General features: G+C 39.5%; 3 protein-coding genes and 1 long non-coding RNA gene across 5 annotated transcripts; 1 reads left to right on the forward strand and 3 right to left on the reverse strand.

The window, feature by feature from the left end:
• Window positions 1-24,896: 24,896 nt before the first annotated feature.
• Window positions 24,897-26,866, reverse strand: LOC122650557. The gene is made up of 2 exons (XM_043843961.1): window positions 25,220-26,866; window positions 24,897-25,127 (listed from the first exon to the last, which is right to left on the reverse strand). Exons 1-2 carry the CDS (start codon window positions 26,864-26,866, stop codon window positions 24,897-24,899), a joined length of 1,878 nt encoding a protein of 625 aa, XP_043699896.1.
• Window positions 26,867-30,087: 3,221 nt separating this feature from the next.
• LOC122649789 (copper transport protein ATX1-like) lies at window positions 30,088-45,558 on the forward strand. Of its 2 annotated transcripts, XM_043843028.1 has the most exons (4): window positions 30,088-30,178; window positions 43,145-43,220; window positions 45,252-45,444; window positions 45,481-45,558. In XM_043843028.1, the coding sequence occupies exons 1-3, from the start codon at window positions 30,170-30,172 to the stop codon at window positions 45,425-45,427; spliced, it is 261 nt and encodes an 86-aa protein (XP_043698963.1). In that variant the 5' UTR covers window positions 30,088-30,169; the 3' UTR covers window positions 45,428-45,444; window positions 45,481-45,558. The 2 variants fall into 2 exon arrangements, with proteins under 2 accessions (XP_043698963.1, XP_043698962.1); XM_043843027.1 differs by having other exon boundaries at window positions 45,252-45,558.
• LOC122649790 lies at window positions 30,931-34,266 on the reverse strand. Its single transcript, XR_006331330.1, has 3 exons — window positions 33,788-34,266; window positions 31,229-31,463; window positions 30,931-31,144 (listed from the first exon to the last, which is right to left on the reverse strand). It is a non-coding gene; the product is annotated as an uncharacterized LOC122649790 (long non-coding RNA).
• A 20,800-nt stretch (window positions 45,559-66,358) lies between the features above and the next one.
• Window positions 66,359-70,303, reverse strand: LOC122650558 (IQ domain-containing protein IQM3). The gene is made up of 9 exons (XM_043843962.1): window positions 69,948-70,303; window positions 69,711-69,825; window positions 69,467-69,532; window positions 69,252-69,340; window positions 68,760-68,847; window positions 68,445-68,591; window positions 68,245-68,337; window positions 67,288-67,389; window positions 66,359-67,008 (listed from the first exon to the last, which is right to left on the reverse strand). The coding sequence occupies exons 1-9, from the start codon at window positions 70,301-70,303 to the stop codon at window positions 66,475-66,477; spliced, it is 1,590 nt and encodes a 529-aa protein (XP_043699897.1). The 3' UTR covers window positions 66,359-66,474.
• Between the last annotated feature and the right edge of the window lie 1,786 nt (window positions 70,304-72,089).

A 72,089-nucleotide genomic window follows, 5' to 3' on the forward strand; every position in this document is an offset into this window, starting at 1 on the left:
CCGTAGGTGCAATACCATCACTATTTTAAGAAAAAAAAAACATCCTGAATTTTGTACTGGACATAATTTTCCAACTTTTTAGATTACGTTTTAGTAAAACATTTTTTTTCATTTTTAATCCTTATATAATTTTTTATTGATTTTCGTTAATCTCGTAAATTATTTTTAGGGAAAAAGAACACTGCCTAGTTAGTTGGGTGGCCCTTGCGCCTAGACACAAGAACGAGTGAATTTACTGCCCCACCCCCATGAAACCAAAAGTCTCATACATTTTGATACCCTTGCGTGCACTCTCATTGGTCCCCGCACTAGTGCAAGGGCCATGCAATTGGGCAGCGATCTCTTATCCATTATTTTAATTCAAAAACAAATGCAACCTTAGATAAGAGTTGTTTTAATTAATTCGATTCTCTACTCAATGTCTATATACTTCATCAGTTCATCTCAACATTGTATCTTCTGAAAAGCTATATGTGATAATCTCAATGCGGTTATTAGAATTGTACGTTATTACTTCTTTGTAAACCAAGTTAGTTTGGGGCATTTTAAAGATTTCTCCATGGTGAATACTCTCTCTAATTTTTTGGTAAGTAGTGAATACTCTCTCTAAACTAAATGTTCTATGGGCAAGTTTATTGAGAGCAAAAAAATTGTTTTTAAATTTGAAGGGTATTTAGACTGCCAGCCTATTCTAAGCCATGTATTAATGTTTGGATTGAGCCATAGATACCACAACTCAAGCTATTCAGACCTTCTATTGAGATTAAGGAATTGAAGATTTAATGGTGGCAAATCTTTTTTATAGTGAATCACACACTTGGAATGAGATTTTGATTTTGGCAACTTTTGACTCCTTGGCGGTAAACGCGATTTTCAGAATACAAATTCCTATGGTAGCCTTAGGTCGTATTTGGTTAAAGGTGTCGGACGAGTAAGATTCTGATTTCAAATCTGCTTCATATGAATTTGTTTCATGTGGATTCGTAGTTGAGAAAAAAAAAAAAATTGTTTGGTTATCCTGAGTCTATCAGTTGGAATCATTCCGATTTGGTGGTTAGGGTTTAATAGGTCTGCAATAGAACAACACACACAAAATAAGTTAACAAATTTCAACATCAAAAGTGAAATTTGGTTAGGATTGACAAATCCAAAGTTAACCTTATATTTTTGGGAAACTGCCTCTCCGATTTTAGATCTCTTGCAGAGGGAGGAAGAAGAAAAAGAAGTAGAAGAAAGTGAATTGCAGACCGAGGAGAAGAGAGAAGGCATAGTTGAAGGGAGAATGGGAGAATGTGAAGAAATTGCAGACCAGGAAATAGAAGAAGAAGAGAGAAGGCACAATTGCTTTGGAATTACTATCAAAATTATCCCCAATGGGTGGGGAAGACGATGAAGTGCAGCTTTGGCTCGACTGGAGGTTAACACTTCAGAGTCTGGCTTTTGAGTGGTTTTTTGGTTTTAACAATTTGCTCTGGAATGGAGAACAAGAATCAAGAGAGCGAGAGAGAGAAACAAAGAAGGTGGACTCACGTGGATTCGTTGCTGAATTTATCCCAAGGGATGAATTCTATTGGATTCTCAAAATAGCCTTAAATATGGACTCCTATGGATCTACGGATTCCAACACGGAGCAGTGTTCCGAGAAACCAAACACGAAAAAAATACAGAATATGGGTTTGACGGGATCTGAGTCGTCTAACTCCTTCAACCAAACACATTCTCAGGTACTTGGGACAAATTGCTTGGACGCATGGTTCAAAACATACCAGTATCGGTTACGACATCTATATCCATCCATATCAATACCAATCTTTACTCAAATTTTTCTTAAAAAATGATTTTTGAATAATTCTGCCTTTACCATGGGGATGGACCATTACATTCTGATATGATATCAGCCAACTACCGGTATCGGCCGACACGATCAATCCAATAACGATATTTGAAACTGTACTTGAATGAGAGAACTTCTAGCTAGGAAAATTTTCACAACCACAGTCCGATTAATGGAGGAAATATAAATAATAAAGAGCAACATTGCGGTCTCACTGTTGTGTTGAATGATGGAGAACTGGAGACAAAAAATTCAAGAAGATGAGAAGGTGAAGGGATGAATTCACTACTCCACTAGTGTTGATGGTAAAGTATCATTTTTTAAATTAAATAGATGTCGGCATGATTTTTTTCCATTTAATTTCTTGTAAAATACCACAAATGATAATGGTGTTTTAGAATAAATATTTTTATAAAATCATTATTTAATCATATTTTTAATTGGTCCTAAACATAATATCTTGTCTGAAATTGAAATATTAATATCTGTATTCACATCCGATTAGTTTTTAAATGGAATGGATAATTAAAAAAAAAAACAAATTTTGAATACAGATTCCCCTAAACAAATACGAACATGAATCGAATATGAATTTTCAACTACCCATTTACATATGTTGGGCAATTAATCCATTCAAGGCATGAAATTTGTAAGGTATCCCGATGTTTTCACATATGGACCGACCGATTCCAGGCCCGACCTAGCCCGACCCTTTATTTGTGTGGTTCTGAATTTGCACTATAGTCTGTAATTACCAACATTAGGTTTCCTCACTTATGGGAAAGTTACCTAGTAAACTGTTCCAAATCCTCCCTGAGCGAGCTTGTTGGCCTTTTCAAGTGTAGAGTACTTAAGATTCAAGCTATTGTCATGAAGTATCTTTGCCATTTTTACCATATCATTTGTACTTGCAAAGCAGAATATGAGAGAAAAAAATATAAGTATTAATATGCTTTTGAGCATGAATTAATGAAAGATTTTTTTTTTCTTGGGGTTGAAGTTTTACTTGTGTAATATTTTCTTCTTCAATGGAGTGATACAAGCATAGTAAAGCATGTAAAATTGAAAATCCTAGTTTTAGGGCTGCACTGTTTAGAGTCCGGTTAAGGCAATTAAACATGACCACAACCTGGTTAAGGCCCGATTAAAGGACCAAAGTATAGCCCGAAACCCGACCGAGGCCGACTGACCCCGGCCAGATTATCTAAACAGGCGGTCATGATGTAGGCTTCAAGCTTGGTTAAGCCTGATTAAGCCCGACCGAGACCGACCAAGCCCGACCGATTGACACCCCTAGCAAGGACCACATTGCCCTTCAAGGTTCTTTTTCCTTTTTTAAGGAAAATTACAATATTACTCCATTTTGGGTTTGCGTTTACTAAATTTACCCACCTAATTTCTTTTATTTTTTTCGAAAAAAATAATAAAGGGAAAAAGGACTCTGTCTGGGAGCGTGACTCCTACATCTCAACACATGATGCGGTGAAATGACCACCCCACCCCTCATAAAAGGTGGAAATTCTGCCCTTCTTGTTACACTCCCGGACAGAAAACTCTTCCCTTCAACTAAATTACATAAAATAAAAGATGGGTCTTACAAAATTACCCCAAATAGTGCCCCACCCTCGCTATCTATCTTTTATAGACATTTTTACCCCTAACTTCCTTCTTCCTTGGATAACCAGCTCTCTTCTCTTCTTCGACCACTTCACAATCTTCCCGAGAATGACATTGTGGATTTAGTTATCCTCTATGGAAGTATGGATACATCATAAATTCGTTTATCATTGAAGTATAAAGTGGTAAGGAAGAAAGGCATGATTGCTTTCATCAGCATTTCAGGACTTTTTCTCTACAATTGGGTTCTGATAAAGCAACCATGGAAGTGAATACTAAAATCTACAAGACAAGATGGAGAGAAATCAAGCAATGTGCATGGGGTGGCTGGGCATGCATGGATTTATTATCTTATGTATGGGTTTCTTGTCTTAGTAGTTTGCTGAAGTAGAGATTTTACCATCTTAGATCAGTCCGAAGTGACCTAAAATTAGGGATGTAAACGGATCGGATTCGTCTCGGATAGTGCTATATTCGCATCCGCATCCGATTAGCTTTCGAACGGATTCGGATAATGCTAAATAGATACGGATCGGATATTTTATCCGTTTACATGTAAATATAGCTTTTCAGATAACCATAGCTTATCCGTATTAGCATCCGTTTAGCTTTCGGACAGATTCGAATAGTGCTAAATGGATATGAACACGGATACGGAAACCGATTTCGGCTATTCATTTACACCCCTACCTAAAATAGTAGAAATAGGTTCTAATGGGTGCAGTACCCAATAAGAAACCATTACCTAACCTTTGCACAGGTCAAAACTGGAATTCCCACTACAAGAAATTGGGCCTACTACGGCGTTTGTAAATGCCGCTATAAGTCCAAAAAATGCCGCCATAGGATATAATGGCGTTTATAATTTGTGCCACTGAAATGTCGACAAAGGTACCGTTGTCGCGGCATTTTTTAATAAATGCCTGGAAAAATGGACTACAACGGCGTTTTTATAAGTGTCGTGATAGGTATTGAATTTCTATTCTTTTGCCGCATTTTTCAATAAACGCCGGAAAAAGTGTATTACAACGGCATTTAAAAAGTGTCGTTATTGCAGCGGTATTTGTAAAAAAACGCCGCTAAATTTATATTTTTTAAAAAAAAATTTATTTATATATTCAATCCATTAACCTGTTTCAAAGATAATAGATTCATCATGTCACCTATTTTTATATCCAAACCAAATTCATATATAAAATAGAGATATATCTCACCAAATACCCTACCCATTTCAGATTCGAAGTGCATCCACAGAGATGGGATGAAATAAGAGATTTAAGTAAATATATCCAAGTCATGTTAAAGTCTGATACATTTAAAAAGCAATGGACTGAAACAGAGATTAAGCGATCAATAGTCCAAATCAAACTCAAATCTGACCCATTTATAAGCAATAGGCAGAAACAAGGACTTGAGCAAGTAATTATCCAAATCAATAGACTGAAACAGCGTGTCCTTTTATTCACAAATTCAAAATTCATCACAGATCATCTAAAAAGAATTCTGAGTTTGAGTTGCTCAGGTCTAATTGATGCCTTAATACACTTGAGGGGATTGTAATCTAATAATTGATGGTATATCTCTAGAACTGTCATGAGATGGTAAGTTACAATGAATGCTCTGGTACAGAAACATGAAGCACATTAGGTAGTATAAGATCCAACACAAATACTTGTTAATGATTAGACAAACAATATCACAAGTATGGATGGTCAACTAAATATAATAATAGGTTAGAAATGAATATGTCTCTTGAAAAGTTGGTCTCCACTATATAAACTAACTTGTTCCTCTTTAACTGTATCAAGTCTAAAAGAATGATAAATGAAACACAATATTAAGCTAAGCATGGCATAACACGGAGAAAATGAATTATGAACTAACAAGAAATAGAGTTTTAATTAGATCCTTATCACCTAGCATCACACTTCTTTATACTAACAATGAAATATTACTCTTATAAAGTACTTAGCCCTTCACTCATAATCAAATGAAAACATGTTTTGCAACCACAGTACAGTTATAATTGCCTCTTCTTACAAAGATGATTACTTTAACCTTAGCATTTCAAGATTCCTAAATCATGTGGATGCACCTGAGGAGCACTGCCAAAAAAATCATCCAGAGTAGATCTGTACAGCAGGGTAAAGTCTACATCATCAGCATTAACTTGAGCCATTTGAAGAGCTCTCTTTGCTGCCTCAACAGCCAAACCCGTCAATCTATCTTTCCTTACCAAGGCACAAATCAAACCAAGAAATTCAATATTTTCATATGCAAACTATCATAACCTATTAAGTATCAAGTAAGCTTTCCCTTACCCAAAAAAAAAAAAAGAAGTAAGCTTCCCAATGATTGTTCACTATGTAAAACATGAAAAAGGAAAAGAAAGAGGGAAGTCTGAATGGTGGGTATCAACAGCCAGCAGCATTCCCATAGTTATTTGAGATCTGAAGATTGTGAGGATGAGGCTACCTGAAAGAACTCATCGATTAAGAATCCCAATGCAAACAGAAATCCATTCATCCATAAATAGTTAGGCCTCTACACTTGACTGACAGTAGCAAAGTGAAAGAAGAGAACAGAAATAAAAATAGTCAAGGAAAGATACATTTTTCAACCATTGCTGAGTTTGTTAATGTAAGAGAGAAACATTCCAAAACAATGATATATCAACTATCTAACTTGTGGTTAGAATAAGAAAGCCAAAAGTTTATATCAAATACATGCTAAAAAGAAAAAGTCTTTTCATTCTAGGTCATAAAGTCATGATAAAAAGCTTAATAACAACCTGAATCTAATTGTACTCATAAATCCATTTGACATTGAACCACAAGGTCATCAAATAACATCTAATAACCAAAAATGATCAACAAATGGGTAATGTATATATGGAATATGAAACTAAAAAAATACTAACGGCTCAAGAGGGTAATGTAAATACCACAGCTACTGGAAGGGCTTGAGAGCTGTTGTGAGCTGTGCAAATAAAGGTCGCAAGATTGGATCCCTGCAAAAAAAACATGATTTGAAAAGCATAATAACTCAAATCAACTAACTCATTCCATTCAAATACAAAAGGAGCACAAAAAAATAAGAAGAAGAAGAAGAAACAAGCACCACAGTATGAAAGTGTCTTCAGAGATATTTCCTCTAATAATATTCCACTCCTAAAATAGCAATAACAGCAGCTAAGATAATTATTCTCTTGCGCTTTTGCTTCTGCTTCCGGTAGGCCTCATCATTCGCGTGAACAATATCCATGTAAATGTATATCTACAATAACACCTTTTTTTAAATTCGGACAAAACTTAACACACCAAAATCCCTAAATAGAAAGGTGTCTATGTTGCATTCCATTTGATGTATATACATATAAGTATACAAGACATAAGTATCTTAAAAAGACAAAAATAAACCACATCAGGTTCAAGAATATCTAGCTCAACCTAGCCTGGACTAAGTTGCACTACTGGATCCAAGATTCCCACAAAAACCAAAACAGAGACATGACATACACAAGACTTACATGTCTACCGATGAACTAAGCCCACACTGAACAGCCAAGCAACTATAACTATTATCCATTCTGTTATGAGTAGCCTTTCAGCGCACAAATAACAACTATTAGTACTTTGTAATGTTGACAACCTTTTATTTTCCACACAAGATGTTCACAATGAAAGATGCAGTACCAAAGACCAAGAGTAGTTGTTTTGATTTTGATTGTAAGTCCATCTCATAATCATGGCTAGATTTCTATCAGTCCTTTTCCGACTCTCTCGATCCCTCTCCCCACTAGCACCACCACCATCACCACCTCTTTCATTGCGGCCACCACCACCACTTCTTTTTTTTTTTTTTGTTAACTATCACCACCATTTTTGTTAATTTGCATTCTATACGGTTCTATTTCAGTAACAAGTATTTTTTTTTCCCCAATTTAACCATATGGATGGTGAATATGATGATGACAACCTCACAAAGAGGGTTTCTCTATTACATACATACATTAATGAAAAAAATAAGGGACAAAGCTCAAGAACCTCAGACAGTACCATTTGGCCAATGCTGCAACTTGAATCAGTACTGGTTTGCCACTTCAAACAATGCAAAGGCTCAAGTAAAGGTAGAAACACTTTAACACAGTGGATATTATTGCGGTGTTGGTAAAAAGTGGGACAGCACATTGGTGCTGACATTGCACCTCTGTTAGTGCCTTGGCATTTCTCAAAATAAAACCTGATACCATGTGAAATTGCACTGATGCCAACCAATGATACCATAGTCCGAATAGTGTTATTGAATAGGTAGGAGAAATTCCCACTTCGCAGAACTATAACTAGAATTAATCAACAGTAAAGCTTAAGTCTTTCTTACAAGGTTATTAATCCCCTCAAAAAGGGGGCTTTCTTGCAAGGTTGGAACTGTAGAAGATAATTCCATGGCATAATTAGTCATATTGCTTCTTAGAATGTCATACTAGAAGGTACTATATGGTGTGAAGTAATTACCATTCCATTTCATCAAATGAAATAAACTTTCGGCATAATTAGTCATATTGCTTCTCAGAATGGCATACTAGAAGGTACTATATGGTATGCAGTAATTACCATTCCATTTCATCAAATGAGATAAACTTTCACTTTAATAGAAGCATTAGAAGTTTGCTAATCATCCTGAGGAGAAGAAGAAGGAAAAATGACAAGTTTCTAGCCTTTAGTTGGTAGTTTTACTACTTTCATGTTTATTTATCCCTGTTGAAGCATGACTAGATTATCAAGAAGCAGTAATTGGAAAAATAAAACCAGATATGCAGCTTTGACCCACAATCCCTGCATTAAATCACAGCCTACTAGGCAAGGCCACGTGTGTAGGACCTCCATAGCCTCTACCTACCTACATTTTCTCCTTCTTTTTGCTTCAATTATTATAATTTTTCAAAAGCAGCAATTCCCAAAATCCCCCTCCAAAATCAGTTGTTTAATCATTCCTTCATCTTAACAGAAGCTACCAAGAAACAGAAACTCAGCAGGAAAACAGGGAAGGAGAGAGACAAGACATCTTAAATATGAGAGGGAGATCAACAAGGGGAAGTAGAATTGAACGGTTTCACCCCCAAATAAATATGGAATGGTTTATAAATGGTAGTGAAATCCTGAGGTTTATAGAAAATAGCTACAGAATTGACCTTGACCTCCTCTTATAACAGTAGGTTCCCACAAGGCAAATACAAGAAGCATGACAGGTGAATCTACCCCATGGGAAGCAATTCAATTTGAACAGAATGACTAATTTACTTTGTCAAGGAGTCTACTAACTCAATTTACAAACAATTTCATTATCAAGGAGTTGAGAGAGAAGAAAGAACATGTTCATTATCAAGGAGCGGACACACAGAGAGAGAGGTCCTCACCTCAGGAACTCTATGGCAATCTGCAGGGGAAGGGAAACAAAAATGAGCTCAGGTACAAAATCTACCGACTACAAAGCAGAATCTTTAAGCAATAGTACATCTTCTCAAACAAAGTTAGCCATTTACAAAAATTTCATCGACATATTCAATGACAAGAAACGTCCCAAGGATCTCCAAAATGACCCACCAAAGAGATTACGCATTTGGAACCAAAATGCTCGAAATCTAAATCAGAAAGGGATACAGAGAAGCGGGAATTAGAGAGGGGGGTTTTAAACCCTAGGTCACTAAACGTAAGAATGCACTATTTCAGAATAATAATAAGAAGAAGAAGAAGAAAGGAGACATTACCTGCGTTGAAGGAGATGCAGACCTCTAAAATGTAGAAAATGAGTTGAAGGAGATTACGCCTTTGAAATCAAGATGCTCGAAAATCTAAATTAGAAAGGGATACAGAGAAGCGGGAATCAGAGAGGGGGTTTTTAAACCCTAGGTCAGTAAGGCTATATGAATGCATTATTTCAGAATAATAAGAAGGAGATGAAGGAGATGCAGACCACTAAAATGTAGAAGATGAGTTGAAGGAGACGTAGATGCGTAGCAGATGGTAACGTTAGGCTTGGAAGACGATGGAGATGCACATCGCTTTTCCCTTCATTCTATTAAAGGTAGCGGGCGGTACAGCTTCTAGCGATAGAAGATGATGGAGATTGGAGCCTTGCTTCTCTTCTTGGGGATGAAACGCCAGTTGCAGGACGAAGATCCTGCAAAAATGAACAGATAGAGAGATAGACAGAGATAGTAGAGAGAGACGGTCATAGAGAGATAGAGAGATTGAGAGTGAGAGGGAGGAGGGAAGTACCTGCAGAAGATCAGTTCTCTCAAATCTTTGAGAGAGAGATGGAAAGAGCGGGGGAAACGAAAAGGTTTTTGAGACAGAGATGGAAAGCGTGGGGAAGTGAAAATGATTTTAGGTTTTTTTTCGTGGAAACCTATTATTTTATATGGCGTTTATTTATAAACGTCATTGTATTGTGACATACAACGGCATTTCTTTCAAAACGCCATTAATAAAAATATTAAATCATTATTAAATAGTAAATTACAATGACGCTTGTTAAAAAAATGCCGCAGAAACTAATTTGTTTCGCGGTGATTGTGATTAAACGCCTTTATATATTTATATATGATGGCTATTATACCCATACACCGTTATACCTTTATATATGACGGCATTTTTAGTAAAATGTCGGTATATTTTCACATATGACGACATTTGTAACATATGCCGCAATAGCTCAATCCAAAGTGCCGCCATTGCACCAATTTCTTGTAGTGTCCATAGGAATCCAACCATGACCTAGGTCAAAACATCAACAAAAGAGGAGAAAAGAGGATAGAGGATAGCAGCCTACCTAGGGTTGAGCTTGGACAGCAAGACTATGTAGGTTCGAGCTTCTTCTTCTCCTTTCTCTCCTCTTTTCTCCTTTTTCTGACTTTTGAATTGTAAGTTAAGCTCTTAAGCTCTAACTTCTATATATAGGCAAGACCAACTAAGGCTTGTTTGCCTGACCATTTGAGTTCAACTAAAACCCATTAAAATCCTAGTTAGGCTACATGGACCCACCAACTTAACCCCATATTAGGTATGTAGGTGTAGTTCAAAATCTTAAGATGGGGGAACACTCGAAGGAAGATCAAATCCTAAGCACGGGTCCCATAATAGCAAATCCCCCTTTTTGGCCTCGGTAATGTGTCATGATGATGACCACCGGATGATGGTGCTCATCCGGACATGACCTATTTGTTGTATTTTGACTGGTTTTGTCCCCAGTTCTTTTATCCTTTGTGAAGAGTCTATACGCAGTAATAAGACACACTTCTCCCATGCATTATAAGGAAAAAGCATTGGTTAAGTTACCTATAACCACACATCCGAAAGCGGATTCAAATTTATATTCTCACAAACATGGAGGATATTTCACCCATCAACCACAATCCAAATATCTTCCCGATACTTCGACAATAAATCTACGTGGATATTTGATATTTGTAGCCCACAAGCTACCAACACTGACAATTGCCAAAGTAGTACCTAAGCATTAAGTTCAAATTAGGATTTATTTGGGCACGGGCATAACACTTGATCAAATTAAGTGTACATCATCCTAGACTTTTCTTAGGTGGTTGTATAAATCCTCTTATCCTTAAAAGAGTTGCACGGATCCTCTTATTCTTAAAAGACTATGGATTCTCTTATCCTTAAAAGAGTGTAAACGATTATCTTGTCTTGTAAAAAGATTGTGTAAAGGTGTTGTTTCCCACCTACTGTATTGAAAGGAAACATTTAGTGGAATTCTCTCAAGTGTTGAGAGGAGTAGATGTAAACTCTTGGAATGGAACCACTATAAATCTTGGGTGCGGTTTATTGTTTTAATTTTTAATTGTGCAATTAATTTTGAGAAAGGGCACAATCCATATATACAACCTATTCATCCCCTCCAGGTTGTTTCAAATTTCTCTCTCTCTCTCTCTCTCTTTCTCTCTCTCTCTCTCTCTCTCTCTGGTAGTTGACTAAGTGGAGATTGGGTTTGTGAAACTCCAAATTGCAAAGAGGAAGTGTGTGCATATCGGAGTTTGACGGATCAAAGAATTGATCACATTAATTTCTACTATTATTCGGGTGTGGAAGAACTATTTTCTGAAGGAAGAACCTTGATTGCGGTTCTAACGAAACCCTATTTTCATCCCGTTTATGCAATAATTTTTTGTTCGATAAATTCGAATGCAAGAGATGCAATATCCGAACCTCTTTTGTTGTGGTATCAGATTTAATCCTACAGGTATTCATGGAAGGGTGATGTTCTTTAGTTTTTGGTTAATATACATGATCCGAAGGATAAATCTAACTAGATAATCCAAGGTTGGAAAACCAACGACGTTGAAGTGGAGATGGTAGTCTATATATATATATATATATATATATATATAGAGAGAGAGAGAGAGAGAGAGTCTTCACATGAGATCAACTAAATTGTCTAACTTCCATGGCGACGTCAAAGATGGCACGGTGAGCGCTCTGGATCTTCGTGTTCTTACACATTTAGAGGAATTTCTTCTCTCTACTCGCCGGATCCTCCACCAACACTACCTTCAATTGGTCCTTCACATCATACATGCCCAAATACTCTCTGTTCTCTCTCTCCTTCCAATTATACAACCACCTCTATTCCTTGTTGCAATCTCTTCTCCACCACTACAAACTTCTTTAGCTCTTTTACTCAAAACACAAAACTATCAAAAAATGCACCCAACAATCACAAAATACCGCCACCATATCTCTCCCTCTCCCTCTCTGAAGGCATTCAGTCTATGGTTAACTGCCAAGTGAACTAATCTGGAGGCCAGAGACAGAGTTGTAGAGTGAGTGCAAGAAAGAGAGAGGGGGTAAAAAGGGGAAAAAGTGTTGGTGGATGTGAGAAGGTTACTATTTTGGGTAGTTTTGTAATACTGAATTTTATTTGGGAGAGGGTTAACTCTATGAGCAAGTACCCCTTAGGCTCAGAGAGAAAAAAATGGTATGTGAGGAGGCGCAGTATACCTTTAGGTTCAAAGTGCCTTTTCCCTCTTTATTTTGATGAATTTGGGCTATAGGTCCTCTCGGGTTGAAAAGTAAGTTTCTCCTTTCAAGTTGTTAATTCTCTTGATAAACTCTCTCTCCACTGGTTTATGCCAATTTTCATTATTACCTGTTACTTTATTTGGGATTAAAGGAACAAGGGTCGACAAAACCTGACCCATCTCTAGTGTTGCGCAAAATCTTGCTTTGGATCTTGGACTTGAATATCCAACCCCCTATATTAGACTATGCTACCCCCCCCCCCCCGGTGATATCCAAGAGCTTGATGATTTTTCCACTTGTAGATCTTTGCTATTTTCCCTGTTCTAAAGTATCCTATCCTTATTTGCGCAAGAGTCTCTATCCAGCCCTAAAAATCTCTACTTGGGCTTCTTGCATTTTGTTAGATGGACATTTCACTTTGGCTGCTGTAGGTTTTTTGGATACAGGATAGCAATTAGACGTTGATGTTCAAGGAATTCTTTGGGAACTCAACCATGTTATGAAGAAGGGCCGGCAGATTAAAGAGGTTTGGAGTGCAAACCCAGGAGCCTACAGATATCATCCCCACCACTTCTCAGCATGCATGACCTTGGCACCTTGTTTCAGTTTTTTTACAATTGAACTCTCTTTTGAACAATATTTAATTTCATTGAGAAATGTTCTCTGCATTGGGGGCGCAGGATGTGCCCAAACACATGGGAGTGGGCGAAATGACTGCCTCATCCCGCCCCATGTGTCTGGGCGCAGCCTGCACCCTCGTGTACTTCCAAATAGAGAACATCACCCCTATTTCATTTTGTATAAAGGAACATGCTTTTATCACCCATGTCCGACATTTAGCTACTAGAGCTATGAATCACTATATGAGTTTTGTTATTACGAGGAATGATGTAAACATTTTTAATATTTTCCATAAAAAAAATTGTTTGGGGAAAAAGAATACTAACTAGTCGTGTGGTGCTTGTGCTCAGACATAGGATCATGTGAATTACGGTCACTCTAATGATAAAAAAAAATCAGGGAAATTACCTAGATCCACTAGATAAGAAAGTTAACACAAGATAAGTAGGTTTAAAATTTGTTTTACATATACTAGTTTCAAATTTGAAAAAAATTACTGAATTCCCAAAGTTGGTTATTGTTCATGGATTCTAAGAAAAAACAAGATTGAATTTCCTAAAATACCCCTACAGTTCATCTTCTCTCTCAAATATTTATTTAATGCTTTAATTTTTATTCACATGTGGGATCCACCACCACCTCCTCCTCCTTCCTGCTACATGTATGTGGCTGAACCTCAGCAAACCACGTTTACCTTTAATTATTTAATGTTAAAAAATAATAAAACAGACACTTAACTGAAACGTAATCTTTTTGCTCAATGTTAATCTAAATCAAGGATTTAAGTCTCGGTATCGGGTATCGTATCGGTCAGGCGATTTTAAGAGACGTATCGTATCGTATCGTATCATATCGTATCGTATCGAAGATACGTATCGATCGGTGCAAAAATGCATGAAAATGATCAAAATACACATGAAAATACACTTTTAGACACAAAAAACAATATAAACAAGCAATTTGTGTCATATATCATGCATATATACTAAGAATTGTGAATAATCAATAACCGGACAAAGCACTTTGAAATTGTTATAAAAGATTAAATGATGAAATTCTTTACATATAGAGTCACTCTATTGCCATGAAGAATGTCGGGGTGGATCAAAGTCATGTCTGTAAGGGTCTTTAACAATAGGAGCGACTAGGATGATGTTGTGTCTTGTCCAAACATAAGCACAATCGAGCCAGTCAAAATACTAATGGTAGTGACTCTCCCACTCATAGTAGAATTGTGTGTACTGCTCTGGAGTGGCTAATGTCACGACAAGACACTAGGTTGTGCTTGTGCTTGATTCTCTCCGTATCCATAACTTCCATACCCTCTGAAGCCCCATGTCCATAGCCGAAGAAGAACCGATGCATAATGCCCATGGCACGATGAAGCACCGCATAATCGGAACTAATGCTAAGTGACTCCATGCCACTCATAAGCACATCACTATCATATGGATTGTGAGAGCGCTTGCAGACTTGCCCTTATGCAGCTTCTGCGAGTAAGTCTTATGGCAGCAGGCTCAGCACCATGATCCATATCTTGGGTAGTATGTGTGTATCCGCCTCACATGTGGTGAACCCCGACACGATGTTGTGAAGCCTCATGGCCACCACCACTACCTCCACCACCACCACTACCTCCGGCACCATGGCCACCACCACCAACACCACCACTACCATCATCATCATCGTCATCATCATCATCATCATCATCATCATCATCGAGCGAGCAGGCAGCAGCGTACAACAAAACCACCACCACCATCACCATCGTCGTCTTCATCCTCATCATCAACATGTTGTTGAGTTCCTCCATACGGATGACCGACCTCGTCCTCCGACTAAACCTTCTTCAGGGCTACTTTCATTTTCTTCAACATTAGGACAAGGATCTTGTGATGGTGGTGTGTTGCATCCTCATCCATCTGTTGAATGATGCTCTCTATCACCTGGATCAGGTTTGGTTATCCGCGATCCTCACTTAATTGATCCATCACCAATACCTTATCGGTATCTTCTATCCATGCTCTAACGGATCTTCATCGTCAAGTAGGTGGTTGATGTCGATTGGGTTGACATCTACATCAACTCCTACTCTTTCCACTCTAAATATTTAAGCTTGACTTCATGTTGTAATGGACATACACTAGCTTCTCCAACTTTGAATAACGAGACGATTCCGGGGTTTGGTGTGTATCAACCCGAATGTACTCCGATTACGTTAGCAACCACTAGAGGATGTCGTCGGGGATAATACTCGAATTGCAATTTGGGTTAAGTGTGGAGCACTAGTACCCCCATAATTGAGCCACCAATCAACGCACAATAATAAATGAAATATTAAAAGACAAAACCTTAAAACAAATTTTAAATGATATAATAAATTAGGTAAACCTAACTTACCTGGGCGTTGTGTGCTCCTAGCATGGATAGCCATTCTATCAGCAAAATCACGAGTGGCCTCCCAAAAATACTTAGCCTAGAGAGGTATTAAAAAAATATATATATTAGTTCCACTTCCACCAATCACTCTATTCTTGGTTTCAATCATTTATACAACTAATTTAGTTCTAACCTCATCCATGGCAAGTGTGGCTGCGCTACATCGGCTCCATTCTTTTCACAACATTCCTTAGGGCACGCAATAGATCCGGTCTACACCCTATATCATTGGAGTATTGGATATCCGGATTCAAATAATATTGCACATGGTTTGTAATGGATGGTTAGAAACCTAGAAATTCTAATAATAAATAAATAAATAGTAACTTACTAACTACTAAGTGTTTAAAATGAAACCAAAATCATATACTTATAAGATTACCCCAATGAACATCTTGAACCAACATATTTTCCCATCGATCGGATATAATCTTCAAATACTTCTTGTTTGATGTTGGATTATTCTCATGTATTTTTCTCTTCACACATCCCATGGCATCTACCATCTTACCCATGGTGCTCTTTATCCCCATCAACCTCTCGAAGCAAACAAAAGAGTGGCATCATAACATTATAAAGTCGGCCCATTGCAGCCCAAAAATTTGAGGAGGTAACAAGATCTTGAACAAATCTCCCAATTTCAGACCTTGCATAATTGCTAGTCAACCACTCGTAGAGGTGAACATCGTAGCAGCCCATGCTTTCGGGAAATGAGGCTATCAATTGCAATGTAATTTGTTGCAAATCTTGTTGTTGCGAGCCTCACTAAATCCCCTTGTGTATAACTCCTCATCAATGCCAAAACCCAACTATGGTTGTAAATAAAGTTGGTGATTTTCCTTGCATTATCAACCAACTTTTGGACCTTGGGCAATTCTCCTATGTCCTTAAACATCAAATCTATGCAATGAGCTGCACATGGTGTCCAAAATAAATGTTGCCTCTTTAACATAAGCAATCGACCAGCTTTCTTGAAATTTCTTGCATTATCGGTTACTACTTGGACAACATTTTCTTCTCCTATGTCCTCCACAACTTCATCCATTAACTTGTACAAGTAGTTGGCATCTTTGATTTCACTAGATGCATTGACCGACTTGTGGAAGATCGTCCTTCCATCACGGTAGATAAGAAAATTGATGATGGATAATCTTGTTGGCCCACTCCATCCATCACACATGATGGTCACTCCATATAGTGGCCACTTCTCCTTGAACCTCTCTACATACTCATGCACCTCTTGGACAATATCATCCAAGTAAGGCCCACAATCTCATGAGGTGTGGGTGACTTAATATTTTTCCCACACCGCTGAATCTCCTTTACCATGGCCTTGAAGTGGGGATCTTTGGCCTTATGTGGTGGAATCATAGAACTGTGGAACCATCTGGAGATTGCTCTGCCTATCCTTTTACTAAGTGTTTTGGGTTGAAAGCTTTCTTCAATCCTCTGTTGGCTAGCATCCCTTGCTCTATAGACATTAGGATCCATGTCTCTGATATCTGGGCTCTTCTTTCTCTTACCCTTACCACTCTTTTTAAACCGGTCAAACATCCCCTTCACTTGGTTACTCTACTAAGGCCAACAGTTGCTTACCCTTACTTAGAGATGGACGACAAGAGGAGCCGCACCAATATCTATAAGGCCCTGGCTGGGTCGAGTTGATTGACTTCTAATCAATTGCTCGGCTCTCCATTGTTGCTCTTTTGCTTCATGTCTTGATTGTTTCATCGCCAATGCCAACTCGGGTCCTCCTCTGCTTCCATATCCGATCCTTCATAATCTTCAAAATCTTCCATCAAATTTTTCACCAATGCATCAACATCATCATGTGCTTGCTTGGATTTTTTGGAATCTCTAAGGTGTTTTTGCATTGCCCTGCTTAATTCTACAGGCCTTGTGTACACTTGGAAACATTTCCATATCCTCTGCTATGTGCTCTTTTTGCCGAGTTACCCCACCTCCAAGATGTTGGGTGTCATGAAGTTGCTTGTGTATGCAATCTATTATTGTTTATTTTGGTACAATAAGACCACCCAATGTCTTGTTGTCGCGGCATCGTCCTAAATACCAAACAAAAGTAGATAACTATATAAGATATATATTAAACAATATTCAAATCCACACATCAATAATTTATTATTTATACAACTATACAAGTATAGACACACATTATGATGCATTTCATCATCTTCTTTTATTTACTACCTAGCAAAGTTGCTATAAACAATATTTAAACATTTTTATATTTTCTACAACTAGTTACACATTATTTAATTTTTTAAATAATTAAAAAAAATGACATAATGTACTACATATATGAATCTAAGTCTTTGATTCTATTTCAGCCAATTATATATTTTATCAAACTATAATGAAAGAGTATAGATGGAAAATCAGATTTTTTACATTTTTTTAAGTATTTTATAAATTCAGAAAATACCCACAAAAAAAAAATACAGATTTTAGGGTAAATGTATAATCTTCTTGGGATGTCATACATCTATACATAATGTACTCCATATCTTATAAACATTACCATTTGTTTTAAAGTTAAGAAGGAAAAAAAAAAAATTTTCATTTTAAAGAAGGAATTTTCGGTTTTGGGTAAAAATGGTCAAAGAAACATGGATTTGAAACCAAATCTTTGTAAATGCATACAAAGAATGCAATTTCTATGTTTGTTTAACATATTCTCTTTGATTCATACCAAAAACATACCAATAATCAAAGATTAAAGCAAAAGATTCAAGTTTTTTCAAAAACTTACCTAACCCTTCAAGAACAGCTTTTGAATTCGAATGTAGGCTGTTAGATCCACCAAATGATGTGATTTCAGCTCCTCTAAGTTCGTTTTTGGCGAAGAATTGAAAGCCGTCAAGAAATCTTACCCAAAAAGCAAGTTTAAATGTGTTTTTGGAAGGGTTTCTCAAAGCTGGGAAGACCTTTTTTCCGCCTGGACTGCTAGAAATCGAGTTTTGGGTGAAAATGATGAAATGGCCATGTGTTTTTAAGTTAACGATACGTGTCGAGGCGTGTCAGTCGTCTTGATATGTATCGGTATGTATCGGTCGATACATATCGATACATATCAACGACTCGATACGTCTCGATCATATCGCTTTTTAAATATAATAAAATAATTTTTTAAAAACTCTCAATGTATCGATACGTATCGATCATATCGTATCAATACATCTCGGTCGATACGTCTCGATACGGTGAAGACATGTACATTTTTTAAAAAGCAGAATCGTCTCGGCTGTATCGTATCGACCGATACAGGAGCGTATCGGCGAGACGATACGATACGGACCGAGACTTAAATCCTTGATCTAAATATTATTCCAACATTACTCTTTTGTTACCCTTTTGTTTGGGATACAATACTAAATTAAAAATAAGAGATTCAATGGGAATCATAACCGAACCCGAACTCGTAGACTACTTATCTTTCATATAGCGCTATTCTTTTTGTTGATCTTTTGGGGCTTTTTGTTCGGCCACTTCTAGGCAGCAGGGGCCAATTGATTGTAAGCGGGCCAAGTGACGTGATTGTACGCGAGCCTGGTACTGGACGAAGCTTACCAACAGGCTGCTGCTTCAGGTGGCATGGTCAACAGAGGAGTCAACCAATGGGTAGAACGGAGCCCGCCTCAATGGGAAGCAAGGAAGTAGGCCTACCCGTTGTCCCTAGGAAATTCATTCAATGGTCTCACCTCTTCTTCTTCTTCGTTTTTAATTTTTTGTCTTCTATTTCTCGGTTTACACACAATAAAACCCATATTATCAAAAAAACAAAATGCATGAAACTTCTTCTTCATTCTTTTTCTGCGTTCTGTCTCCAACCTCCACTAGAAAAACTGTATCACCTATTAAAAAAAAAAAAAGAACTTTAGGTTCCAAGGTATATTGCATTTGCAGTGCTGGAAGGAAGCATATTTAGTGGGAGCTTTTGATAATGCACACCCTTAATGCCAACGGCAAAGGAGGATCTCCCCTTAACTTTCAATTGGACTTGCAAATTTTAAAGAGATGATAATTTTGGGAAAAAAATATAATCATGAAGTTTATGGATTAAGTGGGATCCGATTAAGTGAAGCATTCAATCTTATATTCCAAAAAGTTCAGACAAAAAATTGATCAATACTTGTAATTATTTAATTAAGGTTTGTAAATATTTTAAAATTTTGAATTAGTTATTTCTCAAGTTATTAGCAACAAGCTTCTATGGAGCCTGATATTGTAGACCGAATTATCTATTCCTTGAATATACAGGAATTATTCACAATATTCATAAATTTTATTCACCTTGAAAAAAAAAGGTTTTTTTGAACTTATTACTCTTACCTGTTTCTATACATCAAGAAATTCTTGTCAAAAGAGGCTCTAAGCTCCTTCTATATGTGTTTTGTGTGTGTAAACCGAGAAGTAGAAAAAAAAGAACAAGAGGGGAGAGCGTGGTTCAGGGTTTGATTCCCATTGCATCTCTTATTTTCAATTTACTATTGTATCCCAAACAAAAGGGCAAAGTTGGAATAATATTTAGATTAACGTTAAGCAAACAGATTACGTTTCAGTTAAGTTTCTGTTTTATTATCTTTTAACATTAAATAATAAAATGTAAACGTGGTTTGCTGAGGTTCAGCCACGTACATGTAGCAGGAACAATCCTACTATGGCCATAGCAGCGAAATTTTAGAACCCCACAACTCCTCCTCCGGCCACCTACAACTCCCCCCTACAAACCCACCTCATCCCCTATTTCCTTGCCCTCCCCCATCACCACCGCCCCACCCTTATTAGTGGGATATAACCTGAACAATAGTGGGATATATCTTACACTGCAGAGCTTCTCGCAGCCATTGACATACCAACTGGTAATATGATTGTGCAATGTGGGTTCCTCGTAACATCATCATTATGAGCTTCATAGTGCACTTGGAAGGTCATTGCAGATTCTAGCGAAGAGAGGGTGTCCCAAAAGCCTCCCCATTTGTAAATATCAAAGGTTCCCCTGCACTTGGCAATTTTGGAAGACTGATCCAGTAAGCATGATATGTTTTCTAGAGATTACACACCTAAGGTTATGGGATTTTGAAACACTTTGAGCCAAAGCACCAACCTTTTTGCTTAATTCTTTCTTACCCTTTTTCCTGAAACAAAAATTGATCAATTATAGAATTGAGAAGTTTTAGGGTTTGTAGCCAAAGAGGCAATTAATTAAAGAGAGTAAATAAGATGCATGGAGGAGATTGTGTTGTAGCTAGCAACACCACACACGGGAGAATTGAAAGAAAAGATAGTTGGGATCAGACTGCAAGAACATGATCTTCCTGCATTAACGCGAAGTGATCATTGTCCTGCTGGAAGAAGCTTCAAAACATCCGATGTTGTAGAGCTTCTCTCAGCCATTGACATACCATGCTCTGCAACGCCCCGATATATCCCACTACTTTTTAGGTTATATCCCACTCGGATATATCCCACTAACAGGGAGTGGGGCGGGGATGACGAGGGAGGATAGGAAAGCAAGGGATGGGGAGGGTTGAACGTGATGGAATATCAATATATAGCGGAAATAAAACTAATCATATTAGAAATCAGGATCAATCCATTTGTAGGAGTAGGGATTTCCATTACAAATATCCATCACATGGAAGGGGAGAAATGATTACCTTGAGTGTCACAAACGCAACACCTCCTAGGGACTGTAGCTTTGCTCCAGCATCGCGGCAAAGGTACGCACACACCTTCTGACAACACTTGCCAAAGACTTTAAGTTCAACCCTTGAACTCAAAAGAAAGGAAAAATGAAAAAGAGAATACGTTTCTGTTTTCCAAAACTAAAGCCGAAGCCAAGCCACTATTTTTTTTTTGGACCCTGATCTTCTACGGCGCGCTGCCCATAGCGGCGAGAGCGGCTCACAAATGAGGCGACGTGCAATGACTGCCTTACCCCCCCTCGGGCAAGGTGCTCGGGCAGGGGTAAGGCGGTCATTGCACGTCACCTTATTAGTGCGCAGCTACGGGTAGGCGCGCCATACAAGATCTCGATTGTTTTTTTTAGGGAAATTTTCATCGCCACCCCCTCAAATGGACCAATATATTAATGCCACCCCCCTAAGCACCAATATATCAGTAATGACCCAAAAACTAATAGATATAAAGGGACTTAACTGTGCAAAAGTAAAATGTCTAAACTACCCTTTATGCCCAAACACAAAAAACCCATCCCCAACCTAATCTTACCGTTTAGAGTTCAAAATTGTGAAAGACCTAGGGCAGCCAAGCTCTCCTTGCCTCCATATCAGCTACCAGCACAAACACAGGTTCTTCTTCATCTTCTTTCCACCTCCTCCTCTCCATTACATCTCCCTCTCTTGCTCTTGCTATCTGCTGCTTCTCTTTCTCCTGCTCAGCCCCATGTTCAACCCCTTGTTCAGCCCCTTGCTCAGCCCCTTGCTCAGCCCCTTACTGTATCGAAGAACATCCACCCCCTTGCTCAGCCCCTTGCTCAATCGGAGAACATCCACCCCTACTGAAGCCCTTGCTGTACCTGAGAACACCCCCCCCTTACTGAAGCTATTTTGTACCCTGCCCTGCTATAACACACAGAGCCCTACTGTAACACACACACACCCCACACCATAGACCCACACACACTGCTGTAACACACACACACTTAGAGACACCCCACACACACACTCATAGACCATAGCACAGACACCCCACACCACACACTCCCCACACCCTACTCACAGTCCCACACACACTCCATACACAAACCACACCCACACTCCCCTGCCCTGCTATAACACACACCCACAGACCCACACTCACACCCATACCCGCACTCCCTTGCCCTCCTTGTAACACACACACACCCCCACACCCACAGGCCCTTGCCCATGCTGTAACACACACACACACCCACAGGAGATAAGCACCCCCACACCCACACCCACTCCCCTGCCCATGCTATAACACACACACCCCCACAGGCACACCCACCCCCACTCCCCTGCCCTGCTGTAACACGCACACACACACCTCCTCTGCCCTTCCCTTGTTGTATCACACACACACACACACTCCCCTCCCCTGCCTTGATGTATCACACACTCCCCTCCCCTCCCCTGCCTTGTTGTATCACACATACACACACACACACACACCTCCCCTGCCTTGTTGTATCACACACACACACACACACACACACCTCCCCTGCCTTGCTGTATCACACATACCCACCCCCATACTCACACCCACTCTCCTGCCCTGCTGTAACACACACACACACACACCTCCCCTGCCCTTCCCTTGCTATATCACACACACACACACACTCCCCTCCCCTGCCTTATTGTATCACACACACACACACACACCTCCCCTGCCTTGCTGTATCACACACACACACACTCCCCTCCCCTGCCCATGCTATAACACACACACATCCACCCCCACACCCACACCCACTCCCTTGCCCTGCTGTAACACGCACACACACTCCCACAGACCCTTCCCTTGTTGTATCACACACACACACACACACTCCCCTCCACTGCCTTGCTGTATCACACACATACACACAATCCCCTCCCCTGCCTTACCACACACCCACCCACCCACAGACCCTACCCTATCCTTTGAATATATGTTTAGAGTTTAATATATATTTTGTGTATTTTTGTAGATAATGATGTCGACATCATCTAGTGTTAACAATACAAATTCAAGGGCATTGAAATTTGAAAACTTGAAATGTGATTGTGGATACCGTGCTGCAGTTAGGATTTCAGAGTCTGAGCAAAATCCAAACAGGCTATACTACAACTGTCCCAAAAAAGGGAAAGGAGGGTGTGATTTCTTTGCTTGGTGCTACCCAAAGGAAGACATGGGAAATCTGGCCATGTCTACAATTGTACCAAGAAACATTCACATGCATGATGGAAGCGGAATGCAGCCGAATGGAGTACAACTGAAGGATGAGATGGCTGAAAAAATATTTCTTGTGTGTCTAATTGTATTGATCTTCTGTGTGGTGAACTTTGTATTGCTAGCTTTTAAAGTCTGATGTAACTTTTGTTTGTTTAAAGTATGATGTAACTTTAAAAATTTGGTTATGAGAAGGGTGTTGTCTTGTAAGGCATTTGGTATTAGTAATGAAAAAGTTGGTTTAAAGTCTTTTCCAATCCATTTGGTGATTCCAATATACTAAAGGGACACATATATACAGACTTGTACACAATCAAGTATACTAAGATTGTGTCTAAAAAACACTCCTCACATAATTTGCATTAATACAGACCCAAATGTCTATCAAATCAAACCAACAGCTACACCTATTGACCACTACTACTATCTAAACTACTAGCAATTTGTGCATTCCTTCTTGTCCTATAGGCAGCCATCTTTGATCCCAGTCTCTCTTGTACACATCCACTTGTCTGTATAGATGCACTGGTTGTTGATCTGGTTTGCCTCTGGGAGTTACTAATATCATCATGACTACTGGTTCCAGTTTCTTGTCTCTACACCATAAAAAAAAGCAACATTTTATTCACTAATATATATAATTATGAAATAAAGCTAGTTAGAGAATCAAATAAATTTACCTCACTACCCCCTCTTTTCCTTTTCCCTTTCTCTTTCACTGCACCACCTTTGCAGGTTCTCTTATTGTGATGTAACTGATTGCACTTGCTACATTTTACTGATGATGATCTTCTTCTGAATTCTGAAGGGGCTCCTTTATCAATAGCTCTTCTTCTATTTTTGGTGGGTCTTCCAGGTTTTCTTCTTAAAAGGGGGGGTTGCACCACACCATATATACTACTCTCCTCAGATAATCCTGTTATATCTGGCTGTGCATGGATCATATCTCCATATGCTAACTGATATCTTTGCACAGAGTAGTATGGATCATAGTAGTCATGAATGTTCTATTGCTTAACAGCAATAACATGGGCTGCATGCTTACAAGGCAACCCAGTTGCTTCCCAGACTTTACAAGTACAAATTCTATCATCCAATTTCACCACAACCACTTGATGCCCATCATTGACTTCAAACTCATACAGACCTGCTTCATGTGCAGTGCAACCCCTTGCTGACCTTTCAATAGCAAGCAATCTCTTCTTAATAGTTGGTGTAATTGTACCCATGAAACTGCAACCATTTGCATACCTCTGATGAAACCTTGTCATCAACTGCACCCTAAGTTGGTCAATCAAGTTCACTATTGGCTTGTCTCTATAAGGTGCAATCCACTGGTTGAATGATTCGGTCATGTTGTTAGTCACATGGTCACTCTTCGCACCATGATCAAAGGCATGTCTTGACTAGTTAGCAGGTGGGTTTCTCATCAACCATTCATGAGCTTCTACATTTATATCTTTCTTCTCCCCCATAGTTTTCTGAAAATTAGCAACAGTTGATGCTTTGGTAGCAGTCCAGAAGGTAGTCCTCAACATTGCTCCAGGATAAACACCCCTAAAGTTGGCATATAAATGCCTACAACAATGTCTCTGATTACATCGAGGGAATTGTTGTTGAATTGAATCAATTAGACCCTGTAAATGATTAAGAGGTTATATATGTTAAATTATGCATATAAAAGTAAAAATATATCTATCAACTATTAACTCAAATAATACTTACTAACCTTCTGCTTGTCAGACATAAAGGTCAAGTGGGGTATAAAGTTTGTCTCTGTTTGTAGAGCAATGCTTAAGCAATCCAAGAACCACATCCAACTATCTTTTCTCTCAGCCTCTACTATTCCAAATGCAATTGGAAATAAACCATTATTTCCATCTAATGATATTGCTGCTAAAAACACACCTCCATACTTTCCCTTTAGGTGGCAACCATCTAATCCTATAAATGGCCTACGCCCTTGTACAAGACCTTTTATACATGCTTTAAAACACACAAACACCCTCTTAAACACAGGATTCTGATTCATATCCTGCCTATCCTCCATTTGAATGTTGAGTACTGCTCCAGGGTTATACTCATCAATCAAATTAAGATAAGCTGGCAACTGTGCAAATGATTTAGCATGATTGCCTTCAATCTCTTCTTTGGCAATCATTCTTGCCCTATACAACTGTTGCTTGCTTGGTTGTAGTCCATATTGTACCTTCATCAGTGTTGCCATGCTTTTAATGGGCATATCAGGATCTACCCTGATGTGAGGACCAAGTTTAACTACTATCCATCTTAAGTTAGCTGCTGCCAATTTTGTCCTTCTTCCACTACAAGTATGTTTGTCTGCATATGCTCTGACAATGAAAGTCTTGCCATCATTTGCAAGAGAAGCATGTATCCTCCAAGGGCAACCATCATCTGCACAAACCACAGTTACTCTAGTCCTCTCATTTTTTTGCCTATAAATTTCAAACCCCTCTTGAATTGCATAATTCTTTAAGTGAGTTCTATATTGTTGCACACAATCAAAAGTCATCCCTACACCCAACTCCAATATTTTCCTATCATTCACACCACTTTTTTGGGAGAATTGTGAATGGTACTCCTCAGAATCATAGTCTGAAATACCATCCCTATCTGACTCATCTTCATCTTTATCTTCCTCAGGAATATAATCTGAGTCTGCCCCTGTACCATGCTCACCAACTTTGTCTGTAAACACCTCACCCACTACTTCTTCAGATTCATCTTCACCATCATCTGAAGAATCTGAGCTTCTACCACTTTCTCTATCCAGCTCATCCTCACTAAGTTGCCAATTATCATCATCAGCTGATTCATTCAACTCCACAGGTTCAAACTCATTAGATCCTGCAAGACTGGAAGGTGTGCTACTTGAAATACCAAGACCTGTAGCACCCCCCCCCCTTTTGACAGTCTTCTTTGGCATTCTACTACTACTAGGAGCAGTAGTAATTTGGTGTCTCAGCAATGTAGGTTCACCAACTATATTTCTTTGCCTTCTTGTATTAGTGGTCCTACCAATCACCTCACGTTCAAATCCATTAATCTTATAAGATTGGCTTGTTTGGTCAGTCTCACTCTCTTGCACATTGAAGACATACAGTCTGATGATCTTGTCATTATCATAAATGTTAAACAGTTGCATCAATGATTGATCATTCCACACTTCTACACCCTCATTCCCACCCGGTACTGTAGCTTTGCATTTGAAAGTCAAAGCTCTACCATCTGGTATATGACCTAGGACTGTGCTATAGATGTCATGCACCAAGTCAATATATCCATACCTATCTCTATCGACTAATTTATGTGAAACATTCCCATCATAATAGTAATAAACATTGAATAAATCCATCCTGCAAGCATTAGGCACATCATATGATCAAAACATTCCCATCACAAACAAACAGGTTGTGTGTGTGTGTGCGTGTGTGTGCTAGGTGCTGCTGGGTCAAAAGGGGGTGTGTGTGTATGTGGTAGGTGCGGCAGGGGCATAAGGGTCTGTGTGTGTGTTGTAGGTGCAGCATGTGCAGGTGTGGAGTGTGGGGGTTGTGGGGTATGTGTGTGTGATAGGAACATCACAAGGGCTGGGCTGTGTGGTAGTGCAACAAGGGCAGAAGTTGCTCAGGGTGTGGGGTATGTGCAGCAAGGGTACAGGGGATGGGGTGTGGGGTATGTGCAGCAAGGGCACAAGGGGTGGGGTGTGTGATATGTGCAGCAAAGGCAGAAAAGGCTCGGGGTGTGTGTGTATGGTGGGGGGGGTGTGTGTTTGTTAGGTGCATCAGGGGTAGGCTCGGGTTGGGTGTGTGTGTCTCTGCAGGTCAGTGAGTAGTGTGTGAGTGTGCTCTAGTGTACATCAAAGGGCAACAGAGATCATAAATTTCAAAACTCTATCCCTCTCCCATTATAGATCATGCAATTATAGTCTTCAAAAAATTGAAATTAGGGCAAAAAAAATTCGATTTTGGAGATGCAGGTTTTGGTTTTGAGATAACTTACATTTCAGGGTAGGTGGCAGAGTGCGGTTGATGTTCAGGGTTCTTTGATCGCCAATATGTGTGCAAAGTTGCAGCAGTTGTAGCAGTTGCAGAGAGCCAGAGATGAACCGTAACTTAGAGAGGGTTGTGTGGCCAGTTGCAGAGGAAGAAGATGGGATGTCCAGTTGCAGAGGGTGATGTTGTATCACAGGCTTATTTTCGTTTCACTATGCACGAAGAAGATGGTGGGGGTGCAGGAGTGCAATGGCGGAGATGGACAGTGCTGCAAGGCGGAGGGAGATGGCAGAGACGTTTTGTTCAAAGGAAGAAGATGAAGATGGGTAGAGATGAGAAGCGCAACTCTGTCTTTTTTAAAAAATTACCTTACTCACGTCATTAGTTAACCGTGACCCAAAGGTGTCCGTTAGTTTTTGGGTCATTACTGATATACTAGTGCTTAGGGGGGTGACATCATCATATTGGTCCATTTGAGGGGTTGGCGATGAAAATTTCCCTTTTTTTTACTCGACTGTTTAGAGAGAGTGTCAACTGTCAAGTATATAAAAATCAAAACGTAATGCTTCCTCGTCAAGCACTTTGGTTTTTTTATTTTTTTTTATTTAATAAAACTACTAAAACGACATGTGGGATGAGGTGTCACCACCCTCTCTAATGAATTCGGCTTTAGCTCTTATACGACTTCTTATGTCGGTTTCTAATCTCTTCTCTTCATTATCCTTTTACCCATATATATATATATATATTATAATATATAATATAGGAAAAGGTGTAGATAAAACAAAGATTTCTCAAACCTTTCGTCCTCATCTCCTTTTCCATTATATATAAAATAATATATATAAATAAACAACCATTAGTTAATCCCATTAACCATTCAAATTGAGATTTAATATTAATTAACTATTAAATCTCACTATATAATTAATCCAATAGTTGCACGTACAATCCTTCGCCGTTGGCATTGGAAAAAGGTATGCTCCGAATGGGAAATCTACTATAGATGCCGATCGGCTAATGCCAATAATTTCAAATTAAAAGTATTCATCAATTTCCACATCAGATGTAGATATAACTCTTGTTCTTTCCAAAGTTGTAGTAGTCAAGTATCGACTTGGTCTCTCTACTTAACAATATCACATGACAAACCTTTAGGCATAGAAATAATAACTGTCACGACCCAGGTTTGTCGAAACATCATGGAGAGAATCTGAACTTCCGATTGGGTATCTCAAAATGTTCCAAAACATTTTGAAAAATAAATATTAATATAATATTAATATTTTAGAAAATCTTTATAAACATTTTACAAAATGTAACACCGGATCCGGATTTTTATCCAATCATGTCTAGATACTCTCTCTTGATATTCACCCAAAATGGGAGGGGATTCCTTGTTGAGCATCTCTTTCGTCCACAGATAAACGCCATGAATCCAGTACACCGATATATAATCCGAGGGACATCAACCGTTGGTACACCAAAACCCATAATGTCTGGCTGCAACGATAAGGACTTCTTAGGTCTGGAGACCAATCGAAAAACTACCAATGAGAATCTGGTCCTCAAACAACTGACAATATTCCATTCAAGATTCTCATGTGATCAAAATCAATGTACACACAATATGTACATTCATATTTGTGTCCCTGCATCAACATTCATGAGCACACACAATATGATGACCATATGAACAGAATGCCCAGTTCTGTCCATAGTCATGAAAATATTTAAAGTGAAAACCTATGGACAACCACAGCTCGTTAATTAATGTCATGCAATCATAATCACAAATAAACAATTTATTTATAGATTTATGGACATATTTCCAACAGAACGGGGACGGGAGACTGAGAACGGAAGAGGGAAGACGTGTTCCAGGTGGGGGAGGAGTTGCAGGGTTGCAACAATCAGATGTTGCGGCCACGTGGGGAGAAGAAAGGAGGAGGAGGAGGAGGAGGAGGAGGAGGTGGTGGTGGGTCCCACATAAGTGTGATTAAAAATTAAATAATTAAATAAAGGGAAAAAGATCTCTACTTGGTGGTGTTTCCTACGCCCTTCTCACAGGGCACTGTGAAATGATGCCTTTGCCCCTTAAGTAGATACCTTGGCGTGCTCCCCCATCAGTCCAGACGCTTGTGTAAAGACTATGCGACCAAGTAGAGATCTCTTTTTGACCAAAGTAGAGATCTCTTGCCCCTAAATAAAAATTTGAGAGAAGATGAAGTGTTGGGGTATTTTAGGAAGTTCAATCTTGTATTTTTTTTGAATCCATAAACAATAATTAATTTTTGGGATTAAGTAAAATTTTTTCAAAATTGAAACTAAGTGGATATAAAACAAATTTTAAACCTATTTATTCTTTTTTGGTAATATAAACCTACTTATCTTGTAAATAGTTTTCTTATCTAGTGAATTTGAGTAATTCTCCCTAAAAATTCTAACTCAGATAGATCCCTCTTATCATTGGTCCATGCTGATGTAGACGCGCTACACGACCAGACAACAATTGCTTCTGCGTTTGTTAAACAAAAAGGAAGTATCTTTCAACGCAACTCGGTGCGTCAGCCCACTGCGGCTTATTGCTGGGCTATTTATAATGAAGCTCAAGGAAGGTCCGACTCACGGTATTTGTTCTCATTCGGTATCTTCCACCGGCGATAATGGCTCAGGTATTCCTCCGTCCTTGTCTCCCCTCTTTCTCCCTTTTGCTCTTCTTTGGATTCTGAGTTTCTTGTATTTCTCTGCACCAAAAGAGGAAAATTGAACATTTTTATTTATTTTGCTAACTTTTTCTGATGGATTTCTTTCTGCTTTCTCGATGATATGTTCCAATAATCACTGTTTCTTTCTTTTTAGCTGAAATAAAGGCTTATTTTCACGCAGTTCATCTGTTCACCATCTATCCATAGTTTTAATTCCTGCTCTGCATCATTCTGAACAATAGAATTTTCTGGTTTTGTTTGGTGCCTTGAAGCCCTAAAATCGTTTTCAATGCGTTTCCTGTGGTGGCACAATTATGGGATGTTGACTTTTTTCTATTCTGACTCTGCTTTTTTTACTGTGTATTGGTCCAAATCCAATTCCATTTCTAAACCCTGTTGTATTTTGGCTTAGATTTACTTTCCTATCATTTATTTTAATTAATTTAATTTGATAGGGAATGGGAACGCTTCTTAATTAGAAAACTGGTGTTATTTGTTCCCTTTCCTGTCCTGTTTCAGTAAAAGCGTATGATGAGTTAAGAGCTCCGTAGACTATAGGAGCAGCTTGTTTTTGGAAGCTTATAGATCAAATCTTGGTTTTTATGTTTTTTTTTCTGGTCGAAATTAAATCTGTGAGGTTGATGACTCTATTTTCTGTGTTACCACACCACCCAATTTTCATCAAATTTAGACTTCATAATGAAACTTGTATAGGGATCCTAGGGATAGCTTACACTTTGTAATGGTATCTTAAGTCACTCAAAGGTAGAGACTAGGATTCCAAATAGAAACCAGAATCACAGGGCTATGTTGAACCAAAATAAAAAGATTTTCTATATCTCACAGCAGGTGTACCTAATGATGATAGAACTCAGATTGAGTGCCCAGTTAAGGTGGTGAATAAACCCTCAAAACCTGGTCAAGATCTAACGACTGGATTTGGAATTAGAGACACTGATATGAAAATAGAGAAAGCAGTTGAAATTAGCAATAGATCCCAAAAATTAGAAACTAAACAAATAGAAACTGATGCAGGAGTTAGAAACTAAAACTTGACAGAAAATAGCAACTGATGAAAATAGAAACTAAACTGAACATAGAAACAGATAAAGAAATAGAAAGTCGATCAGTGTATTAGAAACTGGTTAAGAAATAGCAGCTGGAGTCAAAACACTGCGTTAGCACCAGCACAGGGAGTTTAGAACAGAACATCAATGACCTCCTGAAATCGGTAGTTGAGTTGAGAACAGAGCTGACTGATCCTGGGAATTCAGAAAGAACATTACAGTGGTTACACATAGAAGTCAGAGTCAATGGTAATGTGTGATTTGTTACTGTTTGGAAACAGAACAATATCAGTACCTCAACCAACAAGGAAGGAGAATAGAAGAAGAAAAGGATAGAAGGTAAAAGAATAGAAGAGAGGATATGTTATGGTCCCGTTTGGTAACACTTCCGTTCTGGGAGAATGTTCTTTTCACAGAAGTGCTCTTTTTCGATTCTGTGCTGTGAGAATAATCTCATGGAAGAGAAACAGTGTTTGGTAAAACTGTTACATTTCTATTCCACGAATAGAAAAAGAACAGAAACAGTGTTTGGCAGACATTTTACAAAATCACTTCTTTTATACAAAAAATTACATAAATGTCATTATGTTCATTATCCTTAAGAACTCATCTTGTTCTCTTTGAGACCATTTTGCTGTCTCATTCAGCAGGACTCTTGATGAAGATGTCATTTTGCTAACATTGAATAAAATATATTTAATTAGTTCCCTAATTGATTTACAAACAACAACCATCAATACAAATCATATATTTCTAACATGCTATAAACTTCATCAATCATTGAGTTCTAGCCTTCAATTGAAATTGAACAACTTATAATTTTTCTCATGCATTAACATATAAATATCAATATTAGCTATCTCATGGGCAATCAAACAACTTAAATCTTTTATATAGTTCATGAAAACTTTTTAACATCTAAAAGGAGTAAATGGGGCAAAGGGCCACAACTGCATGATAAATTTTTCCTTGGCTAATTTGGATTGTAGCAATGACTGTCAATGAGCAATGCTAGCTTGGCTTGTTTGTAAGCTTGGTTTGCTTGAGATGAGCCCAAGCCTTGGCATAAGCTCAATCAGCTAAAGAAGCCTGACCAAAGATGTAGTTTGTATGTTTGGCTGTATCCATTCTCTCTCTCTCTAGTCTCTATCCCACTTTTCCCTGGTCTTCTCTCCCCCCCCCCCCCCCTCTATTGTGTCCAATTTCCTCTTATAAATGTTAATTATGCCTTCTTCGGTTCTAAATCACACTCAGATCATTTACAAGTATTCTAAAACACAATTGCTCCTTCCCACCCTTGGGTGATGGAGACTTGGGGAGTTGAATTGAAATCTGAAGAGGTGGAGGTGGAGGTGGTGGTGGAGGTTTGGTTGGCTACGGTCAATTCCTAGCGAAGCACCATAGAATTTAAATTATAAGATAATCAAGGATTAAGGGGAGGTCTCTCCCAACGAGGTCAAACCCCCCAAATAATCCCAAACTCTATAACCTCACTAGCCGACAATTTGTTCCACCCTTCACATGCAAACAAAAACTGAAAATCCCCTTCTCTTTCCTCTGGATTTCCGCTCCATTTTCTTCTTTTTTTCCAAACATCTCTCTCTCTCTCTCTTCAACAATGATCAATTCAACGATGATCAATAAGACCCAGAAGATAAAGTTGAGCTGAGATGCAAAACCTTAACTCATCTTTCTTGGGGTTTTGGATTTTCCAGTTTCAAGAGAGTTTTTGTTGGAAATTTCAGGTAGGGGTTTTCAGAGAGAAATAAAGAAATAACGAGGGGAAGGGCTGTTTCTTTTAGGGTATTCATTCTTGGGGTTTTTCTTTTCCATGGAAGAAACCCTAGTTTCTTCTTTTCCGATTGTAACTCCCTGAAATCTCAGGGTCTGTTCACACAGGGAATATCACCTCTTCTTTCGTTTAAGACTCCCTAATGGTAAGGCAATGGGTATGAAGCTCTTCTCTCGTTTAAGAACCCTAATGGCAAGGCAGAGAGTCACCTCCAGGGTTTAGAGGTTCTGATTGAGAGAGAGAGAGAGTCACCTTCGATTGCTATCAAGTCCAGTTGCAAAAAGTCACCTTCGATTGTCGTCAAGTCCAGTTGCAGAAGAGGTCGGGTTAGGGAGAGTCACCTTCGGAGATCGTAAAGTCCAGTAATGGAGGGTTGTGAGGAGCTCGTGGAAGAGAGAATGGCGTGAGAGGAGAGACACCCTTCTCACTCGAGTGTGACTTCTTTATCGGGAGTAGCTTTTCATTTTTCTACCCTTTTGATCTTTAAGTTGTGGCGAAGAATCGAAGAAGCTTCAATTTGGTGTTTCTCAATTCCTGATCTTTTCATGTTTTTTGAACCGGTCCAGTCTTGGAGAACACAAGATTGGACCATGTGTGCCAAACGCAATTCTATTCTATATGCACTCCCGTAGAGCAAAAGAACACCAGAAGCACTCTCCAGGAGTGTTACCAAACAGGACCTATGTCTCTCATCTAACCGTGGAGAAGGAATCCCACCTACTCCAGCCTTGGCATCCCACCAAGGTTTCCCTACTGCATCCCACAGTAGAGCAATTTTTAATCCCACAAAATCATGCCGCATCTCTCACAAAACTCACAAGCTCAAGACTAAATTATTTCTCAAATCAATAGTAGTGGGTATGATCCCCCTACTCTTTATTTGTAACTTCAATGAAATAAGCAAAATAGGAAACCCCCATGTATTGTAGGGAGAATTCCTTACAACTTAAATCTTCTTCAAAGTAGAAGCTATTCTAGAACATTACATGATAGAAACTAGGGGCTGGAATTTAGGACATCTGTCCGGCCTTCTATAATATTACTAAAATAAAGAATACAACTTGCTAAAATAGAAACTAACACTAATCCCTTATAGGACTCAAACCCTTATATTTGGGCTTATAGAATTGGTCCATTACAATAGTAAACCTAAAAATATTATGCCCTGTGGCCTATATAACCCATTTGACACTCAAAACTAAGAATATTAGTCTATTCTTGGTCCAGTGTGATGGTCTTGTTTGTTGGTAGCTGTCTCATTCTTCTGAACTACATCAATTCTCACCATCTTGAAAAAAACTCGTCCACGAGTTTTGTAGTGATGCTGAATTAGGTTTGCATGATCATCCTTCATTAGTAGGTAGAATTCAGCAATCCTCAATATCGTCTCGTCAATGTAGTGGCTCTGCTGCCCTTCCATAGCTTTGATACTAAAATAATGGGATTTGAAGTCACTCAAAGGTAGAGATTAGGATTATAAATAGAAACCAGAATAACAGGACTATGTAGAACCAGAATTAAGAAGTTTTCTATGTCTGACAGCAGGTCGACCTAATGAGGACAGAACTCAGGTCGAGTGTCCCAGTTAAGATAGTGAACAAACCCTCAAAACATGGTCAAGATCCAACAGCTGAATTTGGAGTTGAGACACTGATATAAATATAGAAAGTTTCCAATAAACAGGTTTAGAAAGCAGTGGAAATTAGCAATAGATCTCAAAAAGCAGAACTAAACAAATAGAAACTTCCAAAGTATAGAAACTGATGCAGGAGTTAGAAACTAAAGCTTGACAGAAAATAGCAACTGGTGAAATTAGAAACTAAACTGAAAATCGAAACAGATTACAGAAATAGAAAGTAGATCAGTGTATTAGAAACTGGTTAAGAAATAGCAACTGGAGTCAAAGCACTGCATTACCATCTAAAGCTTGACAGAAAATAGCAACTGATAAAATTATAAACTAAACTGAAAATAAAAACAGATTACAGAAATAGAAAGTAGATCAGTGTATTAGCAACTGGTTAAGAAATAGCAACTGGAATCAAAGCAGTGAGATAGCACCAGCACAGGGAGTTTAGAACAGAACATCAATGACCTCCGGAAATCGATAGTTGAGTTGTGAACAGAGCTGACTGATCCTGGGATTTCAGAAAGAGCATTACACCTAGAAGTCAGATGCAATGGTAAAGTGTGATGTGTAACTGATTGGAAACAGAAACAATATCAGTACCTCAACCAAGAAAAACAGAGAAAGGAAGAAGAAAAGGATAGAAGAATAGAAGAAAGGATATGTTAGACATCTCACCTAACTGTGGAGAAGGAATCCCACCAACTACAGCCTTGGCATCCCACCAAGGTTTCCCTATTGCATCCCCACAGTAGAGCAATTTTGAATCCCATAAAACCATACTCTTCTCTCACAGAACTCACAAGCTCAATGCTAAATTATTTCTCAAAGCAATGGTAGTGGGTATGATCGCCCTTATAACTTCAATGAAATAAACAAAATAAGAAACCCCTATGTATGGCTGGGAGAATCCCTTACAACTTAAAATCTTCTTCAAAATAGAAGCTATTCTAGAACACTACAGAATAGAAACTAGGGGTGGGAATGTAGGATATCTGTCCAGCCTTCTAGAAAAACTACTAAAATAAAGAATACAACTTATCAAAATAGAAACTAACACTAATCCCGTATAGGACACAAATCCCTTGTATTTGGGCTTATGGAATGGGCCCTGTTAAAGTATCGAGTGGTGTGAGAATCTGAATTAGGCTATTCCTAGTCCTAATCGAGATTATCTGTTTTGGGCTTTTGTACTTAGATTAGGATTCTAAGTTTAGTCCTGTTTGTTATTCCTAATTACATTATGATTCCTATTGTAATTGGAGTTTTAAGTATAAATAAAGTTGTGGGACAGGATAATGATCAATTCGATCTAAGCTTTCTCTCCTGGCTCTCTTCTCCATCTCCTCTCTTCACATCTCTCTCGGTTCTGGTATTTTAGGGCTCTGCCCTGCTACATGGTATCAGAGCCCAACCATTAGGTTGTTCTGATCTGCGATTCTGGTTTGAGTGTCCCCTACAGCTCTATTATTCTTTAGAGGGTGCAGCACCCTATGCTGCATATGGTTGAAGATTGAACCCTAGATAAAGTTTTCAATTGAAAACTAGGGTTTTACTGCTACTGGTTAGCTGGAGTGAAGAATCGATTGGAGTTTATTCAAGTAAAAACTGCTGCTGTCCTTCTGATCCAATCAGTGGATATATATCACCCTTTGAAGCAATTTTGTTTCTTCCTGCGATTCCCTAGAGAGGAATTTCTATCAAGCTGTCTTCTCCAATCGATCAATACTGGTTTTCTACTTCAGGTACAGAGTTCGACTCCTCTTTGTTTTGCGATTTGGGTTTCTTGTACTCCTGCTACTGCCGATATCCCTTCTACTGGAATTTCTGGGTTTTGCACCCCTGCTACTGCCGATAACTCTTCTGGAACTGCTGGTTCTTTTAAAACTTCTGGGTTTTTTGTACCCCTGCTACTGCCGATAGCCCTTCTGGAACTTCTGGGTTTTAAAATCCTACTGCAGATTGATCTGGTATTATTTTTTTTTGGATTTTTCAACCCTAACTGGTTGACTTACTGCTGGGTATTTAATTTTTATCTACCCTAATCTGGTCCTATTCAAGTACCAGTTATATCATTATTTCTGCTACTGTTGTTGCCGATTACTCTTCTACTGCTGCTTCTCCAAGGAATTGCTAAGCCTTACTTATGGCTGATCCCAAAACTCAAACGGATACTGTTTAAGTTCAAATTACTACCATTAAGTTATCTGGAGTTTCAAACTATCTGTTATGGTCACAGGCAGTGCTAGCATATATTCATGCAAAAGGAAAAATAAAGTATATTACAGATGATCCACCTATTGTTGATCCAAAGGATCCTACAGTCAAGACTCATGATGAGTGGATGCGTGAGAACTCAGTTGTTAAAATATGGTTATGGAACAGTGTTGAATCTGCAATTGCATCTAATGTGATGTTCCACACTCTTGCTAAGGATGTTTGGAACGATCTACGTGAAAGTTTTTCTCAAGAAAAGAATATCTCCCGTATGTATGATCTTTATGAGAAGCTTTTCACTTTTCAACAGGGAGATAAATCTTTGAATGAATATTTGCAAGTTATATGGGACTGATTGAAGAACTCCAAATACATCAGCCACTCACCTCTAATTTGGATCAGTTAAAAGAACAACAGGCAGAATTTCATGTTGCAAAATTTTTGGCTGGATTGCATCCTGATTATTAGTCTGTCAAACGTCAACTACTCACAGGGGAGAAGGTTCCTTCTCTCAATGAATTTTTTTCTCGCATCTATCGTCTAGCCAATCCATCTAAGTCTAATCCTCTTCCCAAAGAAAATTCAGCCTTTGTTGCTAGTCGCGGACGTGGTCGTGGCCGGGGTACTGGTGGAAGAGGTACAAATTATTCATCTTTTGACAAGTTTTCCTGCCAATGCACTTATTATGGGAAACCAAATCATACTGTGGATACCTGTTGGGCCAAACATGGTAAAGCCTGAATGGGCAAATGAACTCGCCAATGCTGCTATGACTGATACTTCTATTGGGAAACCTACCAGTGATATGACTCAGAGTTCTACGTCGGGTACCTCATCTACTGTGTCCCGTGATGATTACAACCAGTTAGTTAAACGCCTCCAACAACTTGAAGCTAATTTTGCCTCCACCTCTATCACCACCGTAGCATATAAATGTAACTCAGTCTTTTACCCTTCTTCAACCTCCTGGCTTATTGATTCTGGTGCCTCCTATCATATGAATGGTAAGTCACATTTGTTTTCTTCACTAAATCAGACTTCTTCTAATGTTATCCTTGCAGATGAGTCCTCAACTCAAGTAACTGACCATGGAGATATTTCTCCCACATCCTCCACGATCCTCTCTCATGTTCATGTTCCTAAATTACCTCTAAGCCTTTTAGCTGTTAGTCAACTCACTAAATCCCTTAATTGTTCTGTAACATTTTATCGTTCTTATTGTGTTTTTCAGGACCTTCAGACAAGGAAGCCTATTGGTGGCGGGCTTGAGTGCGATGGCTTGTATTACCTGGATGGCACATGACCTTCTACTGCAACTACTTCTACTACTATCCCTTCTCCCATGCTATGGCATTTATGCCTTGGTCACCCATCTCTTCTAAAACTTCAGTTAATGGTTCCTAGTTGCAAGTCTATTTCTCATCTTGAATGTGAAGCCTGTGAACTGGGCAAACATCACCGTGCCTCCTTTCCTGCCCGTACCAAACCTAAAAGTTCCTCTTTATTTTCTTTAGTGCATTTTGACATTTGGGGTCCGTGTCGTGTTCATAATAGATTGGGTTTTTATTTTTATTTTGTTAGTTTTGTGGACGATTATTCTCGTTCCACTTGGGTTTATCTGTTAAAGGACCGGACTCAATTTATTAGTGTATTCAAAAATTTTTATCAGGAAATTAAAATCTAGTTTGCCTTGAATTTATCAAGAGATCCATCTGGTCTAAATTTCTTCCTAAAAATTCACTTTGTATTCAAAAGTTTGGAACCGAGTGGGAGATCCACCACTTCCCAAATATGGGTTTCTATGATGAAATCCAACTCAATTTTTATAGCCTCTTTCTAAAATACTGCATCGATAGACGTTACCACTTCTTGGTAAGTTAAAGGGCCTTATCAACAAAGTAGACTAACATATCATCACCTAGATTAGTGGCTTTCCTTTGTCTCTTACTCGTCCTAAGTTGGACATCATCTTTCAACATATAATCCATTGATGTAGATCCATTTTCCTTGATACATGAACTCTCACCCATAGAGAGGTCTTTCCTCATAGGAAATACATCCTCAATGAATTCAACATCTCTAGATTCAATTATTGTTTTTGCATCAAACAAGTTTTCTACAATCTTCAGAATAAAAAAACTATAAGCAGCACTATGTTGTGCAAATCCTAGAAAAACACAATCACAAGTCGTTGAACCTATTTTTCTTTTCTTTGGTTCAGGTATGCCAACCTTTGCTAGACTTCCCTAAACCTTCAAGTGTTTCAAAGGTGGTTTCCTCCCATGCCACAATTTCAAAAAGTAATGCGTCTAATCTCTTATGTGGTATTGTATTAAGAACATAACTTGTAGACAATAGGCTTCCCCCTCCCCCCCCCCCCCCCCACACAAATTCCATGGTAAACCCGAACTCAATAAAATTGAATTCGTCACCTCTTTAAGGGTCCCATTCTTTCTTTCAACCACTCCATTCAATTCTGGTTCATACGGGGCTGTAACTTCATGTATAATCCCATTCTCTTCATATAATTTTGAGAGACTTTGAGTCCCGTACTTTCTCTCTCTATTAGTCCTTAGTCTCTTAATTTTTCTCCCCAATTGATTTTCTACTTCAGCCTTATAGGATATTAAAATGCATTTTCTGCTTCATCCTTGGTCCGAAGGAGATAAACTTTAGTATACCTAGAATAGTAGAATAGTCATCAATGAAGGTTATAAAATACTTCTTACAACCAAGGTATTAAAACTCGGGTATCGGTACCAACTAGGCCCTTATAAAAAACTGAGTCAAGTTGAGATCTCGCCGAGTTGGTCCATTTTTTTTTCCGACTCAAAGCCTCAACTCGGTGGGTTTTAAACCTAGTTTGAGTATGAAACTTGGTATTCAGCCTATTTTAGGCCATTTAAACACAATGGCACTATCAGATTTTGCAAAAACTAAGTCCAAACATGAGTTTCAATTCGGATCATAGGTTGGTAGGCGATGACGTACTAAAATACCCTACTCTACACATAATTTAGTAATAGAAAGCAAGCAAAACATTCAATTAATAGCTAGACAACTTAAATAAGAATTAGAAATGTTAAAGTGATACATCAAACTGTTTAACAGTGTTACAATTATCATCACATAAAATGACTTTGAATCAAGTATTCAGTCCCTGCGAGTGTGGCATAGTCTTCCCATGACATAGTGTTGTTGTAATGTTGCATATAGTGCTCCACAACAAGCATATGAGAGTTTTGTCGAGTTAGGTAAGTAAATACATAGTAGATGGGTCATTTCCATGGGTCAACCTGAGATCTCGACCTGAGATCCGAGATCTCGCCGAGATATGTCGAGTTCTGTCGAGTTAGGTAAGTAAATACATAGTAGATGGGTCATTTCCATGGGCCATGTGACTTAAAGTCACGAAGGTCACTATGAACTAAGTCCAATAAGTCACTTTGTCTTTCAACCGGTTTATGTGGCTTCTTAGTGAATTTACCCTCTACACATATAGGGCACATGCAGAGGGCGGGCCTTGGTGCAACGGTAAGGTTGCTCTATTGCAACCTGGTGGTTGCGGGTTCGAATAAGGAAACCTCCTCTCTTTTTTACATATAGGACATTTGCTAGGTAAGTTCGAACTTACCTTCTATAAGTTGTAATTTAAATAACCTTTTGATTCACAGTGCACTACGGTGTCCTAATCTATCATGCCATAGATCATAAGACTCAAGCAAATAAGAAGATGGAATTTCATTTATTACATTAGCAACACTTAGTACAATTATCCCATTTGATACATATGCCTTTCCCACAAATACATCTCACTTCAGGATTATAGCCTTATCAGCCTCAAAAATTAGTTTCAATCCTGCCTTATTGAGGAGAGAGACCGACACCGAATTCCAGCGAATTTCAGGAACATATAGCACATCCTTCAACATGAGGACCTTTCCCGATGTAAGCTTTAAAGTAATTTGACCCTTGCCTTTGACCTTTGATGTTTGGGAATTTCCCATATAAACTAGGTCACAAGAATGAACTGTTGAATAGTTGATAAAAGAATTCTGGTTTCCACAGATGTGTTTAGTAGGACCCTCGTCTATGATCCATTTTGGTCTTTCGACCAAATTTGCCTCAGTCACAATGCTGCAAAAATTTTCTCCTCTATGAGATTCACCTTGGGCTTGAAGTTTCCCTTCTTGAGTTTATGACACTCATTCTTGAATTATCCAGGATTGCCACATGCGAAGCAGTTCCCCTTTTTCTTCTTGAACTTCGTCTCCTTAGCATGGAGAAAATTCTTGGATTGCCCACCTTTACCGGAGTCAACAAGGTTGGCCTTGGATTTGAATTCCTTGGCTCTTTCCTCCTTGTCCTTCTGGTTCTTCTCCACAATCTTGACCCAGATGATGATCTGATCAAGTGTCCATTCCTTTTGTTTATGCTTCATACTTAACTTGAAGGTGTTCCAGGACACCGATAACTTCTCAATAAGAGAACCTGCCACAAAGTCATATGGTAAGACCATCCCTTCTTTTGCCAACTTGGCAAGTAGGACTTAAAACATATCGATTTGCATGGAGATATTCATGTTATCTTTCGTCACGAAGTCCAGAAAATAGCAACAATGTACTTCTTACTCCCTATATCTTCTAATGCATACTTCTTCTCTAGTGCATTCCAAATAGTATGTGCATATTCATGTGATGCATAAACACTATACAAATCATTTGGGAGAGATCCTGTTCTTGCATTGGTAATCAGCTTGTACCCAACCCATGCTTCCCTTTTGGCCTTAAGAGTGGGATCGTCACTCTCAGCCGGAGTGGGTTCAGTCAAAGCACAGACAACACCCAATTGACCCAAATTAAACTTCATCATTTTTTCCCATCTCTTGCAGTTAGAACCATTGAAGGGTTCTATCTTATCAAAGTTCGAAACAATTCTCAGATTTTCCTTGGCAGGAACAATAGTAGAATTCAATGAACTCCCAAAAGCCATTACACTAGGGTCTCAAATCAGTTTAGAATGTTAAGAACTGTAGTAAAATAGAACATCTAATATATGATTTGAGAGACTAATATAATGGAACAATAAACATAAGCGATAAGAACTCACTGTTGGTAGTATTCCACTTGTAAAGCACTTCAATTCAAACAAACCTTGGTACTGCAACTTTCTCCAAACGTACGTGAAAGTGATGGTGGGGCTGAGTTGTGCCACCAGTCACTATCTTTAAGATTGTATTCACCCTCAATGGTGCATGAAGGTTCTTGTGATTCAATCCCCAAGATGAAACAGCCCCTTAGGCCCTCCAGTAGTTGTTGCACTCACTTATTGGGCCTTGTCGGGGAACTCTCATGCTATGCTCAATCACCACAGTGAATAGAGGAAGAAAACACTCTGAAACAGTATGTAAAATTCCAAAAGAGTATGGGAGAAGAGAGAGTTTAGAAGAAGGTAGAAACACTTGGAATGATCATAAGTGCCAAAACGTCCTCTATTTATAGAGGACAAAAGCCCTTTAAAAGCACCCGTCTAGGGAGGCCCAACAGTGGTGTCTCCCCAAGAAAAGACACAACAAAAGTCGCCATTACCGGCTGGTCTGGCATTGAGTGGACACTGTCAGACATCTTCAAACCAACATTGGTTGCAGTCAGTCGGTGTTGGCCATACAACCGCCGACGTTGGCCGAATCAGACCATATGTTGGACAGAGAGTGGGGGCCATCGTTTGAGGTTTTGACAAACCCCGACGCTATTTGCTCTCTGTCCACCACTAGATGCACCAATGCCGTCGGCAGAACCTAATGGCCTTCTTCGTTGCAGATATAATAACTTCACTTTTTGAAACCAGGTTTTCTTTTTCTAATATATTTCTTATTCTTATAAAACTTTCTTTTCTTCCATAATTTCCATTTAAAACGTTTCTTACTGACTGTAGTACATTCTTTAAAGAATTTTACAACCAATTTTCTAATTTTCTTTAAGGATTTTATCACAACACCTTTGACCATAGGTCGTGTTGTTAATTTGGTTTTTAACCTATTTTTTGACTTTTACTTCAAGACAACAGTCTGCTATGATTCTTAAGACAATTAATTCTGAGTCATAAAGTATCTTGGTTATTTATTTTTTCTGAAAATTCAGACTAACTTTTCATACGGACTTGGGTAATATTCTTGATTTTTTTTGGTAATAATATTTCTAACCTGAAATTCCTTTTGATTTCAAGTGCAGACAGTTGTCCTCAAAGTTGCTATGACTTGTGAAGGTTGTGTTGGGGCTGTAAAGCGGGTGCTTGGCAAAATGCAAGGTTAGTGTAGCCTTTACTTCTAGCTACCTGTAGTTTAGCCTTTGTTGCATTTTCCTAGACATTATAATGTAGTCCTAGAATAGGAAATAATCCTACTAGGAGCCAGGTAGAATCAAGCTCTGGTTAAGCCTGCTGTTTAGGGCTGATTAGGGGCTGTTTTAGGGCAAAATTAGGGTTTAGGATGGGAATTTGGGAATGGGGTTTATAGGGTTTTAATCTGCTGGTTTAGAGGGTCATTATGGTATAAAAATATCTGGATTTGAATAAGTTTTAATTTCCTGCAGAAATTAGGGTTAGGTTTCGGGTTTTGTAAATAAGGTAAACAACTAAAATTATGGTTTAAAGTAGGATTTAGGGGCAGGGGTTAAGGTCGACTGTTAGAGGGGCTAGGGGAAGATTTGGTTGCAATATGGAAGGTTTCTGATGGCTGAATGTGTCCCAGCAGAAAATTAGGGTTTTTAGGGTCAATGGAGAAGAGGGATCTTAGGGTTTGGATGGACAGAATGGGCAGCAGCTAGGGTCGAGTGGAGATGGTGATGAGGGGAAGTTATGGTCCAAATCTGATCAGATTCCAATGGAGGAGCAGATCTGAATCAGAGTTTAGAGTCTTCTAGGGTTTATGAAAATAGGACAGAAGAGAAAAGAATTGATTGCGGAAGGGAAGAAAGGATAAACAGAAAATAATAAATTCAAACTCACTCTCGAATCCTCTAACAGCAGTTTGAATGGTTGAAGGATGAAGCCACCTTCGAAGAAAGAAGATCCTCCCAGCCATCACGGCGTAAGGAGTCAACCGGATTCCACCAGTCCCTTTCCACCTTGATAGAACCACAAGGATGCACACTCAACGAGCAGGGCAGCAACTATGGCAGCAAACAAAAAGCTTTTCATTAATCAAATTCGTGTTTAAGGCTTTGCCCCTTACAACCTTATATAAAAGACTCAAAAATAGACTTTTACTCTAAAAAAGAAAGGCCTAACCCAATCCCTAACCTATTAGGTAACTTAAACTGACTAGGAAACTAAAATAGACTCAAAATAGAGTCCTAATGACTTAAAAACAACTTAAACTACTTAAAATAAAGAAGATTCCCTACTAGCCAATAGGATATAAGAACCTCTTAGCCAATAGGATCACTTCACTTAAATTAGACCAATTGAACCAATTGGATGCAACCAATTTAAACCGGTTCAATTAAAAACATAAAAATAGACTAAATATTGGGCTAATCCCGTATGCAACCTATGTACCCCTCTTTTAAGCTCATAAAAGTGGTCTATTACATAGAAAACCCGTGGGATCAAAGGTCCAACATACATATAACCCAACCCTAGACTTATTTATAAAGAAATAAGCCCATTTCGGTGACGAATCTGCATCACATTACTTGAATGATATCTTATTTTTTTGACAATCAGAAACTTAATTTAACCACAATATTTGTTGGTTACTGTATACAAATCACGAAAAGCATTTGCCAAAACTCCGAACACTTTTTGAGTTTCTGCACATGGCAATCTATAATCATACTTTGCACCCTCTCAGACAATGTAAGAACCCCTGCCAGAAATGATTGAACTAATGGTTAACAATTGAGTTTTTGGTATATGAGACGGGTGTGTACACAGATATATGTGGAAGTAATGCTTCTATTTGCATATGTGTACATGCACGCCCATGCATGTTCTGATAGTTCTCAATGTGAATGCTGTTACATGCATCGGCTATCATCTTTGGCTCCAAAAGTAAGCTATGCATTTGTCTGGTGATAGATGACCATGTCCGATATGTCAGCTGAGTGGCTGAATACGGTACCCTTTCAATTCATGATTGCAGTGCAGACATGTTAAAATGGTGGGTGAATAAGCCATTTCAACTTGTGCTGATTGTCAGCTTTCCTTATTTCTTATTTATATGAAGTCTTTCTAATTAATCTGCAGCAAACTTAATTAAGACTACACAAACAAAACCTTTGGTAGTCGAACCTAGTTGATCTGGTTTTGATATGGTTTCTTTATGGCCATGATCAGGTGTGGAATCGTTGGACATTGATTTGAAGGAGCAGAAGGTGACCGTGAAAGGCAATGTAGAGCCTGAAGCAGTTCTGCAGACTGTGTCCAAGACAGGAAAGAAGACTTCCTTCTGGGAAGCAGAAGCACAAGGTGAAGATAAACCAAAACCTGCTTCTGCTGAAGCTGTTGCTTGATGTGTATGAGTGGCTATGCACTGTGGTATTAATAGAAGAAAAGCTATGGTTATAGGTTGATTTGGTGGACTTGCTACCTGTACTTAAACTGTTCGAATGGCCAGCCAGTATTTGAGGGTACTTGATTGTTAGCTCTTTGGATAATCTACTCTATTTGCATTAATTGATTTGGTTCCCATAAAATATAATGATATCAAAGGGTAAAACAGTATTGTATTATCTTTCCGATGAGATTATGTGTACGTGTATCATAATTTGACACGTGACCAATCCATATTTTGCCTGTGTATAAGAAAGTTATATTGAATTCTAGTTTCAAAATTTACCCAAAAAAAAAAAAAAAGAATTCCAGTTTCAAATTGACATGTGACTTATCTACATCATTCCCCAGACATATAATAGCTGAAATATCCCTACACCCACGGTGAATGGGATTCCATTCCCCGCGGGCGGGAGAGAACGAGAAAGGGTATCAGGAGGGTATTTTGGAACATACTAAAACCCTAAGAGCGTTTTATGAATCCTAAGATGGTGAGTGAACCGTCTTCCATGGGTGAAGAGAGACTTGGTACTTTATTGAATTTATGTTTTAGGTTCAATTTAGGGTTTTGATCAGTAGTAATTAGTTTGCATGCATTCCTATAAGTTGATGTACCATGAATACATGAGAGTTTTGAGCCCAAAGATGCTTTTGCACCTCGCAACCTATGCGAGTCAAGAACCGAAGACACGAGTAGGACTGTAGGAGACCATGCATCAAGAGAGAAGCCAAAAAAAAAAAAGAAAAAACTTGCCAAAGACCTCTTCAAATCAAAACATGAGTGGAGTTAATTAAAGAGTTAAAAGGCTTACCTAGCTTTCTAGTGATTTGGAAGGCTCAATGACTAATCCCACCCCAAAAACCGTTGATCTTAGGTTAGGATTGGCTATTGGAGATCAATGGTCCAAATTTATGGAAAAAACTCTTGTCCAATGGAAGGGAAACTCTTTTGAAGGCCTCAGCTCTTCCCATCTCCAACTTTGTGGCCAGTCATTTCAAATTGCCTATGTCGATGCACAACCACACTAAGAAAGAGGCAACTCAGTTCTTCGGGGGAGGGAAAGAGGATAGCAAAGTGACCCATTGGGTATCCTAGAAGAGGATGACCCAATCAAAGGAACACGGAGTCCTTGGTTTCAGAGATCCAAGCCTTCATAACAGAGCTCTTCTGGCAAAGGTTGCATGGAGACTTCCCATTGAGCCAAAATCTCCCTGGTATTTCCCTAAGTGTGATTTCTTGGAGGCGAAATTGGGGAGTAATCCCTCCTGGGCATGGAGAAGCATCATAGAGGGTCGAAAGGTCATCCAAGGTATTCTGTGGAAAATTGGAGTAGGGGATCAAATTAACATCTGGACTGACAAATGGATCCCAAGCCTACCGAAGTATATGGTTTATTCGGTTCCCCCTCCGATTTGCCAGTTCACTATTGTATCCCAACTTATTGATCCAGACAGTAGGCAATGGAAACACACTTTGCTCAATGAGCATTTCTCTCCTATAGAGGTCGCAGCAATCCTAAATATTCATATCCAGCTCTTCCCATGGGAGGATACAATCATTTGGGGCCCTGCGAGAAATGGAAGATTCTCGGTGAAAACAGCATACCATTTGCAGTGTAATCTGAGGAACAAAAAGGAAAATGACCAACCATCCTCGTCTTCATCGAGGGTTAGCAGTTGGAGATCTACTCCTCCGTCCACATGGAAGGAAATTTGGAATTGTGCTACCCTTCCAAAGATCATATCGTTCATGTGGAGAGTTTGTGCTGCAGGTATTGCATCAGGAGAGGTCCTTGCTAAGCGTCAAATCTTGATTGACCCAAGCTGCTATAGGTGTGGTGCTGATATTAAGACCTCCCAACATATATTACTTCACTGTGAGTTCGCACACGCGGTTTGGTTTGGCAGCCCCATTACTGCCCTTATTCCCCAAAATCTTGATCTTCATATTGCTAACTGGATAGGAGAATAGCAATTACTATTTAAGAGTGCACTTATTAGTAAATAATTTTGTATTTACTTACAAGTGAGATTTTTAGAAAACTATTTTTGTTTACACACGTTGTGTTTGACTCTTATAAGGAGACCCTAATTGGATCACCCAATAGAAACCTAGCATTTGGCATGGGATCCCTTATCAAATTAGGGTTTCCATTCTATATAGATTCAGAGCATGAATAGGGAGTAGGGCATGCTAGTTGTAGCCTCCTTGTCTCCTACATGTTGCCTTCTTAGTAAGATTAAGGTTCACTGATATTTTGGTTGGTGAGGCTATTGCTGTTCGAAAGACTATGTTGGAGATGATTGCAAATGGCTACGTGAGAGTGATGATAGAGTCTCAATTCGAATCTTGTTAGATACATCACAGATGGTGGAAGGACATCTCCACTGATGATTCGTGTAATTATTGAAGACATCATCCAACTATCTTCCTTCTTTGTATCTTGTAGTTTCACTTATGTTCCACGGGAGATTAACAGCTTGGCTGACTCCTTGGCTAGGAGAGCTTTGTCGCTTACATGCGCGACTAATTGGCCTATATCCACTCCATGGTTGCGAGAGATGTGTTTCTCCTCCTTACCATGAGTTTGCATGTCTTATCTAATAAAGACTTGTTTACCACAAAAAAAAAAAAAAAAAGTAAGATTAAGGTTTTAACTATACCAGTATTTTTTACAACTCCAAGTTAACAACTTTTTGCTTTGCAGGTGCAAGTTAACAGATTTTAAGCCCTAGTTTGTTTTCATGGTTGTTCCTCCCTCGACTAAGGAGGATCAGCCGTCGGATCCTCCCGCCGATGGGGGCAATGGTGCTTCTCCGGTCACTAGCTTGAAATAGTCCTTCGCCACTGTGGTGTCTCAATCGGGAACCATCTAGCCGCCCTTTGTTCCCCTTAGGAACCCCCAAAATCATCTAGGGGTGCTTGCGATTTTCTTTTCCAGTGATGAGATCTCCCTTTCGGTTTTCAATTTTCTTTGATTGCCAAGTGCAGTTATGGGCGACCTTCTCTTTTTATGATGAAGAGTTTTCTGCATAAGAACTTCAATCTTCAAGCGGATGTGGTGGTGTCTAGCCTTGATCAAAGGCATCTCCTCCTTCGATTTTTGGATCGATTCAACTTCATCAAGGTCTGGTTAAAGGAGCAAACGTTTATTTAAGGCTTTTCCTTTAGATTCTTTAAATGGACTCAAGAATTTAAATCAGAAACTAAATCCCTGATTGTACCTGTCTACATCTTGTTTCCTATTGAGAGAAAGAACCAACTATATCATATATCTTTCCTTTCTCAGTTTATCACATGTGATAATAAATCTTCACATGTGATGATAAAATCTTTCCCTGTATTGATACAATTTCTTGTACATGTAACCACAATATTCTCTGTATTTCTTTCCTAGCTTAGATCAACTAGGATCTCACCACTTGTATTGCTTATATATTCTCCATTGAGAGAAATCAAAATCAAGGAAATATATTCAAGCTATTATAGTATTCAAAGCCTCATAAACTCCACCAAGTTCTCCCTTCCTTTTTTCTTTTTTTTTTCCTTTCTATTCCTCTCCATGGGAGACGAATCATCCTCCCCTCTCTCCACCACCACGGTTGAGCCTTCATCATCTCTCACCACCGGTTCTTCTACCTCCTTTCATAATGCCCATCACTATGTTTCAATCAAGCTCACATCCAAGAATTTTCTTTTCTGCCAAACTCAGATTGAGTCCTTTCTGGATAGGCAGAATTTATTTGGTTATCTCGATGGAACCATTCCCTGTCCGAGTGAACCTATTCTTGCTGCTTCTTGGCGTCGCTAGGATTCTCTGATTCGAAGCTTCCTTATTGCCTTCCTCTCTGAGGAGGTGTTTCCACTCATTCTTAGCAAGCGTACTAGTCAAGCAATATGGCGGACCCTTTGTACTGCATTCTCTTCTCCTTCTAAAAGTCATAATATGTCTTTCACCATGGCTTTACAAGAGATTCTACAGAAACCCGATGAACCTGTGTCACAATTTTTGCAGCGTGCAAAGTCCATCGCTGTTGAACTAAATGCTACTGGTCACACTCTCCGCCCCAGCACTTTTAATCTGCATATCTACAAAGGCCTCAAGGCTGAGTTCCAGGCCATGGTCTCCTCTCTATTGACAAGGACTGATCCCATCTCCTATGATGATCTTCATGCGATGTTATTAAGCCATGAGTTTCTTCATGGCACGTCTCTAAATAAACTTACGGTCACTGATGCTACTTCCAATGGATCTTCCCCAACTACAAATACTATTCAACGTTCCTCCTCCCCTGGTCCTCACGGTTCTCCCTCTCTTCATAGGGGTGGTTGTGGTGGTAGGGGGTAGGGGCCGTGGTGGTCACGATCGTGGCTTCCCAAATCAGCAACCTGGCCGTTTCTGGTGTTCTATTTGCCGGCACACAAATCACTCCACGGAACGGTGCTAATATCGTCAACAGCCTGGTTATGCTCCCCCAAATAGTTTTTCTTACCCTTCTCCTAACTCCCTACCGGCTGCTCACTACACCTACCCCACATACCCGTCCTATGCTACCCACCCACCCTCCTACCATCATCCCAATCCTCCCCTTTTGCCTACCCCATCACCATCTCCCTCATTTCCCTGGTACCCTGACACTGGTGCTAGTCATCATGTAACTCTTGACAGTCAGTCCCTATCACACTATGATGAATATAATGCTCAGGATCAATTGCATGTTGGTAATGGTAAGGGCTTACCCATCACTCACATTGGATCTTCTTCTCTTCCTTCTAATTCTTCTCACTTATTTTCTTTACATAATGTCTTACATGTTCCTTCTATGTCTAAATCACTTCTTTCTGTTCAAAAATTTACTCGTGATAATAATATATTCTTTGAGTTTCACCCCTCTCACTTTCTTGTGAAGGATCAAGTCACCAAGTCAACTCTTCTTTCCGGTCCGAGTAAAGGAGGCCTCTACGAGCTTCACCCCCTACGTTCTCCATCTGCCAACCATGTTGTTTGCACCTCTCTTGATATTTGTCATCGTCACCTAGGACACCCACATGAGCAACTTCTCCGCCATATGATAAAAATAAATAATTTACCTTCTCAGTCATCTCGTCTTAGTAGTATTTGTAAAGCTTGTCAATTGGGCAAAGCGAGTCGTTTGTCTTTACCTACAACGTATTATAGGAGTTTATTTCCCTTGGAACTTGTTTTTAGTGATGTTTGGGGTCCCTCCCTTACTGCTTCTGTTGATGAACATCATTTTTATTCGTAAATCTAATGTTTTTGATGTCTTTCTCAAGTTTCAAGCTCTTGTTGAATGTCTGTTTGGTCACAAAATAATATCCATTCAGACTGATTGGGGTGGCGAATACCGCACTTGACCTGCTTATTTTTCAAAACTTGGAATTTCTCATTGTATTCTGCCCTCCACACTCATGAGCAGCAGGGTTCTGTTGAACGTCATCACAGACACATCGTTGAGACAGGACTCTTTCTTTTAGCTCATGGGTCGGTTTCTCACATATATTGGCACTTGACTTTTGAAATGGCTATTTACTTGATTAATCGCATGCCTACTCTGGTCTCTCTTGGGATCTCTCCCTTTCAACTTGTTTTTCATCGTAGTCCGGATTATTCTTTCTTTAAAGTTTTTGGCTACCTCTGTTTTCTGTACTTGCATCCTTTTAATAAGCATAAAATGTATTATCGCTCATCGTCATGTGTGTTCCTAGGCTACAGCCCCTCTCATTTTGGGTATCGCTGTCTCAATCTTACCACTAACCGAATTATCATTGCGCGCCATGTTAGGTTTGATGAGGGGTCCTCTCCCCTTTTTTGTCTCAATTCTAGGACCCCCACCCTCTTCTCCCATTATCTCTTCACCGAGGGCCTCTGCCCCTATTCGGATTCCTTCCCCCCCTCCTCCCATGCCCACGCCATTATCAGCACTGCAGCCCCAGGCACCCTTATCCCCAGTGGGGGTTACCAGCCCTACACCCGTATCCCCTTTGGATGAGCCTTCCTAAGCCGTCCCTAGCCCTACCCCTTCCCTTGACTCCCCACTCCTTAAAACCTGTCCTCTTCATGAGCTTTACCCACCCCTAGCCATTCCCACCCCGGCTGTACCCCAACCACCCAACTTCACACCCGCCATCCCATGCAACTAAGGTCCAGCCCACATGCTTTCAATGCAATTACTCTTCCTACTGAACCGACTTATTTTTTGCAGGAAAATAAGATTCCAGAATGTTGGGTTGCAATAACGGAAGAATTTAATGCCTTACTTCGAAACGGGACTTGCTCTCTTGTTCCAAGGTCACCCCATATGAATATTATTGGCTATAAATGGGTGTACGGTATTAAAAGAAAGGCCGATGGGTCTCTTGAGTGTATAAAGCACGGTTAGTAGCAAAGGGGTTTCACCAACAGCACGGGCTTGATTATGGAGAAACTTTTAGCCCTGTTATTAAGCCCACTACCATTCGCCTGGTTCTTTCAATAGCTGTGTCCCAAGGGTGGTCCATCAGACAGCTTGATGTTAGCAATGCTTTTCTGCATGGTTTATTGACTGAGGAAGTTTACATGACTCAGCGCCCGGGTTTTATTGATGCATCTCATCCCCAGTCTGCTTGCAAATTGCATAAATCACTTTATGGATTGAAACAGGCGCACCATGCCAGGTTTGCCCGCCTGTTTGACTTTCTTTCTCATCTTGGTTTTCATGGCTCCAAGACTGACACTTCACTATTTATTCGACATACGGGCAGTCATGTTTGCTATATTCTTATCTACGTTGATGATATTATAATAACATGCAGTGACACTCACATGGTTACATCTCTCCTCCAACAACTATCTAGGGAATTCTCTATCAAAGATCTTGGTAAGCTCCATTTTTTCTTGGGTATTGAAGTTGTTCCTCATTCCCGTGGGGTAGTCTTGATCCAATCTCGATATATTTCTGATCTCTTAAAGTGCACTGGTATAGTTGATTGCAAGTCGGTCAAGACACCTATGGCCACATCAGTTAAGTCTTCAGATTCAAGGGGTGCTCTCATGTCTGACCCCACTAAATATCAGTCTGTTGTAGGTGCTCTTCAATGTCACCCTCACTCAATCAGATGTTAGCTTTTCAGTCAATCAAGCTTGTCAATTTATGCTTGCTCCCAAGGAGGACCACTGGCAACTTGTCAAACGTATTCTTCGTTATCTCAGTAGTACCCGATCACATGGACTTCTTATTGAGTGCTCTCATGTTCGCTCTCTTTAGACCTTCTCTGACACTGACTGGGCTAGTGACACTGTTGATCGCAAGTCCACAGGGGGATTTGCAATCTTTCTTGGTCCCAATTTAATTTCTTGGACCTCTAGGAAATAAAGAACTGTGGCACGCTTCTCCACCGAGGCCAAGTACAAAGCCCTGGCAGATGCATAGGCCGAGCTAGTCTGGTTGGAGTCCCTTATGCGTGAGCTTGGTTACCCCTTGGCTGGTCCACCGATCTTATGGTGTGACAATATTGGTGCCACCTATCTCTCTTCTAATCCAGTGTTTCATGCGCGTACCAAGCATGTGAAAATAGATTTCCATTTTGTTCGTGATCGTGTGCCCAAATGGCAGTTGCAGGTTCAATTTATCTCTACACATGATCAGCTTGCAGACACTCTTACTAAGCCTCTTACTTCGACGCGTTTTGCATTCCTAAGGGACAAGTTGAAGATTCGGCCTACCGATTCTCCACCTTGAGGGGGTGTATTGAGAGAAAGAACCAACTGTATCATATATCTTTCCTTTCTCAGTTTATCACATGTGATAATAAATCTTCACATGTGATGATAAAATCTTTCCCTATATTGATACAATCTCTTGTACATGTAAATACAATATTCTCTATATTTCTTTCCTAGCTTAGATCAACTAGGATCTCACCACCTGTATTGCTTATATATTCTCCATTGAGAGAAATCAAAATCAAGGAAATATATTCAAGCTATTATTTTCGAACCTCTTAGTCAATCTTTATCAGGATAATTTTTTCTTGTCGATTGCGGGAGTGGTTGGTAAGGTGTTAAGGGTGGATAGTGCCATGGCCTGTTGCACTCGCACGGTGGCTGCAAGAGCCTGTGTTGAGATCGATTTGCGGGATTCCCTGCTGGAGCAAATTTGGGTCGGTTGTGGGCCTTTTGGTTTTTTTCAAAGGGTGGAATATGAGAGGAAGTTGATGTTTTGTGTGGGATGCTCAAAGCTTGGTCATTGCCTTGACCAATGCCGAAAGAATAAGCCTTGCGATGGTGTTAGTCATAACAGCAGGGCGCCGGCGATTGAGGATGCAAATGCACAGGTTGAGGCTACGAATGCGCAGGCTGGGGGGCACATTGGGACTTCTAGGGAGAAGGAAGATGGTGTTAATTCTATGGAGAAGGTTCGAGTGGAGGAAATTATTGGCATGGAGGATTTTCCCATTCCCGAGGAGACCCTCGAAGTGCATGGCATTGTTGACATGGAGAAGATTCAAGAGAGGGGAGGTCCGTCTGTGTCCACTGCTCAGGTTTTTGAAAACCCTGTTCATGGGATTGAGAAGGGTTTGTGCAATTCGATGGAAGATGTGGAATCGATTCCTTCTTCTGATTCTGAGGAGGAAGTTGAGCCTGATTATGAGTCGGGTGATTCATTAGAAGAAGTAGAACTGAACTCAGGCGCTCTCCCGGCCGTGGGGAATTCTATTATTCATGATCAGGCGTTTCTGGGTTGCTCGAGGAGGGCGACGGATAATTCGGGCATTGGCTTTCATGATAAATCTGGGAAGGCTTTTTGGTCCTCGCAGCCCATACTCTCTTCAGCTAGGGACGACATGTCTATTGATCACATGAAATTTCATGTGCAAGACTGGAGGAAAATGGTTGTGGACCTTAAGGAATTCAGTTGTGTGCTTGATAAAAGGATTGAATCAACTTTGCTTCGATTCAAGAATGAAGTTAATCGCAAGGGAAAAGCCATAAGAAATAGGGGAGTGTGGTTTAATGCTTCATAGGCGGAGCATAGCCTTCCTTTGCCGAGGCGATGTACTAGGTCTTTGGGTCCCGCAGGTACCAACAAAACCAGTTCTTAATGAATTTTCTTTTCTAAGAGTTCTCATAGTGTTGCGAATAAGCCTACTTATAGGCGGTTGAAATATTTTGTTCGTGATTTTCTTTGGGATTTAATTATTATTGCTGAGTCTAAAATCCCTTTTTCAATGGCTCCGGCTATCATGAAAAATCTCGATATGTCCCACTGCTCTTCTAATGGTACAGTTAATGGGGATCACATTTGGATTTTTTGGAAAGACAATCTACTAGTTAATATCATGGAAGCTCATACCCAGTTTGTTACAGTGTCTTGTGTGGCCAATGGGTCGTCTTGTAGCTTCTTCATTACTTTTGTGCATGCTTCTTGCGCTGTCCAAGAAAGAAGCCTTCAGGAAAAATTAGTTGGTTTCTCTGAATCAGTCAGTCAGGCTTGGGTGGTTTGTGGTGATTTTAACGCGGTCTTAGATCACTCTAAGAAAATTGGAGAGAGGCTGCCTTGCCCTCACTCCATGGAGGATTTTGGTGATTCTATGAAAAACTTTGGCCTTATTGATGTCAGTTTTGAAGGCAACACATTTACTTGGACCAATGGTCAGTCGGGTCATTGCATGGTAAAAGCCAGATTATACAAGGTCTTGTACAACACATTGTGCTCGTCTCAATTTCAAATAAGCAGAGTCCATCATCTTAGCCGGACTTGTTCTGATCATGCGCCGTTACGGATGGAGGTGGCGCTTTCGAGCATTAAAAGGCCTTCTTCGTTTAAATTCCAACAAATGTGGATTTCTCACCCGGAATTTAATAATTTTGTGAAGGATTGTTGGGTTACTATGTATGAAGGTTCTCCATTATAGATTCTTTTCTTGAAACTAAAGCTTTTGCGGATTAGGCTAAAGGTGTGGAACAAGGAGGTTTTTGTTAACATCCATTACAATGTTAAGAACTGTGAGGATGATGTCTACCGGGATGAAGTAGGTCATGATCTTAACCCCTGTAATGACACTCTCCTTCAATTACAAGACGTCCGTTTTCATCTTCAAAATGTTCTTTTACAAGAAGAAATTTTTTGGTAAGAGAAATCACGGGTTAAGTGGCTTTTGGAAGGTGAAAGAAATATGAAATTCTTCCATGCTATGGTTAATGACAGAAGAAAAGGAAAGAGGGTGGAAAAAATAAAAAATTGTGAAGGTGATTGGGTTATTGGCAGTGAAGGTGTCAATGCAAAGGCTGTGAAATTTTTTGCTGATTTGTTCTCTTCGAATACTTGCTCTTAACATGAGGAACTGCTTGATGTGATTCCTTCGATTATTACCAAGGAGGACAACACTCGTTTGGTCCCCCCCCCGCGTCTTTGAAGGAGGTTGAAGGAGTGGTTTTTTCTCTCTTTAAAGAGAGTGCCCCGGGACCTTATGGGTTTACGGGTTATTTTTTCACTTCTTGTTGGGAGATTGTGCAAGAGGATGTCTGGGCTGCTATGAAAGATTTTTTTAATGAGGGCACTCTTCCAAGGAGCTTTGCAACTTCCCATCTGGTCCTTATTCCAACAAAAGAGAACCCAGAATTGATGTCAGATTTTTAACCAATTAGCCTTTGTAATTTTTTCTATAAAATCATTGCAAAAATTATTTCCTCTAGGCTTGCCTTCGTTCTCCCTTTGTTAATTTCTGAGGAGCAAGGGGCCTTTGTCCAAGGTAGAAGCATTCATGACAATATTACATGGGTTCAAGAAGTGGTTCAATAAATTAATAGAAAAACAAGGGGTTAACGTTTTACTTAAGCTGGATATGGCGAAAGCATGTGACTACATGGAATGGAGTTTTCTGGTAGAAGTTTTAGCCAAATTTAGTTTCAGTAATGATTGGATTAGTCTTATCCAAAAAACCATGGTCAATTGCTGTTTTTCGGTGGTTATGGATGCTGGTCCATCTGGTTATTGTAAGTCTACGAGGGGTCTCCGCCAGGGTGACCCGCTTTCACCGATCCTCTTTATCATAGCGGAGGAGGTCCTGAGTAGGGGATTAAAAAATTTATTTACTAAAGGTCATGCCAAATTTTATCATCTTTCTAGGGGTTGTCCTGGAATATCTCATAGCTTTTTTACTGATGACACAATTATTTTCACAAAGGGCCTCAAACGTCTCTTAAGCTGGTGATGGGTTTTATCTCCAGGTACAAGGAATACTCGAGGTAGCTTGTAAATAGGCAGAGAGTTACTTTTTTAAAAGTTCAAAGACTTCGGATGTCCGTAATAGGTTGATTGGCTCCATTACAGGGTTCACAAGAAAATCTCTCCCCATCACTTACTTGGGCGCTCTTTTATATAATGGCATATTGAAAGATTCTTTTTTTGATGATTTGCCGGCCAAGGTTAAGAAAAAGGAGGCGGGGTGGAAAGGAAGGCTTCTTTCTATTGGGGGAAGGTTTAAACTCATCAACCATGTTCTTGCTTCGATGCTCATACATGTTTTATCCGATTTAAATACTCCTATTTTGGTTACGAAAAGATTTTACTCCATTTGCTCAAACTTTTTATGGGATTTTTTGGATTTTGGTAATCACCATCACTGGGTAAATTGGAGGAAGGTGTGTAGACCGATTCAAGAGGGCAGATTGGAATTAAGAACCCTGGAAGATCTTAGTCTGTCTTTGAGAATCAAGAGGCTTTGGCAAGTTCTCTCTAAAAGTTCACTATGGATTTCTTTTTTTAAGGCAAAATTTTTAAAAGGGAATCACATTATTTTTGCCAACTCCAATAGGGTGGGTTCTATCTCTTGGTGTAAGGTGCTTGAACACAAGGATTTTTTGCTTTCAAACTCAAGGTGGTTGGTGGGACATGCTAAGGTTTTATTCTGGCTTAATAATTGGCTAGGGGTTGGGCCGTTATTAGATTTTGTGGATGGAACCCTCCATGTTCAGTTGAATGCCCGGGTCAAATATGTGCTTTCCAAATATGGGGCGTTGGATCAAGACACCTTGAACCTTATTGGTAACATGGTTATCCGCAATTGTATCAGCAATAGCAATATTTTTTGCTCCTCCAAACTTGATAAGATTGTTTGGACTCCTGCTTCCGATGGTATATTTTCTGTTAGGTCAACTTGGACTGGTGTTCACACCCATTATCCTCTGGTCTCTTATTTCAAGTGGCTTTGGAATGTCTCGATCCCAACAAAAGTTAGTTTCTTTTCCTGGCATATCCGAAACTACTAATCACATATTTATTTGTGGAGGCACGACTACCAATGTGGGAGTTCTTTAGTGGTTTGCTTGACATTGCCCTAATCCCTACCCAGGACATTAAGAGTCGTAACATTTTTTTGGCATACCTGGGTGGCATCTAGTGGAATCTGCGAATTCATTACAGGTATCATCCCCTCTTTAATTATTTGAGAACTTTAGGAGAGAGAGAAACAACTGATGGCACGATGAGGGAAGGACAACCTCTACAATCATTAAGAAGATAATTGCATGGATTCATGAAATTCCTTTTCCTAAGAAGTTTTCGAAAAAAAAAACTTTTTCTCTTTAGGATCGATGATCTTATATTGAAGATTTTCAATTTAAGCCCCCAATAGAAAAGCAGAAACAGCCCGTGCGAATACATTGGTGCCCCCTTTTAAAATGTTGAAGTTAAATGTTGATGGAGCTAGTAGGGGTAACCTAGGAGTGAGTGGTGGTGGAGGTATTGTTTGTAATTGCGAAGGGTTAATGATTGCTTCCTTTTCTAATTTAAACTTGGTCGCTAAAATGAGAGGCCTTCTTGATGGGTTGCGGCTATGCGCTAGCTTGGGTATACACGATTTTTTTATCAGCTCGGATTCGGCTACGATTGTGCATTGTATTCACAAAAGGAGTATAATCTGTGGAGTTGTTGGTTTTGGTTCCAGGAGGTTCTCACTCTTATTGACTTTGTTGGAGCAAGCATTCATTTTTCTTATTGTGAAAGCAATTGTGAAGCGGATTTTTTTGCGAACTTTGCTTGTGACTCTCTAGTCAATTCATCTTTCCACGATGATCAAAGTATCACTTAAGGTATAAGCCGGATTGTTAGGAAAAACAAGGCTGCTTTACAAGTTTTCAGAATGTAATTCTTTTCTTTTGGGCAGCTTTGATTTTTTTTTGGTGTGAGTGAGTGACCGGCTCTTTGGGTTGGGATAAGGAGGGTTATGTCCCCCCTGTAATTTATGCTCTTTTAATTATTAATAAAATTTCAGGGGCCAACCCGGGTCCCAGATAATATTCGGGTTAAAAAAAAAAGAAAAAAAAGTGAGATTAAGGTTTTGAATCGTAGTGTGTGAGGATTAATTAATTTCTCTTCTTGATTTCTTATCCAATCGTTGAACGAGGGAACGAAATTAAGAAATCAACAAACGAAATTACTTGAAAAACAAATTTCCACTTATTCAGACCATGGTTTTTACTCCCATTTCCACTGTTTTCACTTGTTTTTGCTGTTTTGTGATTTCTTCTTCGAATTTTCACCGCATCAACACTGGAATCACTTGGGAAACACATTATTGATATCTTCTCCTACCTAACCCACCAACCATACCCGTACATGCTCCCAGAGCCGTCATATCACAGTGGATCAATAAGAAGTTCTTCACACTTTGGTGGCCATACCCTAGGATATACGTTCAGCATGTCAATGATACTATTTGTATGGCAATTGTGGAGGACTATACTCGTTTCTTCTCCTAGACTATGATGTGGCATTCATATGTCCTACAATTAGAGGACAATGCACATCGGCTCCATCAAAATATTAGTTGGGTCAATCTTGGATGGCACAATAATTATTATTAGTAGACACTTGAGTCACTTGATAACTAGTTGACTTGTATTAGGAGAATATATTGATGTCATTGAAATTATGTACTTAATATTATGACTTATGAGTCATTTATTTTATGTTAGGCAAAGAATTTCCTTGTTTAAATTGCTTATTAATTATTATATCCTCTAGTACTTAAAGTCTAAAACAATGTGCATGTGTAATTAACTAAGTTATACATTAGAATTCGACCGTATAATGCCAATCAAGGGTGTAAATTTGGATTTACACCATTTTGGGTAGCTATAATTTGTAATTTGAACATTCACATGTGTTTATGTAGCCTAAAATAGGGTTTCCATGAAGTTTTAGGCCTAAATTTGGCCTAAAATCTATTGAAATGACCAATCGAAACCTTGCAAAAAAACTATCATATTTCGGTCAAAATATCCAAAATTTTGAGTATTTCGGATATTCGATTAGACCGAAACACCAAAACGAAATGAGATTTAAACCTTGTCTACAACAAGGTGGTGCAAGCATGGTTTCAGGAATTGAAGATCATCCTGGTGAATTGACTGATTTGGAACAAAATAAGTTGTGACCAATCCAACCGATTTCTCTATTCTTCTATTTTTCCGGCCAATTCTAACTGATTCCGGTTGATTCAGATAGTAATCAACCACTAATGTGAGCACACTAATAGACATGTATTCCAAGTGTGGAAGACTGGATATGAACCAAAATCTTTTCAATAACCTGCCTTTCGAGAGCAATGTCATCTGACAATCCAATTTGTATTCAATATCCTCAAACTGATTACATGTGATCATAGGTTTTATATACAAGTAATACGACTCTTTGTAGAGATCTTGTTGAACTCTACTTACTATACAAAACCAATACAATGTGAACCTATATAGAAGCAATCCAGATAGGATCCACCACTTAAGGAAACAGATCCACCACCTATAGAAACTGTGGACAAGCTGGGATAAGCACGGCCAGCTGTAGAGCTGGTTCGGTTGATACATCCCGCAAGCGGAGAATTCGGCTGGTCATATCTTCAGATTTTCATATAAAAATTGGAACATGGATGATGAAAGGCCATTTGTAAAAATGCCGACCATCTGAGCATTAGTTGAAATAAATTGTACAGATAGTTTCGGCTTGGCCACCTTGTCACAGACGAAGTGGAAGTCAATCTCCAAGTGCTTAGTGGACAAATACGTGGCTCCAATGTTGTCACACCATAACACTAGAGGTTTTTGTAAGTGAATGTCAAGCTCTTGAAAGAGGGACAGTAACTAGACTAATTCAGCAGCAGCATCAACCGCAGCCTTATACACGGCCTTCGTAGAAGAATGTGCCACCGTGCGTTTCTTAGGAGCAGACTAGGAGATTAAATTTGTACCAAGAAAAGCAATGTAGTCATCTATAGATTTACGATTAGAGGAGTCACCTGCCAAATCCACATCGGAGAAGCCTTGAAGTTGAAGAAGAGAACTGCGATCAATAAGTAGACCATGAGCGTTGGTCTGTTTGAGATAGCGGATGCTTGACAAGAGCCCAGTTGTCCTCCATCAGGGTGTGCATAAATTGACAAGCTTTATAATTGCATAGGCCACATCCGATCTGGTCCAGGTGATGTACTGTAAAGCACCCACAATGGAACGATAGTGGGTGGCATTCGAAAAAGGCACAGACCCCATGGCCGTCTGCTTAGATGTAGTGGCAATGAAAATCAACACATACTTACAATCGATCATTCCTACTTTATGGAGCAGGTCAGTGATGTGACGATGTTGACAAAGAAGTAAACCCCGATAATAAGGAATCACCTTCACCCCTAAGAAAAAAAAGCAGAGGATCAAGGTCCTTAAGGAAAAATTCCCTGGAGAGGCTTCCTAAAAGAGACTGGTCACCAATATATCATAAACGTACACTAGGACATAGGTGATGATTTGTCCCTGAGTATACATGAATAGAGAGGGGTCGGTCTGAGAAGCAGAAAACCAAACACTACAATAAAAATTGTCATAAACGATGAAACCACGTCTTCGGTGCCTGTTTCAACCTATAAAGTGACCGGTGCAGTTTGCATACATGATCTGGGTGAGACGACTCAATAAAGCTCGGGGATTGAACCATGTAAACCTCCTCATGGAGAATGCCATGGAGGAAGGCATTTTGAACATCCAACTGGTGAATTGCCCGACCACAAGAAATGGCCAAGGAAAGAATAGTGCGAATGGTGGTAGGTTTGACCATAAGACTGAAGGTTTCACTATAATCAATTCCTTCCTGCTGGTGAAACCCTTTGGCCACAAGTCTGGCCTTATAATGCTCAAGTGTGTCATCAGACTTGTGTTTAACTCTGTACACCCATTTACAACCAACCAAATTATAGAGAGGATTCGGCAGGACAAGTGTCCATGTACCATTATGGACTAAGGCGTTGAATTCATCAGCCATGGCAATTCGCCATTCAGGGTGCTTGTTTGATTGAGTGATGTAAGTCGATTCCTGTGGTGTAGAGGGACTGGGGGCAGTAAGGTGAAGTTTAGGGTTTTTGCGTGGCCAAAGGGTCATGGGATGACTTTTTGGTGGAGTCGGGCCAAATGAGGATATGGGGGGGAGATGTGAATCAATGGGTGGGGCAGCAACCTAAGTATAAAGGTCAGCATCTAGACAGAATCAAACATGAGAAGTGTTGTGTGATGGGGAGGTGGAGGGTGGAGACGGTAAGGTAATGGAACTGGAAGGGGGTGATGGTGGTAGAGGGTGTGAAGGCATGAGAGCTGGAAGGGCAGGGGGAGCGTGGAGGGGTGCCAATGTCCATGGTGAGAGGGGGGGGAGGATGGAACAGGACCAAGAATATAGGAGAATCGACTATTAAAGGGAAAATGGGATTTGTTGAAGCGGACGTGACAATCAATATAGTACTAATTGCTGGTCAAGTCTAGATAGCAATATCCCTTGTGGGAGAGATTGTAACCAAGAAATACACAGGGAGAGGAGCTGAATTCCATCTTGTGAATGTGGTAAGGTCTAAAATAAGGAAAACGTAGACAACTGAACGTATGGAGGAAAGAGGAATCGGGAGGACAACTGGTTACCAGTTCAAACAAAACACCTTTGGTTACCATGGAAGGCATGTAATTAATTAGGGACATTGCAGTCTCAAAGGCAAAGTGCCAATACTATTGGGGAATAGAACCCTAGGCAAGAAGGGTGAACCCCATCTCCACAATGTGGCGGTGATGACGTTCAACGGCCCTTTGTTGCTCATGGGTGTGGGGGCAAGAAATACGGCGTTGAATGCTTAATTTTTCAAAAAAAAGCAAGGTAAAGTATGGTATTCACCACCTTGTTTATGCTAGGCACATAAAGAACATTAAAAAGAGAAAAAGAACGATGGGGGTAGGGCAATTTTGAAGAACCAATATTGGTGATGGGAAGTTCCTTACCGTTTTTGACGTGGAGTGGATATGGTCCAGTCTAAATGTCATAAGAAGAGAGTGAATGGAGATCAGGCATTTCATGGTGAGTAAACTCGTGTCAAGGTACCAGGTAGATTGGTGATGGGCTAGTGGTGGCGGGTGAGGGTAAGAGTGATAGACACTTGGTGGGAGGAGGCCAATATGGAGCCTGGGATGGGGATGGAGAAGCGGGGTAGGTATGATAGGAGGACGGGGGCTGGTTAGGGTTACGACAAAAGCAGTTGGAGGTATGGTAGTTTGTTCGGTTGTAGATGGAATACCACAGGCGACCACCATAGCCACAACCAGTGCGACCACGAGAGCTATTACGGTCATTGGTGGGAAGGCGTATGGTGTCAGGAGAGGAACCATAAGAAGACTAGAAACTGGCGATATTGGCGGAAGGGGCGGCCTCACTGGATGAGGCATCAACATTTGCAAGTTTCTGCTGAATTGTGAACGAACTCATGACTCAGAAGGAAGGAGTAAAGCTCATCATATGGAACTGGTACAGAGCGTTCGATAAGCATAGGGATCACCTCTCTAAAATCATAGCAGAGCACACAAAAAATGTAAACATTAAAGTCGGCTGCCGATAAAGGGTTGCCAGTGGCGGCAAGTTCATCAGAGATATTCTTGGCCCGCTGAAGGAAAGCCAAAATACATTCTTCCGACTTGTGCATAAAGTCATGCAAAGCAAGATGCATGGATTGAATGCGCATCATAGAGGTAGATATAAAGGTTGTGAGAAGGGTTTCCCAAATGGCATGACTGCTAGTTTTTCCAATAACTAGATGGAAGACTTCATCAGAGAGTGAGGAAACAAGAAGACTACGGATAAGCACATCCTGTTGGCGCCAAACAGAGGTGGCGACGGAATCCACGGGACATGGAAGAGAGCCATCAACATAGCTAAGAAGTTTTTGGCCCTGAAGAAAGGGTTCGATTTGAGTTTTCTAGAATAAAAAATTACGGGGGGTAAGCTTAATGGAGAGATAGTGATGGATGTTGTGAATGGAGGTTAGGAATGAGGATGGAGGCAGTACTAGTGGTTGCACAAGGGCAGTGTTGGTGGCGGTAAGAGGTGAGGGTGGTGGTGGATTCATGTTATCATTGGTGGATTCAGCGGAGGGATCAGCCATGGATGGATAGGAGTGATGGATGCAGCAACTGTCGGTGAAGGAGGAGTGCCAACAGAGTTGTAAAAGAAGAAAAAGAGATGCTTGGTGGAGCTTATTGATGCTCTGATACTATGACAATCCAAATTGTATTAAATATCGTCAAACTGATTACATGCGATCATAGGATCTTGTCGAGCTCTACTTACTATACAAAACTGATACAATGTGAGCCTATATAGAAGGAATCCTAGATAGGATCCACCACCTAAGGAAATAGATTTGGCACCTACAGAAACCGTGGACAAGCTGGGATAAGCACGACCAGCTATTGAGCTGGTTCGGTCGATATCATGGAACACCATGCTAGTTGAATATTCCCAACATAGATTTGGAAGGGAAGCATTATAGATCTTATATGAACTACAGTGAGTTGGGATCACACCCAATAACAACACATTCCTTGGTGTAGCATATGCTTGTTGACATATAGGTCTCCTAGAGGAGGGTTGCAATCATTCATCTCTATGATTAGAGTATGGCAAACGTAAGGGTTGATCATAGGGGTGTCAATTCCTGGCTCGTTCGGTTAAAGCCCGACCTGATTATTAAATGTGTGGAGTTTATGCCCGACAGGTTTAATAATTGGGTGGTCCTGGTGTGGGGTCCTAGCCCATCGAGCGTCCAACCAGACCGATTGATTCCAAGCCCAACCTAGCCGGCCCGATTATAGCCCACCAAGATTGCTTGAAATTCCTAATTACCCTAAGAAACATTTTCTACTGTGTAACTTGTTTGGATGAGTAGTTGAGGGTAGAACTAGAAAGATGTTTTGGACAGATTAAATTATTTGATTATTATTTTTAAGCTTTAGGTTGATTGCCCCATACGTAAGTTCTATTGTCGAATCATTGCTATGCAGCGAGACAAAAGAAAAAGGCATCATAGGGTGTTATAGTAATTTTACTTTTGATGTCTTTTTGTTTTTTTTTTAACTGGTGCTCTACCATAAGAAACATCTAGGAAGGAAACCTTGATGCTCAAGTTATTCTTGAATAATGGATAATGGATTGATAAAAATGAATAAATAATGAACATCGTTCTATTAGCTCAGTTAAGACCGGTTTAAAGACCGTTTAGAATTAAATAGGCTCATAGCCTAGTTAAGGCTCTATTCTAGTAGCTTGAATCTGGCCTGAGGTGGACTGAGCCCGACTGAACCTGTCCAGGCCCTAGCCTGATTAGCTAAACTGGCGATCACAGTGCAAGGCTTGAGATTGGTGGAACACAGTTAGGCCCGACTAAGACCAACCAAGCCCAACCTGTTGACAACCCTAGTTGATCACTTCGGTTCTATGGTTAGTCTCGCGTGCAAATACGAAGGGCTTATGACTTTATAATGGCCATGACTCTGGAGACTAATAGGGTAATTTTGGTGCCGTCTTGGCAGGTTGCAACACCAACAAGGACTTTTTTTTTTTTTTTTTTGATGAAACAAAGTGTAATCACACAAACCACACACCAATCCCAAAAGGTTAACCGACTTTTGGGACCGTGGAATGACGGATATACACAACACACACCACACACCACACACACACCCGATGTGGGACTAAACACCAACAAGGACTTGGCCCTAAGAAGAACATCAAAGACAAATTTGAGCATTGTTAACCAATCTGCTTCTGCTCACATCATGTTATCAAGTATATTTGAGGCAGTGATGTGGAATGAAACTGCCAATGTGAGAAAAGGGAATGCAGGACAAGGCATGAAGAAACATTCAGGATGTACAGCTAAATTAAATTGAAGAACATCAAAGAAAAATTTGAGCATTGTTAACCAATCTGCTTCTGCTCACATCATGTTATCGGGTATATTTGAGGCGGTGATGTGGAATGAAACTGCCAATGTGAGGAAAGGGAACGCGGGACAAGAGCATGAAGAAAGATTCAAGATGTACAGCTGAATTGAGTTGAAGAACAAGGTATATTCCTCCATTGCAGCTGATAATGCACAAGACATGGAGATAACATGCATGAAGTTGTAACTGATTGGGGAATCAAATGTTGATGCAGGACATGCTCCCAAATCTTTGATCCCATTCTTCATAGTGATTAATAAACGAACACTGGGTAGTGAAAATACTTTGTCACACCATTAATTGCAGGGTTTATTTTCAGCATCATGAAGTGTAAGGAGAAATGAATTAATGGGTAGCAAAAATATTTGATTATACCATTAATTGTAGGACTTTGTTTAAAACATCTGTTTCTTCAACACCATGAAATTGAAATGACCGACCTTTTGGCCAGTCATTCTATGCAATTTAATTTAATAAAATAGCATACAAAAAGAAAAGAGATTGGGAGAGTTAAAGGGAGATAATACATCCCATGGCAGAGCCAGACTCACAAAAGGAAGGAATTTACATGGGGTGAAGGTTGAAAGCATCTCAAGAAGAAAGGAATGCTAAGTTGTAAGAGAACAGAGATAACCTTTCCAAAATAAGAACGAAAAAGAAAGAAGGCGCCAAAAATAAGGAATGTAAGAAAACAGATACTAGTTTGGCTAGGAGGCAGAGGTTCTATCACCATTACAAAAATCAGAAATGGGACAGGATGTATATGAAACAAGACGAGGAGACTGGTTGTAACCTTTTGGAGTGGACGGAAACTTTGGGGAGAGGTTCACAATTTCCAGTGCTTGTACCCTCAATTCCAGAGGATAGTCTGCAATGCACCCAATTCTTGGACCTGCTCCCGTCGACCATTTCAATGAAAGCTGATGCCCCAACTGATATGAACTTGCTGCCTTCTTAGAATTGATCCTTTGCAATATTGCTGTCTTTGGTACATCCGCCGCTCTTGGACTCTGGAGACCACCAGATAAAGTCCTCCTGTAACTACCACTTTTTTCAGTCTCAGCAACTTCTGTTGGTTCAGTTTGAGTAATTTCATCTGGTTTCACGGGTTGATCTTTCTCAACTTCACTGAGATCTTGAAGTTGGAGAGGTTCAGGTAATTTTGGTACCCCAACTGTGCTCCCCTTGCGAGATGATTTACGGTCATCATAATTGTCATAGTCCTCAGCAGCAGAGCGTATCTGCATAACAACAGATATCAACTCAGATTAATAACACAATAGAAATGCAACAGCAGGTGAAAGTTGTTGATGACAAACAAATTCTGCGTATAATGAGAGCAGGATCAGGAATATCTGATAAAAGCAATTAACAGATCAAAGCATCTTGATACAGATAAAAAAGAGGTTCTTCTAATCTAAAGCCTCTCAGAACCACATGATTCTAAAGCTAATCAAGCTATAATAGAATCCTAGGTTGATAATCTGTGAGACTGGCAAAAACTGCTCTAGATAACACACCTCAACTTCATCAAGGTCAACTCCATTATTCTTAAGAAAAGATAAGAAGCTGTCAAGAATATCATCCGTTGGGCGGTAATGTCCGCTATATGCTGAGATAGTCTGCAATGAGGAAACACCAGAGAATCAGATGCAGAAACGGCTATGAATTGTATTAAAAATATAAAATAACACCAGGATGACACCATGTTCCTTAAGAATTAAGGCACCTGCAAGGCTTTGATTCTTCCAGAAGGGATTAATGTGAATGGAACTTGGAAACAGAAGCAGACAGAATCAGGCGTGTCCCCATACATAAGTACAAGTGTATTGTAGAAACGAAAAACAAAAAACGAAAAGCTATAAATGATGCAAAAACAAAACGAAACAAACGGAAAGAGCAATCAAAACAACCACAACACAAGGATATATGTGGTTCAGCAAAAGTTCCTACGTCCATGGTGACATGAGAGCAGTCTTCACTACCAATGGAGAAAAGGGTTACAAGCTCTCTTCCTCAAGCCTCTATGTCTACAAAGAATACACGTTAACTCTAATAACCCCCCCCCCCCTCGCTACCAATTTATAGGAAAACAAAAGAGATACAATTTGCCGAATTACCCCTATGTAAATCATAAGGCTTTTAACAGCCCTTCAGAGGCAACCCACAACCCAAACTATAGGATACAAGACTTCAACCCTCAACATGTTTATATCTGCTCTGTCTTGAGCGAACATATGCATGCACACTTCTGCAGATATGCAAACTATTCCATTACTGAGTAGATGTGGCATTCAGACATGGATTACATACATCTGTCATAAGCCAAGTGTGGATGGATATCTCTGTGGTCCTGCATAACGTGTATCTACCAGACCCTATTTTTTCTAGAAACAAGTGGCCAAATTTGATCATGTACAACTAAAAACTGAGATGAAAGAACAATTTTATAATCATAAACTCCATAACAACTGCACCTTAAGCACTCCATTTTCTGCAACAATTCTTCCAGCTGCTAAAGTAGCCCCTCCTGCTAGGAAGCTTGAATGATGAAAAGAACCCTTCTTTTTCTGTATGGTACAACAGAATATAAGATGTGGAGGCACAGATGATAAGCAGGAGTTATAGAATGGAAAATAAACAAACCAAAAATTCTAGCGTCCATTTCAGCTCTTACCTCACCAGCATAGAATTTCTTAGAAGTACTCATCACAAAAATCCATTTTGCCCCATTCAACCCTTCACTTGTATCAAGAAGCGTTTCAGTTTGTTTGTGTATGATTTTTCCCTCAATTATGATGTACTCATAGTGCTCTCTCTCTTGCTGAAAAGTGAGATTTAAAAAATAAAAAATAAAAAAAAGGGTGGTGGGGTGGGGAGGCAATTAGGTTCCACCTTATTGCTAAAAGTTAAGCATTGAATTAAGCAGTAATGCAATCTATGTTAGTTTCAAATGGGAATCTATAATAAACTTCAAGATAGAAAATCATACAGGTCCAAGATACTTAATGCTTTGCTGTCTAAGCTTTGATCTCGGGCACTTTTTAAGATCAACCTCTTTCCCTTCTCCAATGTCCAACCTGCCCAAAGTGAATACAAGCTTTTTTAGTTTTAAATGCTTTATCTCATATCAAAATGCATGCTGCACTGCATAGGGCAGAATTCATTTTTAGACTGTAAGTAATAGGCCAATAACCAACATATAGTTATGTTTTTTTAATGAGTTGGGCTAAAATCATGACTCTTCAACTCCTACATGCCACAAGTTTCAACCTCTCAGCTCCCACTTAGAACCCTTCTGGACCTTCAAGAGCCAAACTAAAAATGCTCCACTCAGAAAAAGAAAAGAGAACAAGGAAAATCAGATTTCTAGCAGGGCATCGGGAGGTCGGCATGTGTTTAAGGAGATCAAAAGTATTCTTACCTCTTCCTTGCTAAACATAATAATAACAATATACCAACATTAAAAAAAAATGTTACTAACCAGTAGAAGAATGGCTGGCCACCTTGTGAATTACACCATTCTTCATAGTATATGTGCAGATTATGGCCATACCGGTGTCGCGGATCAATCTACACCCGAACGAAAGCAACTCGCTTGTTAAGGTGTGAAGGCAAATTAAATACAGATCATAAGGTTCATTGGACATGAATTTTTTTTAAAATGCAAAGGTGGGGGTTTAAGAGGGGGAAAATTACAGCTTCAATCCAGTGTTGAAAGGCTAATTTCTGAGCATTGGCGTTTTTGGATAAACCCTTCCCAACCTGCCGATGGTTAATTACCTAAACTGATTAGCAAAACAGGAAAAAAAAAGAACGTTTCTTTCGTTTGCATGACTAAAAATAAGTAGAGATAAATGGGAATAAAAAAAAAAAGAAAACCAAACAAATTAGTTATTTTCTATTTTAAAGAGGGAACAAACAGAGAAGCGAATAAGCATACCTTTGAAGCATTCAGGCGGACACGATTCCATCGAGCAGCTGGGGTTTCTGGTTTCAAGAAATTGAAGAAGGAAATCGTACTATGATTCAGACGAGCGAAGTCGATCGCTTGCCACCTTCATTTCAATGATCAAAAGAAAAGAACATCAGGGGCAAACACACACACACAGAATTTTCACTTCCACTTCACTTCTTTCCCTTTTAATCAATATGAGCGATAAGGTGAAAGGGAACCTACCAAAGTTCTTCGGCGACCACGGCAGTATCCGCTAACCTGCGTCGTGTGCGGTAACTCCTGTAGATTTTCTGCAGCTTCACCACTGCCGTCAACTCAGAGCTCCCATTCCCCACACCGTTGACGGTCTCTCGTGAACCTACTGACTTCAACTCTGACTCAGAACAAGCAATGAAGAACGTTTCTGAGCTCTTGCCCATAGGAGAATCCACCATGGCAGTTAAGCCTAGGTCGGGATTCGAAGGAAAATCCCTTTCAGAGCTGTCGCATTCTTGAGAGCAGACCGTCGAAGAGAAAGCAGCAAACGAGGGTTTCAACTGCGAGTTGAAACTCGCAAGAGCTGGGGTTTCGACCTCCATTGGCAAACGAAACGTTCTTTCTCTCTCTCTCTCTCCCCTCTCCCCTCTCCCGCCCTCTTTTTTTCTCTGTTTCTTCCCTTTGGCTTTCATAAGGAAGAACCAGAGGGAACGCGCTCCTCTGCTCTCTGGTAAGTGAATGTCTTTGGCTCTTTGCGTTAAAGCTCTTCAAGTCAGCATCTTTTTATAGCTAAATTTCCTATCATTTAATTTTGGTTGGTCCCCTAAACAATTAATTTTTTTATTTTTATTTTATTTTATTTTATTTTTTTGTATTTGTGGGCATGAGGACTAGGTTTAAAAATCAGGAATCAACGATGGAATCGGTCTACAGCGTATTCTGTTTTATATCCAATCAAAATCATTTGGAATCAGTGAACCCTAGAATCGCTAATTTTGGTTGGCAAAAATGTATAGAAAGAAAAAATATATATAAATAAAGTTTTTTTTTGAATTTGAGGGGAGAGATAATACATAAATCAATCATCATTGTTTTTTAATATATATTTTTTTCTTTTTTATGTATTTCTTGTCAACCAAACATAACATTAATAGAAAATAGAGAGAATCTTGACACGAATATTTAGATACAAAATGACAGAAATTAGAATCGATCTCCGTTGATTCGGATACATATGTACGGATTCCTAATCTGATTTGAAACCAAGGTTTTAAAATCTTAATCGGGAACAAAATCATTAAGAGCCAATTCGATCTAAATCGGTTTGAAAGTCAAATCTAACTAGTTCTAAGTTATTTTGTGGTGAAAATAGAATCAATTTTGGAATCGTGAATGGACCTATGAATCGATTCGATTCAAGATGAATTACGATGGAAATGATCATGAATCAACAGATTCAGATCCGATTCAATCGATCTGATTCCAATTCAGGAAGTAATGAATAGGTTTGATGGAAATCGAGATCCGTATCAGTGCATTCAGATCCAAATGCGACGATTCACCAATTAACCGATTCGATTCTCGATTCTAAAAACCATGTTTAAAACCTGAATGAGGTTGAGGAGTAATTCGAGAGAGGGTCCACGTAAATTGTCTTCTACTGGATCCCCATTTTTCTTTTTTTTTGTTTTGTTTTTGGTAGGGCTGGAGTTGGACTCCCATTTTTCCCCTCTTCGCAAATGGTAGAGGTAGGTACTAGGTACCTGCTTACTTTGTACTATTCTCCTTAATTATTATCTTTAATGGATCGACCGACCAGTTAATGACCAAAACAAAACTCCCAAAGCTTTACCACGATGGTCCGTCCTTTTTCATAACCTCAACAAAGTCACCATCTCATCTAAGAAAAGTACTCTTTCTAATTAGGTTACCTCTTCATCAGCTGGGTATATCATATGTTATTTTTTATTATAAGCTGATATGGCAATGTGATGTGGCCTATATTGCCACATCAACATTAAGATGAAAATACGCAAGTGATTTTTATAATTATCAGATAACTATCTTGATGGAAGGTAATTATCAAGAAAGGTTTTAAATCTTCCCGAATTCTTGGTTTCGATAACAAATTACACACAACTCACCATCAAAAAGTGATTGCACCTAGGGATCATCGTTACTAGAGAAGAAGTTTGCTGGTATCAAAAGGTAATTCAACAGATGTTTTTTTCACCACCTCTTCTTAAAATTAATTAGTCTTTTCTTACATTGACTATCCATTTCATTTCATAAGCCTTCCTTTCGGTCCTCACTTCAAAGAGCTTTGAGTAACTTTTATCAAAATAGATTCAATTCAACTAAGGCTCTCTTTGGTATCATCTGTAGTTT

The sequence above is a fragment of the Telopea speciosissima genome, chromosome 2 (genome assembly GCF_018873765.1).
Source record: "Telopea speciosissima isolate NSW1024214 ecotype Mountain lineage chromosome 2, Tspe_v1, whole genome shotgun sequence".
In the NCBI taxonomy this organism is placed as follows: Eukaryota; Viridiplantae; Streptophyta; class Magnoliopsida; order Proteales; family Proteaceae; genus Telopea; species Telopea speciosissima.

Coding starts and splice junctions, on each gene's coding strand:
- LOC122650557 (XM_043843961.1), bottom strand. CDS start 26,866: ATGGATTTATTCAATGTTTATTACTATTATGATGGGAATGTTTCACAT. Junction 25,128..25,219: donor TTATGTCTGACAAGCAGAAG/GTTAGTAAGTAT, acceptor AATCATTTACAG/GGTCTAATTGATTCAATTCA.
- LOC122649789 (XM_043843027.1), top strand. Junction 43,221..45,251: donor GGTGCTTGGCAAAATGCAAG/GTTAGTGTAGCC, acceptor GGCCATGATCAG/GTGTGGAATCGTTGGACATT.
- LOC122650558 (XM_043843962.1), bottom strand. CDS start 70,303: ATGGAGGTCGAAACCCCAGCTCTTGCGAGTTTCAACTCGCAGTTGAAA. Junction 68,848..69,251: donor GGCCAGCCATTCTTCTACTG/GTTAGTAACATT, acceptor CACTTTGGGCAG/GTTGGACATTGGAGAAGGGA. Junction 67,009..67,287: donor TTGACCTTGATGAAGTTGAG/GTGTGTTATCTA, acceptor GTTGTTATGCAG/ATACGCTCTGCTGCTGAGGA.